Genomic DNA, 72089 nt, shown 5'->3' on the forward strand with positions numbered 1-72089 from the left:
CAAAATTAACATTTCAGATAAATGCATAAACACAAGGAATCTTTGCAAAAAGGACAAACATTTAAATGGACCAGTGACTGTGACAGCATTTTGTAACATTAAGAGTGTAATTGCTAATGTTCAAATTCCTTCACCTTTTGATACATCCAAAGATACCTTTATAATGACGATACCAGTGGCACAGTGTTCGGCACAGTCCTCATTCAATCAAACAAAAAAAATTAAAAGACGATTATACATACATATTCAGTCCTTGAAAAAAAGGCATTGTCAGTAATATCTGCGGTTAAGAAGCTTAAAACCTTTTCATGGGGCAGGACATTCTCCATTGTTTGAGCATAAACCCTTAGTGGCAGCTTTTATGTCAAAAGGGTTGCATGGCTTTTCCAGACGCATAATCAATTAGGTAACATCTATAGAAGGCCTGGTTTCTAAAAACAGGCATCTTGCTGGAAAAGATAAGGTCATAGCAGATTATCTGTCCAGGAATTTGGTAGCCACGTGATGAAGATATGGAAGAGCCACTACAGGATGTATTCTGGGTGTGTGGGAATCTCACAGTAAGATTGGGATAACTCCCTGAGAAATTACCATGAACTTAGTAAGGGATCTGGTACTAAACAATTGGTCAGAATGGGTCCCCAACATGGGCTTAGGTTCATTTCACAAAGTAAGAGATTAATTGGGAACAGAAGGCTGCAACATCATGGGAGGTGGTTGAATCATTCCTTCATTACTCCCTTCGGAGTAAGGAACACATTACTAGAATTAGCTCAGTCACCTGGGTATCTCTGAAACAAAAGGCATTCTTCGCTCAGACTACTGGGGGCCAGGGTTGGACTCTTGAGATAGAAGTAATTAAAAGGTGTACCATATGCTCTTCGTCTGACAAAATGCTTAAAGCTCATGTACAAACTCTCAAAACCAAATAGTTCCCATGGGAATACATAGCTCTAGATGGCTTGGGTCCATTAGCATCCAAGGATGGGCAGAAGAAATCTGATTGTTTTAGTGTACTTCTATTACAAATGGGTACAGGTAAAGTCGGTCCTTGAGGCGGATTCCAGGGGTTTACATTCATGGATATTTTCCACAGCGAAGGAAAATATTAACAGACAACGGGGTCCAATTCACCCCTAGAATGATTAAATGTTTGCAGGGGGAAAGATGGGTGTAGAACATCACAAGACAGCTGTATTCCATCCCTCCACAAAAGCTATGGTGGAAAGGTTTAACGGGACTCTATAATGCAAGGCGTTTGTATGTCCATTCATGCTGGGAGAAGTTAGGCAGATGACATAGAAAAGCTGGCTTTGATATATAGACTTACGACCCATGCGACAACAGGTTTGATCCTGTTCTAAGTACTAAGAAGAAGGAAAGCTGCCACTCATGTATGTCCTCCGTGGTTGGGGAGGACAATGTTTATAAAAGGGGACGAACAGGGATTAAGAGAAAGAGTAAGGGTAAAAACTTAATCCACAAAAAGCACGTATGACAACATATTTAATGTTAAACTCACAAGAGTAGAACATGGAGATCAGGTGTGGGTTTGACGACCTGTGCATTATGGGTGGACAAAGTACTGGACAATGCAGAAATCCTAAGGGATGGCCACACATGGAATAAAGGCAGAATTGCCATAAGGCCTAATATGGAGTGAGGACCAACTTTCTTGATCACCCTGGTATATTGGAAGGGAGGGGTGTTATATGTACACCTCATAAAAGGTTCGGATACACATTTTAGTCATGTATGTATTGTTATTTATGTAGCATGTGTTATATTAGGGTTTACCTTACAAGGATATGAACATCCGTTACAAGTAATGCATTTTTGGAGAATATGAAAGACAACTGTAGTAAACAAACATGTTATGGAACAGTTAAAAGCATTTATAAACATGTTATGGTAAGTTGCTATATTCAAACTTGTATTTGTTTATGTTGTTGCCATTCAGGTGAAAAGGTAATATCAATAGGTTATCTAGGTGACTAGAACCTACAAAGAAAGCAGTATGTATAAAACACAACCTGTTCAGAAAAGCAGATCCATATTGGACAGGAGGCCTTTTATGAGAATAAATACTTAGAGAAAAAGTACCCGATTCTCTAGACATTCTTCATTTCAAATAGGTTCGAAATCAACCTAATTAAAAATGTATTTGATTATTGCAACATATTAAAGTCTTAAGAATCTTTCAAGGTTTCTTTGGGATTGCATGGTGCAGTGACCGATTTTGATTTGAAGCTCTATTTTATACATGAATATATTTTTTTTAGTCAATATTTTTTAAGCACGTCATTCAATATATATTTTAAAGTAGAATGTACTCCTTTCATTGCACGTGTTGAGTCACTTAATTACATAGGGCCCACCTCTTTTAAAAGCTTTGGGATTTAAGGGTGCCAAGACCTTTTTTAGACCTTCAGCCCCAAAAATGTACATTATGGAGCGCTATTGCCCACCCACCTCCAACATCTCTCGATTTATTATCCCACTTAGAACACTAGTGATGCCCTAGGTGCGAGTTTGGCAGCTGATGGTGTGGTTGGGCAACGTGCAAGCTCAGAAGCCTGGGGAGGGTGGCCGAGTTGCAACATGGAACGAGTCCAGCCAGATTTGGCTCATCCGCACGGAAGAGTAGCTGCAAAGTGAGCACCAGAGGCGAAGGACTCAAGGTGCAAGCTGGGCAGGTGGAGTTGTACGTTCCATTATTCATGTTACAATACTGCCGCGGTTTTATACCATTGGAAAACAGCGGAGATTGATGTGAAATGGACCGAACAAAATGACATGCAAACAATTGATGTAAGGTGCTGTCTTACTGTCTAGTCTTCCACGTATGCATGGTGAGGTCGTGACGTTCAGATTGGAAATGAAGAGAGCGTTGACTGCAGAGTGTTCCCTGTGTGAACGTTGGAGAGAGGCTGGCTGTGAGAGAGGGTGTGCTGGATGTTCCCTTACCAAACCGGAGTCTTGTGTCCTGCTGTAAGCTTTGGGCTCATATCCTGAACTGTAGTAACAAAGAATCTTTCCTTTGGTACCTGCGGCTCCCGGTCATCTATGGGGATGGGCATTTTGCAACAGGGGGCTACAGTGCCAGCTGGGGCAGTTCAGCGGGTTAGCTGCAAGTGTGGGAGGGACTAAGATGAGAGCCGAGTAGTTGGCGGGATGGGGGCAGGGTGAGTGGGACAGACCAGTGATGGGCAAGGTGCAAGCAGGCCAGACTGAAATGCAGCTGGTCAGTAGGGAAACTAGCTGTGCGCCGGGCAGCCGAGTAGGGACCCCAGCGGTGCAAGCTGGCTGGAGGTGTGGGGGGTGCTAGTCACCTGCAAGCTTGGCAACAAAAGGATGAGGGGCACTAGGCAGAGCTGTCCAATGGGCAGGAGGCGAGGTTCACCCTGGCCAGCTGGTGGATTAGGGTAGGGGCATCACAGTGCGGGCCAATCAGCGGGGGGAGGGGGTCACAAGGTGTAAATTGGCCGACCCAATAGAGATCAGGTCAGCAGTGAAGACTAGCTGCGAGCTGGATAGTCGCAGAGAAGGGCCCCCACCCCAAATTAAGCGCTGAGCAAGGGGACAGGCCACAAGTGTGAGGGAAGGTGCGAGCAGACTGGTGGGGGATTCGGGGGGGGGTACAGCTGGAGTTGAGGCAGAGTGGAGGATTGGAGTACGAGCTGGGAGGGAGAGCTATCTGGCCCGCGAGGCAGGTGAATGTCTGGCTAGAGGGAAGTGAGGCGATGCAGAACGAGAGATACAAGGGAGAGAGAGGCTGTGGAAAGGGTGAAAGTTGGCCAATGTAGCCTAATGGGAGCAAATGATTTGCGGACCCCTTTCCTCAGTGACCAGTTTGTACTCTTAAAATACCAGAGGGTAATTTGATAAAAGTTGGACGTCATAGGCATCGGATTGCATGCATAGTATGATAATTTGTAAAAACATACTTTCTGCCCATCAGGATTTTGGTACCTTTGTGTGGGACTGAAAAATCTCTGCTCAGAAATATTACAGTGACACTATGGCAACCAAGGATACCTAATCAATCAAGGGACAGCCAACGCCACTTACTCACAATTCACCAAAACAGAGCCAACACCCGAGAGAAGCCAAGCATTTTTGGGGAGAGAAGTGGAAATATAGACTATAATGGCTATATTTTAAACTGGTGGACCCACCTTCAGCAAGGTAGGTCAGTTGATACTGGTGCAGTGTGTAGGAGTACAATGTGTGGTAAATGCACGGGTGCTTGGCAGTTACATCCCTGGTGTAGGCAACAATTTTGAACCAGGCCGGGAAGCAAGAAGATCGTTAAAGCAGCAAAGGCAAGAAGGCAGAAAGTAGTGACAGGACAGTATTGGACCAAGGATCGGGAGGGGGCAAAGAGGAGGTGAGCACATATTACACTGCCACGAGATAACAGAACATGCCCACAATTAAACGTTCAGTCAATGATCGGCGTAGAAATCCGTAGCAACAGGTTCACACAAATAACAGACTCAAGTGGTCAGGTGTCCTTTATTGCCTCTTCAAAGTACGTGGATATAACAATCTGTACAAAGGGGGGAATGAACTGGAGTCGATAACACATGCTGGACTTCAAAGGTCTGAGGGGGGAAAACAAAAAGGGGTTAGAGGATGGTGTACATCATGACATCAACGCATCTCAACAGGCTGCTGCTACACCCACATCACGTAACACACCTGAATCACTCCAAAGCTTTTACAATGGCCTCGTTGGCTTGCAGGTTAATCATGGCCTCGGCTTTGGCCACCTCATCGGATGCACTGGCCAGCTCGGACTGGGCTTTCTCTAGGTTTGCCTTTGCTGACTGGAGAGAAAACAGCAATGCATGATCACCAAGTGCCAACACATGGAATAAATGATCCCAGATAAAAAGCAAGCTACTTCCCCCACCTTATAGTTTATCAGGGTCACCAACCACCCCAAACCCACGCCACCGCCCCCAAAATAAAGAAGATGGTTTCTCTTGTCCCACATTGAATAGTAATTATGCTGTACCATTGCCATATCTAGGGCCACCCTACTCAAGTTTACTTTTAAACAGTTTGATGGATGTGTTATAAAATACGTTCAGATGTATAAATCCGTGGCTTTATTACACGAGTTGCGTAGGTCACACTACACGTGAAAATAACTGGACTACTGTATTGTTGTATTTGCCAATAAATGTATTATGCAAGTTAACAAAGAATAGATCTGTTGGATCAGTGCTTGCACAGAGCTGCATGTCTCTGGGACAGACCCACAAAACGCATGCATCCTGTAGTAAATTGCTACCAATACTTTTAAAAGGCAAAGACCTGCAAATTGTACAATGGATACACTGGTGACACCGCCGAGTGTAAATAACCCCAAAAACAGAAATCGTAGGATGCTACTCACACTGATATCGAGCATGTCTAGTGGAAAGGCTTCTTCTGCTAGCACCTGCACTGAAGAGTCTGCATTGACAGTCACTGAGCCACTGCTCACTGCAACAAAGAAACAGAGGACAAGGTAAGGAGTACGGACAGGAGATTGTCCAATATGCCTTCCAACAGGATACTAGAAAAGAGTACAAGGCCAAGGACGGTCACCACAAAGGGTAGTTACACACTGTACCAAGACCAAAAGGAAAGCTCCTGACCGAGCCCACACGTGATGTTTTCACACTGATTGTGACCCACATGCAAGGCACTGTCTATTAGGAACCTTATTTCACTTGCTTATCTGCGGTGCTGGCTCCGGATCCTCACAAATATATATATATATATATATATTTGGGATGGTAAAGGTGCCCGGCAGTCAGATGGAAACAGAGGCTGGTGGCCGAATATTAATAGTTAAATGTTTTACAAGTAAATCCATGAGATACCCACACATGTGCAGTCATTTCCTAATCACATTCCTGCTGTTGTACAAGTCAGTTTAGCCCAGATGCGGTGTATTTGGTTTTCGCTGACATGCTGCCTTCCCGAACAGCAGCCCGGCGCAGATATTAATCTTGAATGCGGCAGGTGGGTAAGGGGACGTGGGCGCAGCGCGACAGGAAGTAAGAAGGTTGATGTCCGGGGTGGGAGAAGGGGGCATTGGCAGGCTCAGAGGGAATGAGGTGGAAATAGAGATCTGTAGAGGTCTGGGGTTGTGCGACACATCGGCCGAAGAAGCGGGGGATGAAGGGTTAGGAGGAACCAGAGGGGAAGTGGGAAGTAAACCGTGTCAGAAAGCCCAGCACGGAAACGCTGGCTTTACAAACAAAGCCTGCAATGAGCCAACACGGAAACCATAAGGCACCCCCTTGATTATTTTTAAGCCAGCTTGTGTTTCATGTTTCTCTGAAGAAATGTGAATTTATGGGCCTCTGTTTCAGTAGAAAGGGAGTCCTTGCATGGGGATTCATGAAATTAACTCCGATTCCAATACTACAGAAAATGACTGCAATTCCATTTAACGTTTTCACTTCTAGAAGCCTTGGCTCCCACACATTCTTATTGATTCGTTTAAACTTAACCAAGCCACTGGTCTCAATACCTTGGTGACTTTAAGTGGGGGAGCAGGGGCAGTGTTTTATCAATCCTCAATATTATATTTTGCAGAAAGGGCTCAACCTTTTTCTAGAAAAGGAGCAAGGGCTACTGCCGGTTTTACCAAAACTGCAGCAAATGCTAGCCGCGAAAGACCTTGCTTGCATCCCTTACAAAGTAGAAGAGGGATGACGCTTCAAAAGAAATATATATTAGTTTTCAAAAATTGTTTAGCAGAGTTTGCCAATTAAAATGTTCTTGATTAGCAAACAGACCCATTTGATTAGCAATGTTACAGTATTTTTTAATGCCACCAGAAGTTATTTGTAACCAGGACATAAAATGAGCATCAATACAGCATTTTTGTGCAACGCTGAAGTAAAACATTAGCGAGAAGAGTCAGGCCTTGCAAATGCTTTTCAAAGGTGTTCACTCGTCCATGTGATGCATCTTCTCCAACAAAATATAACAGTTTACACTATTGGATTTAGATATACTATTCTGGACTTTACTGTAATGTATTGAGAAAATGCAGTGTTATACACTAGCATTAATATATTACGTAACCACTTACATGTTTTGAAATGGAATTGCCTAATGACCTTTTAAAAAAAAAAGTAACACATACTGGTCTTTGCCAGACAGGATATAGTTGGCTTAAAACTATAATCCTGATTACCTCTGCAATTATTTGAAGGAAAAAAATTATTCTTACCTAGCACTCCCACCCAGGCCTTTGGCATTTGAGTGGAGGAGATGATTACTGCTGCCTTTCTCTCCATTAGCCCCTTTGAACTTGCAGTGAACAGAGCGCGAGCTGTGCTTTCATTGAACAGGGTAACTTCAATAGCTATTTTTGCTACACAAGTGTCAATTTGATTAGCAAATGTACAGAATTGCATGGCAAATTGCTATGCGACGCTGCTCATTTTATGCTTTGCAAGACATCGATTGTGAGAAACCATGCATTCTGACCAGCCCTGCGTGCATGTGGAAGTGCATTTTCTTCACCGGATCCAAGTATGCCGACTATTTTACAGGAGGAAGTCTCCAGCAGCCCTCAGGGCACAATCAGATGCATCTGGTCCAAGAATACTAACTTCCACTAGACCTAGTGTACGAGATTTACAGAGGCTAAGCTACTCGCTGTTGCTCCCATAGAGGGAAGGAGAAGATGGCAAGGCAACTGATACAATATAACATGTTCAAAAACTACTAAAGACCAATGGCCACTTATACAAGAAATGTCAAACTAAATCTCTGCCTCTAATCATGGAGGTACGGCTCCAAAGAAGGAGTACAATAATGGTGGGGCACCAAGGCATGAGAACAAATATCGCATCCTTCCTATGTAGAAGATATTATAGATGGCTAAGGATATCCACGCAAGCTCCGCCCCCCTACACATAGCACAGTCCCGATGCCCACTGCACCTAGACCACAGCACAGTGCACAGATGAGGGCATCTTGCGCAGGTTCACCATGCTCTTACTGTCATGGACCATAAGGGGGGGTGCAGTCCGATTAGTAGGCCCTACCTCCAAAAACAGAGCTACCAATTTCATTTTTGGGAATGGAAATCAGAACAGGTCAGGCAATGTCTTGGTCGCAGATGACCATTCTACCACACAGGAATTCTGCAACTTTATCTACCAGCAATGCAGGGACAAGGTTTCTCAGCAGTAAATGTATTTTGTTCTCAGTAAATGTTTATTCTACCCATGTAGGTAGGAGAAAGACGGTCTAAACTACCTACGCATGTAGGACCTAGAACTTGGGTCCATAAATGTACAGCATGAGGTTGGGGGGTGGGTGGGAGACCCAAGGGTGCGCCGGAGGCTCAGGCACAACAAGGAGGGTGTTCTTCTGTAGAGGTGCCTAGCAGTTGTCCATCAAAGTGCTCTTTCAGGCCTGCAGCTCTTCATAGGATTCTCAGTCACAGCAAATGGACAGGTCGAGGTCTATTCCAATGTACACAGACCTACCTAGAAGAGGCCCTTTGTGCTTTCCTAAGTGGACTGGACTCTGCAGACAAACAAGCAGGATAGTTACTGTTTTAAAGGGGGTGGATGCATGGCTAAGACTGAAGGCACACAGACAGGTGGGCGTTTTGTCTTTAGAAAGTACTTCAATGAGTATGCAGGTGCACAAGCTGCTGGAGCTAGTCCTCAGCATGGGTTACCCGGGCAGTGCTCTTTCATATGTAGTGGGTTTGAACATTCCTACTACTTTGAGAGACAGACAGTTCTAAGTTGTGGGGAGCTTCCAGTGACTTGCCCAGTTCCAGGCTCCGTCTTCTAGACTCAGATCGCTATGGGGCAGCCATGGTAGTAACTAATGAGCAGGTGCAAAACCTTGCCTTTTACAGAGTGTGCAGACTGTTTAGATGTCGGCAGTTTAATAGGCCTTAAGTGCAGACTGTACTCAGGGGGGTATGGTGCCTAGAAGCCCCCCAGTTAATATTTGGGTATCCTGGTACCCAGACCGTGGCTTACCACACTGCATAAAGTTACTAAGGTGGCTGAGCTTTCCCCAAAAAGCTAAGATCGACCATTTTGTCAGTCTGTGCTTCGTGACCATTAATACACATTTGTGCCGGTATGCTCTGCGAGTCTGCTTTTAAAGTTGGAATGTGATTTACAAGGCCCTGTGTGGCTAGGACCTGAACATTGAAATGGATTTTGAGTGTGGCCACCGTCCGAATTCCCATCCCCAATTAACATATTTGGGCTCCAAGCAAGCACTGGAAGTAGTAGTTCCAGAAGGTTTTCTCTGGTAATCTTACTGGTGTAAAGTGCTGAACAAGGACTACCCTTACACTGGACATGGTCTCCCAGCAACATCGAACCACTTGTGAGCTACAGCAACCAGACATCACCTACCTGTCCCAAGCTTGTTCTTGCAACTGCCACTTGTGAACCGCACCATGTGTTACACCCGGTAGGCCAGCTCCCCAACCAGACACCCAATCATTGCTTTGAAAAGCACCTTAAAGTCTGGCTTCATGCTATTGAGCCTCGAGTACAAGGCAAACAAGGTATTTGCAGTGTTCTGGTCCCAAAGTCCTTAGTAACAGACCCCACAACCTACTTTTCCAAAGACATTCTTCATGCAGCCATTGCTGCTGAAATGATTGCCTGTAAACTCCTGCCTTCAAGAGCCATAGTTAATTTCACTACAAAGGTCTGCATTCTCTCCAATAGGGATCGGATATTATTGTTTATTAGTTGTGTGCATTTTTAGTTTAATTAAAAAGATGTATAGAACGTTGGACGTTCTCATATTAAGTATTCAGTGTACTAATGCTTTTTGGGTGGCTCCGGTTACCAGTTCACATCCCCTTCTGAAGATTAAAGGCTGCCATCAGCCTATACCACCCACCGGAGGTGAAGGAAGGGTACTCTTCGGGTTTTGCCTTGCTCACGATTTTGATCACTGATTTAGGAGGAGGGTGGCTGAATAGTCGTTTTAGCCTCTACTCAATTCCTGCAGAGCAGCAGTCATTTTGTCACAAGGTGCCTTTAAAGTAACCCCATAAGAAAACAGCCCACTCCAAAAAATATTGTTCTGATTTTTTTAGTGTCTTGTAACTAGTAACCCTTAGATCTCTTGCCCCATTGGCATCTATAGCTGCAATCGGTGCAGAACAATGCCTGCACCTTGCCAATGCATTATGGGAAATTCAAATATGAGGAGATGTTTTAGCTCCATTGTCATCAATTGGTATTTTCATTTTAACTTTGTTTGGGACTAACCCTTGGTGGCCTAAAGCCTATGCCTAGCGTGTTCACCTTATTAAAAAAAAAAAGCATGCATGTTAACAAATGACGAGAGGCGGGACTTGTTGTTTTGTGTGAAATGGAGTCACATTTAGCCATTTTAATCCTGAATCCACAGGATCTTCAATTGTGAGCTGGGTCCTTGCTGGGTTTCTGCATTTCCCAGTTGTTCGTGATGACAGACTTGAAAATATTATATGCTCCTAAGAAATACACATGCTCCTAAAAAATACACACCGAAGGACCCATGCAGTCTGCCAACGAAATTATTCTACGGTTTAACATTATTCAGGTCAATGTTTGTCTGGATCTAAGCTTTATCAACAACCGTTACAGTGCTTCCTAATCATGTGTATGCCAAACAGTCTACCTTTCTCCAGCATGCAGACATCGGATGGGAGCAAAGCAGTAGGAACAGTATGCTATTCTACTGTCCATGCAGGCCCGTTCTCCTGAAGACCGGTGTTCTACGTTCAGCTCAGTGTTCTTTGCAGCCCCCACCCAAGCGAAGAAATGCTCAGTTGCCCGCCCTCCCTAAAACAGACTAGTTGCCTAAAGCGTGGTTTTGCCAGTGAAAAGCAAGACTGAGGGCACACAAAGGGCAGTAGACTGGCCAGCGGGTGCGCTGGTTCTGGGAAGGGGATTTTGTTGGAAGGAGGAAATTGTTCTGTGGTAGAAGAGCAATAAGCACAACCAAGGAAGGGCATGTGTACAACATGGAGACAGTGCAGCCTCTTTGGCTTGGGGAGTGCACAACGTAGATTTAAAACTAGTGTCATGCTTGGGTCTCTTTCAGAACATATAAAAAAGCACTGAAATAAAAAAGACTTTGAAATCCTAACCACTCAGCCAACAGGCAATCCCCACTGAGCGTACTGGGGGGGGGTCTCAGTTTTGCCACCCAACAGCACACCAGAAAAGTCAGTAAAGGGTTGTGAACCACTTGAAACTACACCATGCATATGGAAAGCCTGAAAACATGACCTCCCCGAGATAAGCCACACACACCCCATTCTCTCATTAGGCAGAACAATATATTGCCCGCAGAACAGTCATGATAGGGATACGCTATGCTTTACAATGCAAATACACGCTCAAGGGGCCAGGTGATCTACCAATGAAAAGATCCTAACTTTCAAAAGTGCATTTTGTTTCCCTACACCCCACACCAAACTAACCCTAGTAGAACCTTTGCCTTGGACACCATATATTAGCCGGGGAAATTAAATAATAAGAGCATTTATCCACAAATAAAGATAGAAACCCTGGGTAAAGCCTTGTCCCATCTTTGGGGTTAAAATATTTGGGTGGGAGGGCAAGAGTATGGGGGGGGGGGTCACCTGCCAAAAGATTTTTACAACAGAAGCTGTATGTCCCACAGAACTCACTCAAAGTCCAAGTGTTATCAATTATCAAAATATGAAAGAAAATTGGCCTACTGCAAGGTTCTCAATTCAGCACTTGCAGTCTGGCAGTGGTAAAAATATGCCTGATGCTCCCAAGAAGAGCACCATGGTGGGAAGGGTATTTTCTTCAGGGACCCATGTTTTGCCAGCAGTAAATAGGCAATCAGATTGAAAGCAGGAATATAAATATTGAGGAATTTCTGCCACACACTGTAAACGTAGGCTGGTGAGCAGCAGGGATTGGTGGCCTCCTATTGGCCATATTAAAGGCTTCAAGAAATCTAAGCGTAGGACAAAGAAAAAATTAAAATATACTACTCTGATGAATCACAGGGAGGTCAGATAACTTCGTAGCACAAAGGAATACGCAAAGGTCCTTCCATGGGTGAAAAACCACATAAGACGTTCCATCTAGACGCAAGAATATTTACCTATAAGTGTGCAGACCGAAGTGAGAGCGCACAACCGAGCATGAAAGAAGAAGAAGCTAATCAAGGTGGGGTATCCTTGCTAGCAGACCAGACTAAAATCGACTGGAAATAATCATTTACAAAGAATGACTTCTGCAGATTTTAGAAAGTTTTCATATGGCTTCACTGATCGCAAAGCCTTTGCAGGGACTGTCCAGTCTCAAAAGGGAGATCCTTTGCAGTATTAGGCTTGAAATTCTGGAACCTCTCCACAACCCTGAAAACAGAATATACCCTCAAGACGGACTATGATCATCCAGCTTCATGAATAGAGGAGAACTAACTCAGATATTGGGATCATATACAAAGAAAGGAAGTACTTGTGTGCCATCACATTGATAAGAATCAATGAGAAAAGCTCAACAATAAATGGACTTTATGAAGAACACATTGAAATAGAAGGATAATGATGGTTTAAAGATAATCAAGTGCGAGGTCATCATAATTGCACAATGGGAAAAACAACGAGGACAATACATACCAAGTAATGGAATACTTTTACCATTATGTGAATATGTTCATTTTTTGGACAAGTATAGGTTTAAAGATTCGTTTCACCAAGAATATTTTTCTGATACTATTAGCGCACAAGTAATTCCATTCTCTGGATCTAATTATATTGGTCGAAAGACCGCATATGCAGTCTCACAAGTAATACATGGAGCATTAGATCGGTTCATATACAAGTCAATTAAGGCAGAGTGGACTTGGATCATTGGCATCTGACATTTTTGTTTTTAACTTGGTTTTGCTTTCACACAATCACCAGAATAACTTCCCCTCTTCCTCACGACTCCAATACTTGACTATATGATTAGCATTCCTGCCTTGCCAAAGGGCACATTTAGCGTTACCGGATAACATTGAATTTGCCGGCATGTGATTTCATCGCCTGCTTTTACATCACTAGGCTTTTAAACGTGCACATTCCATCGAATGTGCTCATCGTTTTTTTTTTTTGGGGGGTTCCCCCTAAAACCCCCCACCCACACTTGTCCATCCGCCCAAACCCTTATTTGCCCTTCCCCAACCCCCCTAAACAATTCGATGAGCACATACGACGTAATGTGCATGTTTAAAAGCCTGGCGATTTAACAGCAGGCAATGAAACGTCGTACCGAATTTGCCTACCGTGGCCCTGTGAAAGGTTACCCGAGGCGTTATGTCCACTTGTTTCTTTGTACTATGAATAAACTACAAGCCCCAGAATTTCTGTAACTCGCCTGTCATGATTTTCAATTCATCCTGCATGCCAAGCCTAACCTCCACCCCCAAAGCCGCTCAAAATACCCACCTAGGGCTGTGGCAGGTTTTTAGGTAGAGAATTGTGGGATGCTTTTACCCACGCATCCAAGCCCTACAACAGAACTGTGCTTTACTGGCATTGAAAATATCATGATGGCCAGAAATCACCAGGAAATGCACAGGGAAAACATGAAAAATAGGTTGCCATCCATTTTTGCCTCCGTCAATGTTAATACAAGAGGCCATTGCCAGGCCCTATCCTTTGGCTACACACAGAGCAAAACCAGTGCTAAGGAATATGGTGCTGTTCAAAATCCGTTTTAATTAATGTCAAAAATTGACCAGATTCCAGAACTTTCAAGCAGAAGGCCTACTGCAAGCTAAAAGTATTCTCAGCTGGCCTTACAATTTTGCAAACTGATTTACCCCAGACTTCCAAGGGGCACATCAGAATAAAACAGCCGGGCTGTGCTGTTTGATTCTAGCCAAGAACTTCACCAGAACCAGACCCAGAGAGCAGTGCTGTATCCAGAACCGCAGACCAGACCGCTGTGCAGTGCCAAGAACTTTTGCCAGAACCAGAGATCCAGACCAGCAGAGCAGAGAGAACCGCAGCTAAACCTGTTGACCAGATCTGTGACAAGGCCCATTCCTTCCAAAATTAGGAGCGAGTATCCAGCCAGAGCTGTGCAAAACCAATCTTAGTCTAAAATCTCATCCTATCCATTTCAACCCATTTAGAACTGCATAGAAATCGTGTGTCCATTCTGTGATTTCAAACCTGTGAAAGTCTCATTTGAATTTTACTTTATTTCTGAGAATCTACCTCCACTAAATCGTCGGTATCTTTTGAACGAGTGAGATTTAACTTTCATTTTAAAGCTAAGAACCTAAGCTTTCCAACAAGCCCAAAAGCGACTTTCTACTCATAGTGTTTCCGTAATCGCGATCGACGCACTCGGAAAAAGTGCTGCGAATTGCAATTTGACTCAATTTCTCCACCTGTCAAAAATACCTGTCTTTTGCTTGCAACTGCTGAAATTAGTTTTCAATCTGATAATCATTCCTGATTAATTGCTAGTGTTGACCTGAACTAATTCAAAGTAGCTGCCACCTACCCTGAATCTCCTATGGGGAATGAAAATCATTTTTAGCATATTTTTCACTTCATTGCAAATCACATTTAAAAGTATTTCTGCCTTGTTTTAAAGCATACCGGTTGCTCTAAGCTTGCTAGGGGGAGGGGGGGAAGGGGGAGAACTGGAATTTGTATTGCATTTGATTGTATTCCTGAAAACTGTGTTCTCTCCTTCCATCTCCTTATATTGCATAGGGGGGGAGGGGGGTGAATTGTCAAAAGAAAAAGTGATCATATTATCTCTTGTTGAAACCATATCAGTTTATTTCTGTGCTGCATTCTTTCCATCATTGCCTTTCTATACTAACTCCTCACTGATTGAAAAGAGTGTGCAATTGTGACATTACCCATTGTTGATCAACATTATATTCATAAGTGTGCTATCAAATATTAATTTATTCATAAAAGTGTGATAGTTTATTTTTCAAATACATCTTTTAATTTGCAAAACAAACCTACTTCTTGGCTCAGTGAGGTCAGGGGGATCCAAAGAGAGGGGCGTTATACAAGGGTTTATCATCCAGATCTATGAACTTGTCATAAAAATATATAAATAAGGGCTTCCCTTGAGCATCCCAGACTAGGCATTGACTTGGAGTGCTGAATTGAAGTCACTTAACATAATACTGCTGTACCCTATGCAAGCCTCTGCACAGATTTGGCTCTCTGTGCTTTGTTCAAGAGAATAAACTACACCCCCGAGCACCTGACAGTATTACTATTGGACAGCAACAGTGTCATGTGCCCATCTAGAGAACATAGAAATCAGTGTGTATGATAAACATTAGATGTTAACAATTTCCCTACGCATTTTGATTACTAAACCAACAAGAATTGGCACTTGCCATACAGTGTCTTTTATAGTCCTAATTGGAAACGCATTAATAATGCTCTCCCTTTCCTCTTTAGCATTTGTGCAAATGTATTCTCTTGAGAGAATATTGGAGCATTAAAAAAACAGTACAGTCAAAAATACAATTCCAATAAAGTGACGGATACAGGGAATGTGCCCCTTCTCCCCAGGGGGGAGCCAGTAGGTGAAACCTTTAAGCTAAACACCCCAAAGCAGTCAGGGAAAGCAGGATCCAACTGGGGGTGCCCTCCCTCCCGCATGGTACGGGCATTCACTAGACCAGTGTAGCACGTAGCCCCAAGGGGCCCGGCTAGTTGGGCTACATGCTGGCTCTCTGGGGGAAACACAGAAAAAGACAGACACTGGGGTAATACATTATTTTTTAAACGTGTTGTGTGTGTTTATTTATAAGTGTTGGAACAGACCATCCAGCCCATGGGGCTAGGTGAAAAGGTTGAAAGTAAAGTAAAAGATAGAACAATAGAAAAGAACTCCCCTGCCCAAGAATCGGCTGGGCAGGGGAGAGAAAGTATCCAGGAGGATTTAAAAAATAAAGACAGTTGAACAGAAGGAGAGAAAAGAAAAAAAGACAGACAACTTGGAGGGGGCAAATCGGGAGTTCACTGCCTCGAGCTGCCCTTTAGGGCTTTAATCCGTTCAAAGGTGCCGGGCGACAACAGCGATCCGCTGCAGGGACTGTGCAGAGGGGCCGAGCTGCTATGCCGGACGGTCCCAGAGACATTCATGGCCAGGACCGCGTGGCTGTCCGGGTCCATCAAGAACAACCCAGCCAGGACCACGTGTGGGGGCAGCCCCAACCGGCTGCCCGGCTGTGACCCCAAAGGCCTGCCTCGTTGCCAGCGAGGCGGGCCGTTCATCAATTAAATCCTCCCAGGCTGCGTATGTCAGGAGCAGCCCAGGAGGGCACGCAGAGACGTGCAGCGGAAGCCCCAACCCGGGTGAAGAGAAGTCAGTGTGCAAGCCCTGGGTCGCTCCGTTGAGCGGCCCGGGTGAAGAAAGCTCTGGGCTGCCCAATGGAGCAGACTGGGTGAAGATGCAGCCCGCCCCCTGCGTTACCACAATGCATTGCTGAGGGGGCGGTTAAAGAGGAGGCCTGACACACTGCAATGAGCGCAGCAGCGTCCCCATCATAATGGGGACACCGTCGGCTCCAATAATGGTGCCCGGGTCACATGGCGACTTTCGGGTGGGTCCCCCAGCCAATGACGCCCACCCTAAATATAGAAATACAGTGGATCGCAGCTGTGAGTGTGGGCGGTCCCCAGGAGCATAGGGGGCCACACAAGACAATTAAAAGAATGCAGGATGTGCAGTGGCCTCACGTGGTGGAAAGGCCCACCCTGGAAGAAAAGGAGGGTGTCAGGACTCACCTTGTCTTCTGTGGGGCAGGGCCCAGTTCAGCCAGTGTCATCAGGAGCAGCTTCTTATTGGACAGTGCTAAAAGAAAGGTACTGTGAAGGGGTGGCAGTGTGCAGGAGTCACCCCATTGTTATAAGTGTTTTATGTTGAGAGTCTAGGTATATATGTATGAGATTAATGTTATGTAGGGTATATGTTAATTAGGGGGAAATAGAGAGTTGAGTATTAGGGGAATGTCAAGTAGGGTAACTGCCACGTAAGGATAGATGGGTTATTATGTAGATGGCCATGGTTATTAATTGGGGGTAGAGGGGAGGCACCCTGGCGTGAAGTGGTAGCATAGATTGTGGGCCTGCAAAAAGTCGCCTTGCATGATGGGACCATCCACAGAGGCCATCCTCTGGCCTCACTCTCCACGTGGGTGGTACCCGAGTTTAGGAAGGGGATTGGTTGCGGCAAGCTCATCCTTTGGGTCCCTGGGACCCCTCCAAGGAAGGGTGAGCTGGCGTAGCTGGCCCCTGCTTAGATGGAGCTCACGCCAGGGGAATCCTAGGGTCTAATAAGGGGATGTTTAATAATAATAATAATGTTTAATAAAGAGGGACCCTGTTGGGGGGGGGGTCTCTAAAAATTCTGATGTCTGTGTCTGTTAATTATCAAGGAACTCAGGGTGTGGCCCGTCTCCGTATTCACCCTTTTTATTTTCAGGTTGCTCAGCGCCCCCCGGAGGAGCGGGTCTGGGATGGTAGGGTGGTGTCAGTGAGTCAGTTCCTGGCGGGTGGGGACAGGGGCTACAAAATGATTTGTTTTATCCTCCCCTGTTTTAGGACTTCAATACATTTGTTCGTTATATGGGACTAATGCACTGTTACCAATGCATACATCTAAGAAAGTTGTGGTTTCTGACCATCTTCAAGACACCATCAAATTGATATGGAGAATGATACATAAGACCTATCCCTTCACTACAACGAAGGAGAAGAGCCCATTTGTATTGTTGGAAGGGCCAAGAGAGACCCGCAAAGCTACACAGGAGAACCCTCCTCAGTACCAGACGTGGTACTCAGCGCCACAGTGGAGCCCGCAGAACCCTCGGTCGCCAAGCCGCAGCAGAGGACAAAGATCCAGCACAGATAGCCCAGCGGAGGGAGCTGGAATCACCGGACAGCAAAGACATGAAGCTGACAAGACCCACCCAAGAGTTGCCGGGAAGGGATCAACTGCTCCAACCAAGACAAGCAAGGTGACGGAATCAGAGCCTGAAACAAGGAGAACTGCCAGCAGCAAAAAGGTACGTGGTGGTCAGGGGAGTCAGGAGGTACGCTTGAAGCAGACCCCAAGACGGGGTGGGAACAAGGCAACTCAAGGCAGGATAAGCAATAAATATCCCCAATTTGGGGCAAAAGTAAACCAGCCCCCAGGTGGGTCACAGAAAGGACCCCAACATGGGGATTAAAACTGGATACCCCAGGGAAGGGTAACCAACAACAAGATTTGAGGGGACATTATTGGAACGCTTCCACATTAAACACTGGGGACGACCCGGAAAAGGAATTCAAATTCCAAGGGTATCAGGCGCACTGGCCTAGTATGAAGTGCATGATATATCCAAAAGGAGATCAGAAAAAAATAGGGACTTAAAGTGAACAACCCAGGACAGGGGAGGTGAAAGAATCTTGGATTGAAGGGTGCGAAGAACCCCTCTTTGAGGAAAAGACAGAATATCGGGTCAGAAACCAACCACTATTTAATCTTATGACAAGAAGTCCTCACTTTTTTTTAATCTTTACCAAGTTTTCTTTTCTGCATTAGTGGTAGGGACAAGAATCAGTGAATATTAGGTTCTGGACGACGGACAGATCTTATGTAGTGGGACATCCAGATTACCACCCTTTTGACTCCGTTCCTTTATTAGAATAGGGCCTAGACTATAAGGACAGAAAAGGATATTTTGAATAAACAGACCAGTCATACAAAATGCAACCTTAACAGTCTCCCGATTGCGACTTAACCCAAATAGTTGAGTAGATACCCAACATCCTACTCTTCTATTCGCTTGTAAACTGACAAAGCTACCTGCAACCAATCACAGAGGCCTCAAATTATGCAATCATTTGCTAATGGCTAGTGATAACTGACCCTTGGCAAGCAAAAAATAGAGTGCTGTATGTATAAAGGAAATAGAAGGGGGACAGGGTTAGTGACTTCTTGCCTGGCTGACTAGCGGCTTGCAACTCGACATCCCCCACCCATATACTTAACTAGGTTTATATCGGTAAATTACTTCAATATATTAAAACGGTCAAATTTGAATTCGAAAAATGGACTAAGTGTCAGGTTTTAGCCCGATGAGCAGTTTAGTGAAGCTGCTTCCCGCCACCAAAGCGGTTCAGCCTGGGCATTTTCTTTTCCATCCAAGTTATTGAAGCATTAAGCCTTTTTAACAAAAGTAAAAAAAACATCTGGAAAAATTGTCTAAGTGTCAAGGCCAAGCCTATGCCCATAGACTAGATCTACAGTCATTCTATTAGCCGCTTCCTCCATCATACCCATGCAGGCACGTCCTGTGGGATCAGTTCTCCAAATTCTGCCCCGATCTGGAAGTATTTGGCCTCCAACTGATTCTGTGAAGTCTTTCCCCTCTCGTAAGCTGGTTTAGAAAGGCTCAAATCCTCCACTGTTCCATTAGCCAATCCTAAGCAAGCGGGTGTCAATTTAATCAGTTGCACTAGCCGTCCTATTAGTTTCCCATTCCATTGAAGCAAATTTGACTTTCTACATCCACACGTGTAATCTGTCACCTGGCCCAGAAACCTGGGTACGATAGTTTTCCATCTTGGAAACACCACCCATGCTGCCTCAGCTCATCTTAAAATGTGTTTGCGCCAGTCGGTTCCATTTCTCATTGACCATCATGTATCCCACCAAATGTTTAGCAACTTCAGATTAGAATGTGTACAATCCCCTTAATTGCAGCAAATAAGCATCTGCTTTTCATGACGGTGCACGAACAAGCATTTTTTCTTTGCACAATATCACATTTGAAAATGGCGGATTCGTTTTTCTGCAACATGTATATGCTAAAATGTTAATCGTTTAAACTGAGCATTTTACACTGCACAAAGCGGTGTTATGCGCAAGGATGTAACTACGTTTCTATTACAGCTCTGTAAACAATCTGTCACATTTTTAATAAATGGCTGTTCTTCCATAATAAAGTGAGGGCACTAAATCAATGCTTTTACAAAATTATTTGTATGCAAATATGAGCTAGAATTGAAGCCTTTTCATAGTGAATCTCTTATGCTTTTTACACAGAGGAATCATATTTTAAAAGTACAGCGCTATTCTGGCTTCAAACCGGCACACTTTCATGTCACTTGAAGCAAATGTAGACTATTCGGGGTTTGTAATTGCGGGGAGCTGGGAGCTATTTAGCTCATGCTGCTAGCAAGTAAGAGCCTGGCTAGCTTGAAACCAACAGCTACTTTTGACTCCTAGGGCCAACTGGGGCCTTCTAAACATGTAAATGTGCCATTAACTTAGAGTATTTGAGAACGTTAGAGGAATTAGAACACATCTAATACACATTTAAACACAATGGTTCATACAAAATGGGCAAAAGGTTAAAGACATCCCTGGTAGCGCCTGGTTCCCCTGCAGTAGCTCCTGCCTACAAGCAGATGCCCGACAACCAGGAGCTGGTTTTAGCTCCTGCTCTTCGAAATTTCGAACCCTCGGCTTAATAATGGTTGTGTATTTTATTTGCGCTGAAAGGAAAGACGGTCAATATGCACAAGTGAGAATATGCAGATCTATGTGTTTTTCAAAGCATGTCAGTCAAAAGGCTGGTTCATGCCATAGGAGGCTTGCCACAAGTCGAGAGATGTTAGATTCACAGGTTTAGGTTTTATATAGTTTAGGACAAATATGCCTCAACAAAAAGCATCTCACACACTATGTAACTCAACTGTAAACTCATATCTCGGAAACCAATTGATATAGATGCAACTAAGCAGACTACTTCGGGAGGGGTGGAGGGGAAAAGGGGAAAAGGGGAGGGACTGCCTCCCATGCCTTCTATATATTCCACACAAACTTGTGGAATACCTCAAAACTGGGGTACTTTGTCCTTTCTGTTAACTTTATCTACGGTATCACACAAAACAGAAAGCAGAGCGCTTTTCTCGAACTAATTACTCAAATTACTATCAATGTGTAGCCCTAGAACTCTCCTTAAGCGGAAGAACACTTTCCCTTCATGGTGCTTACTGACCCTAAGAAGCGCAGTGGCACCGCCTATCTAAAAGGGATAGGTAGAAAGACTCACCCTATTCCTACAATGAGTTAGGTTAGTTAACCTAACACATTAAATGTCCAACTGGACACAAACACAATTAGAATTAAAAATTACAGTTGGGATTCATTCTTCCCAGACTGAGTGCTTGGGTTAGTCAGGCAGCTCACGTGGGACTGTGCGTCAAACAAAAGGACAATTTATTCACCCTCTATGAAGTGTGTCTGGCTAGCTCAAAGCCAAGAACAATAAAAACATTTGGATTTCAAATAGCACTCTTATTGTGGTTACACACCCTGAAACTAGTTACATTCGGGTGTAGGTACAATAGATAGTTATTATACATTCGGGTGTAGGTACAATAGATAGTTATTATAAGAGATTGTGATTCAACATAAAATACAATTAGGATGTAGGCGTCGCTAGTCGATATGCCAATTGCTTGAGTCAACTATGTCACCTTGGTCAGGGGACATGGTGTGTTCGACTGGTTTCAATGATTTTCCCTTTCGTGCATCATCTTCTTCAGGACCAAATCTGTGCACCCATCAGATGCTTTTACTGTTATGTGGGCAATTAATTATTATGATGTACATCCAGTGGCAAGTCCAAACGGGATGTTCGCCGGGTCGGCGCTCCTACATAGGTTCTTAACTGACTGATGTATAGTTTCCATGTTTTCAATCTGCCAGGCTGGGTCTGCAGTATTTTCTAGCAAGTCTGGTCGGTTTTTAGCACTTTGTTTTATCTGGGGTGGATGTACATCATCATTGCAGTCTAACACTTTAAAGAAAAATACATTTACTATGGTTGTTAGAACATTTACAGTTGTGGCAACTAATACATTTAAACTATTTGTATAAAGAAACTTAACTGTGTTGCAGTACGATTATTTTGTGCCCGTGTTCCCAAGCACCTGTGTCAGAGTAAAGTCTTCAGAGTAGCTTGTGCTACCAATATGTAAGCAACAGGTGTATTAGAGGCTTTTAGACTGACTTTTCAGGCAGCTTTTAGCCTAATTTCGTGCAGCAGGGATGTTTGGGTGTAAATTGTTAAGTCTCTAGCCAGTCACTCAGTTTGGTCCTCGCTGAGACTAAGCTGGACATCAGTAGATGCAGTTGCTGGTTGGATGATCTCAAGACAAACCGATCTCTCTAGTGTGTCCACTGCAAGGACCGCAGGGCAGGAGCAGTGAAGAGTACTCGCAATAAACTTGTAAGAAAATAGTTGTCTGATTTCTATCAAGCTGTGTTAAATAGGAGGTGGATGGTACGCCTAACAATTACTATCAACAATAGGCTAACACCTATAGGGTGCACCCATCAACGCAGACCTAGAAAGCTCACCAAAGTACTTCTTTGCTTCACCCTCGTCACTGAAGACCGTGACGACGCCGGGGCACAAGACCTGGAGGGTAGGAACATGTGCAGGGAGGATCCCAAAAGCTCCAGTCATGGTAGGCACATCCACCTGCTTCACACTGGCACCACTGAAGAAGACCTTGAAGAAGAAAGAGGGAAAGGTCAGAAGATGCCAGAAGACTCCCACCAACAAACCCACCCACACCCCACTACTGAAGCCCATCTTTCTTGGTGTCCAATGATTCAGCCTATTGACCAGTGTTCCTTAAGTGGAAATTAAACAAGTTATAAGAACTGTGCGGCGGCCCTTTCAGAACAGTACCAACGTTTTATTTTTTACTTCTGACAAGTAGCCTCTACAAACAGGCACTGTCACCATTACAGACCCCTAAAACCACAGAAAACTCCCGATGAGGTCTTCCAGGCTTTGTGCTCCGAAATGGCTGCAAGGACCAATAATTGTTTTAGATCCATCCAATGAAGAAAGTAGCAGAGATTGAAACGAGGGAACAATGCATCAAGCAGATTACGGATGACATTGTGACTGATGCGACCACCGCAAGATTTATTCTCGATGCTTAATCTGAAAGCCGGACGGCAACAGCTCAAACCAGCCAAAGAATTCTAAGGCGATACCCATGTTCTGCATGCAAGGGACACTGGGGGGTACAATACATTCTGAGCCATCTGCCTCAGATTTCTTCCAGAACACACTAAGAGCACGTGGTCTAGTCGGGAAAGAGCCCTGAAGATCAGCAATGACCTCTTATGTTGAAAAGGAGCTCCTGGATAGGCTTAAGGTCATTCTAAGCAGGCTGAGGGAATTCCAACTATGAATCGGTAAAAGCAGGATTTAAACCAAAGAAAAAAAGCTTTCTAGATATAAATTCTATAACGATGGGATCAAAGAAGGTCTAAAAGACAGAACATGACATGAAGACTGTCGTGCCGAGAGTTTCTGAATAGCAACAGTTCTCAGCTTCCCAAACTACTTTGGCGGTTCCCTCCTTTAACTTGTCACAATAACCAACATTAATGTTTGTATGAATAAGTAATGGGAGAATAATGGTTTAAAAAGAAAATGAATATTAAAAAAAAGAATATACAATAAAAACATTTTAAAAAACCAAGCTGTGTCTACACAAATTAAGCCTACTTTGATATGATTTAAGACCAGACAATAGTAGAATATACCAGCTCATGCCGACTGGGTGCAGAGCTGAATCCAACAGGCAGACCAGTGTCCTACACTGTGCCTTACACTGGAACAGCACAACACCTACTGAACAAAAACACGCAGATGGAAAACGAATAAATCACAATTTTAAGGGGCATCCAAGTGGTCACTGGCTACAATTCGTTAGTAATGTTTCCAACAGGGCATGGCACTAGAACCCTGCTTAACTGCTAAAATTAGCCTAACAACTGAGAGGCACAGCTTCTTGTTAGCACTTCAGCCAGTAAGTGACAATCATGCCGACTTCCTATTGAGCCGACCCAGTAGTTCATGAGCACCAGTCAAAGTAGCAAAAGACGCTGAATCCCATTTTAAAAACGGCCTAACAAATAACACTGGAATGCCTCCAAGAAGAGGACATTGCTTCGAAAATAGGATAAATGACTACTTTATGCTCAAACAGTATGAGGGCCCTGGAAAAAGAAACGGATTCTGCAAACCAGCCGCCCAAAAACACATGCCAGAATTTGCCTAGTAGCCACAATGGTGGTCCGTGCTGTAGAAGTCAGCTTATTGTTAGTGAGATCCATTCAAGTCATAACTGTGTTGCGCTCTATAACCAGGTGGACATGTTAGCGCATAGTCACCAGGGTGTCATAAAATCAAGGCAAGAGTGAAAGTATGCGCTCTCTCGGTAATAGACGAGATGGCAGAGAACATAAGATCCTATATAATTTCAGGCCATAAGAACAAGCAACACCCCACATAACTGATATGCTTGCAAGAACATAGTAACCATCAATGTAAAAATACCAATGCAGATGTTGGCACTAACTGCAGATGGAGGATTTATACCCCATAGTCATTGTGGGCATTTTCAACCATGAAAGTGGAGCGATCTACTACAGCCATAGACTTCTGTCCCAAGTAGTTAAGATAATATAGACGCACGGCATCACAAAGGTTAAACAGATTGACAATGGTGCAGGGGTAATGAAACAAAATCTTTAAAACATACATGGACAAACTGGATTACACTAAGATTACACCTTGCTGGATTCAAGAAAATTGAAGAACAAAATCAGAATGATACCATATGGAATGAGGGCAATTGACAGGACGTCTCTGGATTAAGGAGAAATTAACAGGTAACCCCAAGCTAAACCATGGAACGAGGCAAATCAAAACCATGGTGGCAGGAAATTCTCATCCACAGTACCATATCACTCAAGTCGCAAGGGAAGAAAGCGAAAAACCAAATGAGTAAAGAACACAGGAGCCAGAATGAATATGTATAAGACAGGAGTGTTGCTGGATGGTTCAAAAAAGGTAGCAGGCGCTCCTCTCCAGAAAGAACATGGCATGATAACCTGTTCTGAGATGAGAGTTTGCAGCACACGGTTTTTGCTCACTGTACCTTTCACAGATGGGAAATAACCATTTGCATATCAGTCTTTGTCCTGCCATTGGTGGGACAAAGACTGATATGCAAATGATATTTCCCCATCTGTGAAAGGTACAGTGAGCAAAAAGCGTGTGCTGTAAACTCATCTCAGAACAGGTTATTATGCCATGTTCTTTCTGGAGATGAGCAGTGTTGCTGGAAGTGCTAGTGGGCAACAATCCACAGTGCAGAATCAGAAGATCATTCATCATGGCACCACCCATCATCCATAAGAATGCAACAAAGACGACCTGAGGCACTCTAAATTCACAATATGGGTGATCATAGCAACTCGAAATATGCGACCTAAAGCATCTAGCCATGATCTGCATCTGCACGCTAAAAGCTCTGGTCCCACAGGGAAGGGGGAGAAAAGGTTTTGTTTGGTTTGTGGTGTGTGTGTGTGGGGGGGGGGCAACAGCGAGAGGCCTCTGTTGCCTCCCCAAATAAAAAAGGGGTAGGGCCTTGAGTGGCAACAGCAGGCAGAGAATGTACATTCTCGCCCGCTGTTCCAGCCACCTGATCAGCCAATGGCCCTTCCCTGGATGCAAATGCATGTTATCCATTTCCCCCCCTTTCTTACAATACCACCCAGTGATACCATCAGGGGCCACAGAGCAGACCCCTCTGAGCAAGCAGGAGGATACCCTTTCAGAATTATGTTCTTCTTCGATCAGATTTAATGCATCCAAGCAATGGGAGCACTTCCTCATTTCAAACAGAAAAACGTGCAGTTTCAGAATAGCTTTGTCAGTTTAATTACATACCAAGTGATGTTACAAGTGAGACACCCACTTTGCTTAGAAAGGCGGGGTGGAATTCTTTGGCAACTATTTTCTCCCCAGCCTCATTCCGTACAAAGCCTAATCTTCACCCCCGACTCACAGGCTCAACTTTACCAATTTCACTACATTTTACCACAGCTGGTAAAATAAACGGGCCGAGCGCTCGCTGCTGCGATCCATGTTTGATCTGCCAGTCGCAGATTTGAATCCTGGCAAGGACAACTCAGGCTTTCATCCTTTTGAAGTCGATAAATGAGTACCGACTTCAGTTGGATGATATTGTATGCCAGCATGTTCTATGTAAAGCGCTTTGGCGAAAGAACTATATAAATTTGCACATCCTTATCACAGCCATTCAATGATAGGACCATCCCACAATTCTCCCCCTGTACTAACTTAAAGGAATGGTTCGCCTAATATTTTTATTTCAAAAATAGATAGGCAATATTAAAAAAAATATATATATACACACACACTCGCACTTAATTCCTATGTAAAATTTTGAGCTATTCGAGCTCAAAATTTGCAAAAGCAAGCACATGGGCGCATCCATTTTGTGAAATGGATGCCCGCCTGTGCTGGCTTTTGCGGCACTACTGAAGGAAAAGCCAGTCAGCTGTAGTAAACAAAAGCTACCACTGGGTGGCTTTTCCTTCATTGGTGCTGTACGCGGAGGTCGGGGACCGGAGACTACAGGCAGAAAAGCTGCAGCTGCATCTCGGTAAGTGCTTTTTTTTTTTAAAATAAAAAAAAAAACACACTAGCTGCGTGTTTTTTTTTCTACGTTTTCCGGGCTGGAGGAGCCCGGAAAACTTAGAAATAAAACCGCAGCTTTAAAAACATTGTATTTATGTTTGCGGTAGCTTCTGAAGCGACCGCAAACATAAATACAACGTTATTGTGTTTGAAAACGCTGCGTTTTTTCTTTCCAAGTTTCTCAGGCTCCTCCGGCTCGGAAGAGCCCCGAGAAACTCAGAAAGAAAAACCACAGCGTTTTCAAACACAACCGCGTGTTTCTGCCTGCCTTGGCTTTCACTTTGGGTCTCCGGTGCTTCCCCAGGAGAGCACCGAAGACCCAAAGTGAAAGCCAAGGCAGGCAAAAACACACGCGGTTGTGTTTGAAAACGCTGAGGTTTTTCTGCCTACAGCAGATTTCCCATTTGGGGCTCTCGGGCTCCCCACGGGCCCTCCCCACCCCCTCCGAGCCTGAGAAACTTGGAAAGAAAAACCGCAGCGTTTTCAAACACAATAACGTATTTATGTTTGCGGTCGCTTCAAAAGCTACCGCAAACATAAATACAACTTTTTTAAAGCTGCGGTTTTATTTCTAAGTTTTCCGGGCTCCTCCAGCTAGAGTTTATTTTTTATTAAAAAAATAGCACTTACCGAGATGCAACTGCAGCTTTTCTGTCTGTTGTCTCCGGTCCCCGTCCTCCGCGTACAGCACCAATGAAGGAAAAGCCACCCAGTGCTAGCTACAGCTGGCTGGCTTTTCCTTCATTAGTGCCGCAAAAGCAAAAGCCAGCACAGGCGGGCATCCATTTCACAAAATGGATGCGCCCATGTGCTTGCTTTTGCAAATTTTGAGCTTGAATAGCTCAAAATTTTACATAGGAATTTAGAACAAAAAAAAGTGCGAGTATATTTTTTCTTAAATATTGCCTATCTATTTTTGAAATAAAAATTTTAGCCGAACCATTCCTTTAAAAGCCTGTTTTTACCACCCTTTGACTCTCAGCCAGTCCTATATCTGCTGCAGTAAAGTGTCCAGTGGTTAATCAGCAGCAGTGGGATTGGCGAGCGGGTGGGGAGGATACCAACTTTACCCGATACCCCTCTTGCTATCATGGCGGGAATACAATATATGAGTAGCTGGTTTAGAGGCTCACAAAACATAAGCATTCTTGTGCATGCATCCATAATTTGATTTATTTGAATAAAACAATTACATCGCACTAGTAACCACCATACAGGAAAACAAATTGCCTTGTCAATAGGGGAAGCTCTCCTTCCCTCTTGTTCAAATGGTCTCATAACCGAGACATACATCCAAGTGATTATTATCAGTCGTCGCCAGGTCATCTTTATCCTTAATATAACTCAATCTCGTATGCTTTGCAAACACGTATCCCTCCAACCCTCCCTTCCCCACCAACCTTCTACCAGTTACCTTCACTCACACAGATCATGCTCTTTAGCTGTACCCTGGGCGGGTCACAATTTGCCTATCCTCAACATGGCTCAGAGCCATACGACTATGGTGGTGATGTGCGCCTTACAAAAGTCTAAACGTAAGTAGCTTACAGGGCACTACGAATGTGATAGCCCTGTTATTATTGAAAATAATATTCAGAAAATGAATAGGACTTAAGTTGAAAAAAAACCAGATTTTGAAGCACAGTCAATGCGGACACTGAACAAGTGTGTTTGGGTATGGGGCGAGTGGTGGGAGGCCAATTTGGTTTACAAAGCCTCCCTTGGAAACATGGTTGTTTAGACAAATAATTTAAGAGAAATACAGGAAAGAAAAAGAAAAAAAAATAGGAATTCGATGGATCCCATAGGCCCCTAATAACTGACACCAATAAACACTGACACCAGAAATATCCAACTGCCTCATTGTATTTGTAATTTTATTTATAAACGCGCCAGAAGCCCACAGGCATCAGGGCGCACACAGACAAGGACAACAGAAAAGACGGGACAATGCAAAAGAAAAACCTTGTCTAATAAACCTTTAGGCAAATAGTTTTCTTAAAAGACGAGTGTGTGGAAACTGATCTCAGGGCTGTGGGGAGGTCATTCCAGATTTGAGAGGCATTGTTGGCAAATGATCTACCCAATCATTTCACTTACTTACAGAGAGGACGGGTTAGTATTAGATGATCTCAGTGAAGGTAAAGGTGCATACCATGAGATCACAGATTTCAGGTACCCAGGCACCTTTCCGTACTGGCATTTATGAAGAAGGGTTCCTGCTTTAAATTGACATCTAGCCATAATGGGTAACCAACGAAGTTCCCACCGAAAAATGGCTTCTCCTTGGGACTTCATTAATGATTCGTACTGCGTCATTTTGGATGGTTGTAGGCGTCTGAGGCTTTATCAGCCCCCCGACAACAAGTGCATTACAATAGTCTATTCTTGAAAGGATAGTGGCTCTAGCAAGGGTGGCTGAGTTATCCACATTTAAATAAGGCCAGATGTTCCTGAGAAGCTTAAGATGGTAAGCACAGCTCTTAGAGACTAGATTCACATGTGCCTCAGCACTTAAACGCAGTCAGTTTGAACGTTTTAACTTTCCCCTAACGTGAATGGGATAATCTTAGATGGAAAACAGCTGATAGGAGCCTGGATGTTTGACTTGTGCATGAGCAACTCAAGTCTTGCCTTTGTTAAGGCACATCCAGTTGTAGCAATAGTTAGGCAAGAGCATGGCAAGCTTCCCATTTCAATGAGTCTACCCACTCTCCATTGCCGGAATGAACACCTTACTGCAATCCCGAGGTTGGTCTGAAAATTCCATTTCATTTTCTAAACCAGTAATATCCATCTCCTTAGTCACTCGCTCGAATGCGGACTGGAACAAAAAACTGCGGTAAAAAGCCAAATGGCACATGGTTTCAAAACAAACTGGATAATCTGTGAAATGGTGTATTTGAAAGAAAAAGGTCGGCTGTGTAATGTTCCTCATTTACACGGCGGAATGCAAAAACCAGGTGTACACGCTTGTACACCACCCCTTTGCACCCCACTGTGCCAAATGAAGTAAACACTGCATGCAATATATACATGGCGTTTACAGGCCGCATTAGCAATTAATGCCTATGTTTGTTTTAATGTTTGTAATGCGCACCAGACCCGAAGGTATCATCAGGGCGCAATAAGCATCAAGCAGGTAGTTCAGCTTAGGCTATGGAGTCTGCTTGCTTTTTGCCGTTGTAAAAAGCAGGCGAACTCCATAGGAATCTACAGCATTCGCCAGCATGAAAATCCATACTGGCGTAAATGCTGGAGTATGTATACAGCAGAGAGGAAGGGGGTGGCGGAATCATAACCTACAAACAGCTGCTGGATGAAAATGGGGCGTGAAGTGAATGAAAGGAATAAAAGCTTTATGCAAGGTCTTTACGCATTACATTTACGTTATGCCCTGGAGCAATATGAGCTCATAAGTCTTCAATGTGGACAGCAAAGCCCCCACACTGGCCTGTTACGCCAGCCCTTCAGACACTAGCCTAAGTGCCAGTCTAAGACTGAATACTGCCTCCCACACCAGAATCTGGAGAAGATTTTAAGAGGCCAGAATAGTTTCAACCTTTGGAAGCGCGAGCAGATACTTCCTGTGTGTTAGTGCAACAAATTTAACAAAACAGTGCAAGGGTGCATTTCTCACCCCATGACAGACACGGCTTTCTCGCTCAGAGGACAGTGAGGCCCACCTTACCTCAGGCGAGTAAGTGGGCCAGTAAATGCAGAGCTGCGAAGGGGACAGGGTTTCCGCATGGTGTAGCCTGAAGTGCGCCGGCTAGATCAGATGGACAGGAGCGGCAAGCAAGCACTGGGTACTAAGTGACCCACAGGTAGGTGGCTGTGCGCCGATGGGGCAAGTGCCCTCCAATGCTCATTCACAATTAATTTGAAGCCTTTATGGAGGAGGAAATGCTTGGGTTTTTTCTCAATTGTGGATTGAATACTATAAGGTTCTAGATAGCAGTAAGCTGGGATTGTGCACCCTGGGTCCCCTCAACACCCGGGGAAAATGGAGGCATATGGAGCCCGCCCTGTCCTCTGCCTCCACTCCTGCATCTGGGAGGAGTAAGATTAGGTTCCCCCAGAAAGCGAAGGATCTAATCAGGGAAACTGTAGAAGAGAAGCCAATAGTTGAGACCGGCCCTCCCCTCCATCTTTTTATAATCACACAAATGTGGAAAACAAAGACCTAAAGGGGAAGTGCCTCGATCAGGAATCAGTGAGGAGTACACTAGAACGTGTGACCTTTATTATGAATTTTAAGGTATAAAGCCTTGTCCATCAAACCCAGCATACAGTTAAGCAATTTAAGAAAGCCATTAAGGAGGGTCTTCCTAATTAAAGGCATCAAGTACATGATTCTTCAGGAATGGTAGGAGCCTGCCCGAATCTGTCACTGATTCATGAGGAAAAGAACAGTTTATCCCCACATCTGCGAAATAAGATTTCTTAATGGAGTCTATGAGATTCCTCATACATGGCAGTCTTTGCTCAAAGACTTCCAGAAACTTTACACTTGCATTGAGAAGGGGACAGGCAGCCCTTTACTTTTGGACACCAAGCATCACCAGGTGAAATGTTTGTCTGATGTAGCCTATGAGGTGGACAGGGTTGCCTCTCACAATGTAGCAACAATAGCAGCCAGGAGACAAATCCAGTCCAGAGACTGGCAAACTAAGAATTCTCAGAAGAAGTTGGCCCCAAGATTATTGGGCTCCAAACTCTTTAGCAAGGAATTGGAGAAAAAAGTACACAAAAACGGGAGGAGTATTTGGGAATTCCCAGAAAGAAGCAGAAGATTTAGTCACCATGACATTTTGCATTATTGTCCAAGCCTAAACTCCAGTAGTCTGATAAAATCAGACCAGCCTACAGGACAGGCAGTAGGATCCCCAAAAGATCAGATCTTTCCACAAAATGACCTGCTCCTGAGGGTGTTGAGCTTTGTGCAAAGCAGCTTCAATATAGAATTCAGCTTATACCCTCCAGGCGCATGCATCTTGAACATCCCATAATCTCGAAATCTGTTAACGAAATCCTGCATTTGGGAGAAAACGTTAAACGGGGGGAAAAAGGCATTTTATTATGTTCCACGGCCATCTTGGGGTCAGGATTGCCAACTCACAGATGTTCCTGGTCCCCCAAGGTGTGAGGTAGTTGCAGGCTGGTCCTGGACTTGAAGAGGGTCAACTAGTACATGATCAATGGCAGATTAAAAAATGGAGACAGTGAAGTGAATCAACCTGTTGATAAGCACCAGAGGGACTAGTATGATGCCCATAGCCAAACCCACCCATCACGTTGCAGCCATTTCACAGAATTGGGTGAAATGGCAGTTCCCCGGCAGTTTTAGGAGGGTGGTAAGGTTTCATGAATCATGAAAAATAATTTCACAGGTTTTTGAGAAGAGGGGGTCAAAAAATAAAAATAATTTAAAAAAAAATAAAAATATATCGCAGGGAAATGGCCGCCGCTGCGACAAGATGGGATCGATTCCCCTATTGCCACATGCCCGTTCTTGAGGTTCTCAGTCATGGGTCTCCATTGTCAAATTACAGTTCTTCCAGTGGACCTCGGCTCAGCACCATGGGTTCTTAAAAAGTTCTTTGGACCACTCTCATAGAGGTTCATGAGAAGGGCCTCTAGGGCCTACCCCTATCTGGACAATCAACTGCTCTATGGCTCAGGAGGTGAACAAGATAGTAGTCAGTGTGGAATGATTTCACGTCCACTCATGAACCACAAGAAATCTGAACCAGAGCCCTATCATGACTCCCTACTCATCAGGGAAAACTTTGCCAATCGTCTTTCTTACCTTGCGGAGGACAGGACAGTCTGCATCATGAAGAAAGTAAGAAGGTTATGTCCGGATTTAACCCAGGAAGCCAGGTGTCATTTTCTGTAAAGGAGATGATCTTTGCCCAGCAACTGCTCCCTTTAGGTTCTCTAACACTCTGACTTTAGGGCACACAATAAGGGTCACAGTGTTTTCCACGTCCACCAGCCATTGGATAAGAGACTACATGCTTGACATATTTGACTAAGGGTTTTTCCCTCCAGCATGTGGAATGTCTACCAGAAAGATGGCCGCTTCTTGGACAGATGCAAAGGGGGCTTCTTTGCTACACATTTGAATGGTGGCAATGCTCGATTTACAGTCCTGACAAATTATTACGCTTAGGTATACTTCTGTACTCAGCTGATGCAATTTATCAGTGTTAGGTTGTCCTCTGCTGTCCAAATGGCAAAGTGCACCTCTGTGTGCCCTTCCACTTCAACAACAGATCTCATTTTAACAATAAACAAGAACAGTTCTACGCAGTCACCTTCACCTTCCACTATCGCAAACATTCGGAACAATTTCAAGTTGTCACCTCATGACCTTCCTCTTTGCATCTGCTCCCCCTCTCCCTTGCTGATCTGTTCTCTTGGCACTGTGCATCTGGCCACCCTCTGTCCCCTTTGCCCAGTTACCTGCTCACCCTACCACCCTTCTGCACTGCCCCCCGGCCGCCCCTTGCACTGGGGACTGTATCTGTACCCATACAGACCTCCACCCCCCCCAATTTTCTTTTTGTTATGCAATTAGACTTACCCAGTTCTGCTGCCGTAAACACACCAAACCCTGTTTATTGCTCCATTATATATTTTATTTGTATTTATTATTTATCTGTTTATCCTCTGCACTTTCCACTCTCCCATGCACTTTTCCCCCTTTCCCTTGCACGATCTCAATGTCACTGGGCCTAGTAAGATCATGTTTTTGTTCTCCCCTGTCCCCCTCCCTTGCCTTGTCATGCTCTGAAACACTGGTGTATGAGCGCGATACAAATAAAATATATCATATCAAGTTACACCTTTCCACCCACACTTCTCTTCACAGAGGGCACGGCGGTTCCAGTGTCAATGAAGTCAATTACTGGCTCAACGTTTCAGTCTCTAAAGAGTGAAACGCTGTAGCACAAATTGCTCCTCACAAGCTAAAACTGAAAGTAGGCCCACAAAGTATCCTGCTAGGCAATTTTATGCCATCACAAGGACTCTGCAATGGTGCAAGGTTGACAATTACGCGTCTAAAATGGCAGATCATAGAGGTCAGTGTAATTGATGGAACTTAGATACTGTTCTTATAGCATAACTCATTCCATCTGATAAAAATATGCATTTCAAATTCAAAAGAAGACAGTTTCCTGTACATTTAGACTTGTCAATGACCATTAATAAGTCATAGGGACCTACACCGCCTTCCTGGAGGTGATCACTGGTAATTCCGATATTTAGGAAGGGGGACAGAAGTGAGTGTATGAATTACTGACCGATATGGATATTTCAGATGCAAGAAAGGCACATGTTATGGCGGGAACGAGATATATATCTATTAGTACTCGAGGGCTGGCCTCTTCAGGAAGCAACAGTGGTCTTACAAGTCATGGTGGGTGAGGGGGTACAAAATGAGGGAATTATACAAGGGAGGTGGGAGCTAACAGGGGGGGTGAAAACTGATCCCAAAATCATGTTAGGTGTAAGTGAAGGGTGTGTTGTCCTACCTACCACGGCTCCGACCACCATGCTGGCTCGCAACACCTGCAACCTGACCAGTGCCTGGATCATCCCACTCCTTAGGCATCCCCTGCCCCCTACCAACAACACAGCATCCCTGGTAAAACACTTTGCTCAGCAATACTGTAGAGCTCCTGCCCTCACTCAAAGCCTGGAAAGCTAAAAGCCCTCAACTCCTGGTACATCCCAGAGCTTAGGGGCACTCGCGCAATTTTTTTTTTAAAGCAGCCGACGCTGACTGGCACAAAGAAATCACCACAGCCAACAAGTCACTTTGCCAAGACCACCCTCCTTTACAGACTAAATATTCATGCTGCCCAAACTGGAACCTACAATCATGTCCTCAAGCTCCTGTGAACTATGCCATCCTCAGAGAGCAGGTGACACCCCTAGCTGCTCCTTGGTGTAATACCTTCCACAACACCGTTACAAAAAAAAAATTGCACTACTGCAAGCCAAGATATCTAGCACCCTGTCAAACCCACCTCACATCCCACCACATGGGGAACCTAGAAATATTCCTCCCTTCAAGTTTAACCCATCTGAGTTTCCTCTCCCGGCAACATCATTCAAGGCCTCAAAAACTCTCGATACAAAGGAGACACCTGCCCAGCCTCCATTGAAAAAGTATGTGCCAAACATCTTCTCCCACTCCATCGCCGACGTTATCAAATAATCTTTGCCACATGCACGGTCCCACCTACTGCTAATGAACCCTGGATCTCCCCCGTGCTAAAAACAAAAAACCTATCCCTTTACCAGGCTATCTCCACCAACTACCGACCTATCACCACAGTCCCATTCCTTCTGAACTACGTCACCTACTGACAAATGCAGGAATTCCTAGAATTACATAATTCTGGGCATACAGCAATCCGCCCCAAGCACGGAACCGAAACAGCCCTTCTGGATCTCGAGAATAAGCTAGATGGTGCTAACGATCTAGGCAACCTTGCCCTCCTCTTACTCCTTGACCTTTCCAATGCCTTTGACCTTATCGATCACCAACACTCTGCCATCACGTCACATCATCTCAGTTCGCTACAGACGCTGCCAACTAAATCGCCTTATTCCTAGCCGATAGAACCTCTTGTGTCTTTGCCGGCCAAGCCTCTGCGTGCCTCACAATAACTGCCTCCCACACTTTACAATATCTACACCTGGCCTGTAACCGCTGAATGTCTTTTTTCTTGGTTCAATAGTGTTCTTTTCTTTTTGCAAAAAGGTTTTTATTTGTGGTTAAAGGGTGTCGATTGTATAACCATTTAAATCACGTTAAATAAATAAAAAATAAATCTACACCAAACCACCATTTTATCACCTCGCTTTGTTGGGCATCTCAGATACTAATAACGCAGACAACACCCAAATTCCTGTCCCCCTAACCAGCAACCACACACACAGGTGCCCCTTAGAGTAAATATAACATACAGGACCATACAATCAGGTATGGCCACACACAGCCTCTGCCTCAACGACAAAAATACAGCTTCTCCCCATAGGCTCCCCGACTCAAACAGCTTAACTAAACCAATGATACAAAGTCCTCACCGTCCACACTATCTTGGTTGCTTCTTCAGTGAAAACTCTAGGCGTTCACCCTGACTCGACAGGTTAACCATATTGCCTCCATGTCTGAAAACGCCACCAAGTTTATCACTGCCAGCAAACCCTTCCTTACCGCTCAGAACTGGCTCGATGTTGCAGATGTTCTCATCTGTTCAAAACTTCACTGCTCTGCTGCACAGCTGCCAAAAATCTGAGCAAACTCCAAACAATACAGAACAAAGCACTGCAAACAGTTCTAGACATTGGCAAAGCATGACCACATCGCTCAGGCCAGAAAAGGCACCACTGGCTCCCAGTCAAGGTCAGAATCAAAATCCTCTCCATTACTCATCGCTGTCTAACACTACAACTTACCTTGTACAAAAAACTCCCAGAGATTGAAACTAAAAACAAAAAAAGCCAGGGAGGCCAGCTTCCAGGCTGTCCCTCTACTCTCTGGAACAACCTCCACTCACCTATCCCCCTGCAAGATGAACCATTCTACAACAGCTTCAGGAAAAAGCTCAAAATCGACCAGTTTAACTGACATTCCTCCACTTCCACATACACCGTATGTTCCTTTCCCTATTTTGATTGTTACCAATGCCTAGATGCCCACAGGCTTTGTGCATCTATATAAATCTCACACATTGCCTTCCACAAAGCAGTCAAGACTCTACTCTTCACCCTCACTCACCCAGTTGCTACATATACTGGGTGACAAAAATGAATTTTATGTATGTAACCTGTATTAACTCCAGAAAGCATATCTGATGCCTACTGTAACTAAGCCCTCGCATGTAACAGTGCCTCGATGCCCCTGGGCTGTTTGCACGCTATATAAATGTAAAAAAATATATTTTTAGGGAGAACCCATTTCTGGAACCCTGCACAGGTGGTGGAGTGCCCATTTTCTTGAGCACTATTCAGGATACTCACTCTCAGAGGCCTTGCTAGGGGGGGCTAAGGGGGCTATAGTCCCAGGTCTTTTGGTTGTAGCCCCAGATAGAAGCTCAGGTGCTACAACTAAAAAGGCTATCTAGCCCAGAGTCCTGCCAGTCCCGAGATTAGCTTAGCCCCTTATCTTTTCCTGACCTAGCAACACCCTTGCTCGAGTTGTTTTATAACCTCCATGAGGGGCTTTATCAGGGGGTGTGCGATGATGGGCATGGAGAAAGCAGAATTTGAGGCCAATGAAATGATTGCGACGGGTGGGAGGAACGGCCGTCATTTAGTTAGGATTGTGAGGAGGAAGAGAAGGACTAGGTGTGAAGAAGAATAATAGTCAAATCATTAAATAAGAGTGCTGCTACTTGCAGTCTTAGGCAGTCGTTGCTCGATCACCATCTCTCCCAAATTCAGTTTTCACCATGGTTATGTTCCTTCCTTATCGGACAGCAACCAAGCACTTACCTCCTAGGTTTGCCAAGTGCTCAATTCACAGCCCATGGCTCGACAGCCAAATTCTAAAACTTACAAATTGAACTACGCCCACTCTCTCAATTCAGTCTCTGGCAGGTCACCCACCTGCTGCCTCACCAGGAATTACAATTTCAGGCTCAAGGACTGCAACGAACCACATCGCTTTCTCACCTCTGCTGGAGAGCAGAACGTGAAGCTCATGGGCTGCGGGCCCAAAGCCGCCGCCTCTGCTGCATACGCTCGATGGGCCTGAGCGAGAGGGGCACGGAGACGTAGCAAGCGGCGAAAGGCGGACATCTGCATGGTTGACACTGTCTGGGACACCGGCACCGGAAGAGCACCAAGGGCAAGTGGGCGGAGCGCAAGGCATCCTGGGCAAGCAAGAAGGCACACGAACTTCAACTCCCAGCAAGACTCGCGGCTCAAGCGCAACAAACCGGAAGTAGGCTTTGAAAGCAAGCGCAATGAGTAGGGCATGGTGTTATTTGAGCGCCACAGAAATCCAATGGAACACTAGACCGCTGCCAGTCTATCATCGAATGTATCAGGACGCGTCGCCATGCTGGTGCACACACTGCCCTTGAAATCCCTCTCTATTGAATGCAGGTAGCGTGATTGTCAGCCGCAAATAGTTCAACGCGCTCCCTCGAATTGTAGCAGTTGGAACCGGGCTTCTTTCTTCGTATAATGTGCACATTTAAAGTGTTTTTTGATCTGCGTGTATTGTTTTAAACTAAAACTCTTTAAGAATATAAACCCCATTGATATTGCTAGTTTTGTTGCAAACGTCACATGTACAAAATATGTTACTGTAACATATTTATACTAAGGTGGTGTGCAAGAAGGCAGAGATAAAGAACATCAGACAACGCACTTCCTACCTGTCCATTTTCTCAGTTCCATGCTTGACACCTTTAGCCAGAACTGGTTTTTGCTTCCATTACACGCTGGTACCTGTAGTTTCGTTTTTCCCATTGCTAGGGTGGGCCTAGAAGTACCAGCATGCAGTGTGGAAAAAAATAACAGGATTCTATGGCATGACAGGAGGCTTCATATTATGCATAACAATGGCTAATCCCCCACACTAACGTGAGATGGGGGTTTAGATTCTATTAAAGGCAAGGAGGCAATTATTAGGCAATACAATCTTTACTCTGAAACCACAGCAGAACAACTTTTACAAACAAAAAAAAGTTGTAAAGAACAGAACTAAACAGAGTTCAATGTCAATGTAAGGGAGCTCCCCAATCCATCATGGAGGACAGGTCATGCCCTGCAGGAGACCAATGAGCAGGAACCCTTCCTTATAAAAGTCCATTTATCTAATCCCAATTCCTCTTTCTGTAGCTGTCTTGAACCAGACGTCCACTGCACAGATCAGACAATAAACGATGAAGGCAAATCCAGTGAAGCTCTCGTACCAAGCACTCCATAACTTGTAACTGCGAGCCACACTCTTGATCAGAACCTCGACTCGTAGCTGAAAGAACAACAAGCAAGAAGGGTGGGTGGTTGGGAAAAACAACAAACCAAAGAATGTTCTCTCTTGAACCACCTGTGTACATGCGTGTCATAATTGTCATATATCATATCCAGGGTAGGTGGGTGGGATAATAATCGCCTCCTTGTCTTTAATAAAATCTAAATGGCCCATCTCAGGTTAGTGTGGGGGATTACCCATTCTATGACAAGACAGGAGGCCCATATTATGCAAGTTCAAGGCCCTTGCATCTCATTAGTACAACATGATCCATACAATAGAGCCAATATAATAAAATAATATAATAAAATAATAGGAAAGGAAAAAATGTTTAAATGCTTTCATTAAATCAATCAGCTGACCGCAAGAGAATTGCCCAAGACTAGGTTGCCCTAAAAACTGTCTTATAAGGCATTGTCAAATCCACTGCAAGAAAAACAGGAAAATGTGCCAATTCCAACGTTCCTTACAGGCCACCAAAACCAACTGGTTAAAGAGGGGAAAAACCTTGAACAAAATTTTCCTATACTAATAGGGTAGGACAAAACTCATCTGAAATAAACGCCTCCGTTGTCCAATCAAACATTTAAAACACTTAAAAGTCATACCACCTTTGGGAACCTAGAAAGCAAACCAAAGAAAATAAGCACCTAGCTCTCCTGGAGATAAAGAAAACTACCCCATAGGGCTGAAAGTCTTGTAGGTTCCATCACATGCATTAAAGGAAGATATCGCATTAGAAACAGGGCATGTCACATAACTACACTAGGGAACCAAGAGGGAAAGACAAATCTTCAAAAAGGTAAAATGGGAGTAAAAAGTCATTTTTATAAATTTGTAACAGGACGACCCATCCTGCGCGGAGCTGAAAAGCAATAGACTTAACCCACAATTGTCTTCAGACATGTGTATACTAAGGAGGGATGTCTTCTGGAGGCAGAAGCAGAATGGAAGAGAGGAGCGCCACCTGAGAAGCTAAACCTGTCAAACCGCCAACACAGAGACCTTTAGACCTCCTGAACTCTTGAAGAAGAACTCTGCTATCGTGACAAGAGGCAGATATTTACAAACCTGATTCTTAAGAGGCCAAACTTGGCAAGGAGAAAACATGTATCTTACATCCAATCGCTACCATTATAGTGATATCTAAAACCCCCTTGTAGATATGCCCGGTGCTTGAACCTTGTTCCCTCCTCCCTGGTGATAAATCCCCTAGAGGATCAAAAACTAACAGAAGGAGGACACCTAAATTCCAAAGTCTTAGCAAGACTCTAAACTGCAAAGAAGTGATCACTAAACAGTTAAACTGAAGTTGCACACCAGAAGAGGTCTAACCTCTATTTCAGCCAATTTGGAGATCCTTGAAGCTCACAGCACCCTGAGCTGGCACCTTATTGCAAAAACAAACTCTTGTGAAAACCCAAAGGTTCACCTGCCATGCAGGTGACTAGGAGAATCAAGTCATTAACTAAATATATATATCCCAGCCCTCTGGGAATCGTACTGGCAGACACCTTCTGATTGTTAATTTAGAGACGCTGGAACGCATCGTGATAGAGGGTCATAATAACTTGGATGGGAGATTAGTATCACTCCCAGACCCCTCTATCCCACCAAGGGATATTGAGCCTTCCCAAATGAGGAGAACCCTCCCCCACTTAACCAAGGGAAAAAACCTTTCAACTCAGAAGAAGGCTACCCTGAGGACCACATTAAAACCCCGCTTTACACCCTTAAGAGAAATAAATACACTCTAGCACCTCTAACCAATCCCCTGACCATGGACAGGCTCCGCTTAACCTATTGAAATACCAGGAATTAGCGCAAAGGAAAGAAACTGACGGGAGGGAAATGCTCAGTGCGAGTCTGCACTGGCCACGAGTCAGAACTCCTGTAAAAAGGAAAACCAGAAAAACCATCGGGAGATACTCCAAGAGGTGTATATCATGATACAATCTCCCCCAGGGATGGCGAGAAGGGGAATGAGGGGGGAAAGAACTCAGGGCTAATTATCAATGCCTCGTAATTGCAAGGTTGTGAAAGAAATCTGGGACCACTGTCCCCTCAAACCCTGAGGTCTGAGTCTCTGTATTCGCTGTATTCGTGTGAGGCTGACTGGCCACTAAGGGAATCAGGGGAAGGAAAAAATTAAGCACATTGTCCATAGAAAAACAGTACTTACCCAGTACTACGAACCCTCAGGTATACGAGTGGTGCATATCACTACTACGAACGGTGTGTGGCATGAGGTGTTCACTTATCGATCTCAGCAGGATAAAAGACTGATTTAGACCTTTCCAAAATTAGGAACCTGTATTAGCAGGGTCAGCACGGATGTGAAAACCAGCACTCTATTCGCTGTACCATAGAAAAATATATGTATATATAAATATATATATATATACAACTAAAGAGGTTAAGCAACGCTCTCGAGGGTACAGAAGCCTGCTTGTTCTCCTCGAGCAGAGGAGAAATTGCAACACTGTTAGATGGTTAGCTGAACCACAGGTCAAGCTTTGGGGGGAAAACCATGGGGCAGGTACTATAAAGTAATTATTTGGCAACTCGTCTATCTGATACCATCAAGTGTTTCCAAACACTCCATCCAAGTAGAACATGGTTGCTCAACTTGCCATGCAACAAAACTGAACAGTTACCCTCGAGCTGACCCTGTCTCCACCAAAAGTCCAATAGAATAATGAATGTCCAATGGGACAAAAAGTAAGAGAAAAACACGTCCCCACTAAAGAGAGCCTTAAGCCCTGCAGACCTCAATAGAGGCATAACGCATCATCTTTTTTCTTCTGCATGTTGAGAGAAAATACTGCCTCTTAATCAGCACAGGTATTGGGTGGAGCAATTGATATCGGGGAAAGCAAAACCTAAGGAAAGGACTGAGTTGTCCTGAAACTAACTAAGGTAAAGGGCGACAGGATTTTAACTAAAAGACGAAGGTTAACACCAGAGTGATGGTTAGAGAGGAAGGTACAACCCCCCCATATGGGTCTGTTTACAACTACCTCCACACACTCTTTTCTTTAAAGTACTTAATAAATAAATAATATATAAAATATATAATATATCCAAAGAAGAGGGGTTATGCCCTCATAGGGGTCCGAACCCCTGGCCCTTATATAAGATGATACTTACTGAGCTATCTGGGCCACTGACACTTCTGAAAAAACGCAAATGTGTTCCAGTCAACACTTAAACATATTGTTTTAGCAAAAAGCGTACACTGAGCAAGTGCACCTCAACTGCTCACCCCAGCAGGGTGTGGCAACCAATAGTACACGAGGGAGCACCTCGCAGTAGAAACCAGGCGAAGCCTGAAACCGAGCAGGTTACGGCACGCTTACAAGAACAAAAAATGCTGTCAGCCATATGCAGCAACTAAACAAAGCTGCCGACCTTAAGGGAGGAATACACTGAGCAAGTGCACCTCCAACTGCTCACCCGAGCAGGGCGTGATGATCAGCAGTACACGAGGGGTAACCTCGTATTAGAACTCAGGCAGAACCTGAAACCGAGCAGGTTATGGCACACACCAGTTAAGGTAATCACCAAAGTTGCCGACTTTAAGGGAGGAAAACACTGAGTAAGTGTACCTCAAACTGCTCACCTTAGCAGGGTGTGGAACCAGCAGTATACTAGGAGCCCCCTCGCAGAAAACACAGGCAACCTTGCCACCGAGCAGGTGACTGCACATTTCCAGGGAAGATAATGACATCTGCCACCAGCAGCACCCAAACAAAAGAAAACTGTCAAGTTTTAAGGGAGGAATACCCTGAGCACGTGTACCTTAAACAGCTCACCCCAGTAGGGTGTAGGAACCAGCAGCACACAAGGGGTTAACCTCTCAATAGAATTCAGGCAGAACCTGAAACCGAACAGGTTATGGCACCTACAGTGAAGGCAAATCACCTAAGCCCTGTGCCGCGCTTAAATAAATAAATAAAACAGCAGATTGGCAGCGTATGAGGCTCTTCAGTAGGCGAACTAGTGTGAGTATAAGCTGAAAATATCAATTTAAACACAAAAATAAAAAGTCAATTGTAAATATATATATATAAATACATATATATGTATACACACATGTAAACACATATACATAAATATACATATACATACACATCCATATGTGTACATTGCCAATGGCAGGTAGCAAACCCAGGTCCCACTGCACGTAAACCTGCAACCTTCTCATTAAGCTAAGTCGCTTGTGTGATGAAACAGAAGCCTACCATATGTACATATACATATAAAAATATATAATAAATATAATAAAGCCCAAAACCTGGAGGCGTTCAACTGAAAAAAAAACAGGGAGGACACAGCTGCACGCCGTAGCTTCACCCACGAAATGAGGGCCTAGCGAACTGTCTCCCATCCAGGTCCCAAGAGCAGGCCTAGCATGTGTGTCAAGGACTTCATACGCAAGCCGCGTATAAATAGAAACACACACGCGACGCGTGTGAAGAGAATGAAAGTACCCAGGGCTGCCAGTCTTTGCAGTTGTGACGCACGACGGGTAAGAAGCTGAGCTTCTTTAACAGACCGCACGCGTCACCAACAAACCTACGGGAAATGCGCGCTGGCTCCGGGGACTGGAGGCAGCCGCGCAATGAAAACAAACTTCCCCTGAGGGGAAAAAGCGTTACACGCGTCGCCGCCTGAGTTTTTATGAGGCAGGCAGGCGACACTAGTTGCAAAGAACACAGCGAACCCGCCGCTCAGAGCAGTGACCTGAACGCGGCACTTAGCCAATTACCAATACACATGAAAATAAAAGACACTTTCACTGTCACAGTGCAATAAATCAAAACTCTTTCAATATATAAAAATAAAATACCACTCTAAACTCCATATATTCAACACTAAGGCAAGACTAGGAGGAGTGACTTAGCTGTGGATTCAGCAGCAAAGAAAGAGGAATTGGGATTAGAGTAATGGACTTATATAAGGAAGGGTCCCTGCTCATTGGTCTCCTGCAGGGCATTACCTGTCCTCCATGATGGATTGGGGAGCTCCCTTACATTGAAATTGAACTCTGTTTAGTTCTGTTCTTTACAACTTTTTTTTGTTTGTAAAAGTTTTTCTTTGCTGCTGTGGTTTCAGAGTAAAGATTGTATTGCCTAATATGAGCCTCCTGTCTTGTCATAGAATCTATACTCTGAAACCACAGCATTAAAAAAGAAACTTTTACAAACAAAAAAGTTTTAATAACAGAGCCAAATAGAGTTCAATGTCAATGCAAGGGGGACTCCACAATCCATCATGGAGGACTCTAAACCAACTCCTCTTTCTTTGTTGCTGACACCACAGCTAAGTTACTCCTTCTAGTTGTGCCTTGCATGCTAGTCAGTAGAGGGCATAATATTTATAATTTATTGCAAAAGTATATATATATGCTATGTGTATAGTGTTTACTTTAAGTTACACTCTTACTGCTTCACTTTGGTGTCACTAATGCTGTTATTATAGTGTGTTAATCCTCGTGTGTCAGCGAGGCTTTCAATTTTGTAAAGTGTGTGTGACTGCCGCTTTATGTTTAGCGGTATTTTGTTTTCATTAGCAGCTGTGCTTTCGACAGAGTTCTTGCTGCCTTTCAACCTGATGCGCGCGGCCCTGCTGGAAGCTTTAGCTTCAGGCCAGACGTGCGTCGGCTTTCTAGAGCCCGCCCACTCCAGGCCTACACGTGCGGGTTTGTCAGAGGTTTTCTCCTCAGACCCGACACGTGTGGGCCTTTGTAGTTAAAATTCTGCCTCCGTACGCGGCATTCTTTCAACATTCTCTGTGGGTTGCGAGACCTGCCCACTTCATATGCTGCGTGCCCGGGCCAGATAGAAGCTTTTCTTCAGGCCCGTTGCGCAAGGATTGGGGCCCAATAGCTCAACAGATAGAGCGTGGGTCCTTCAGTGCAAGCACGCAGGGTTCAAGAATACTCTCAGGGGAGCGTTGTATATTTATTTTAATAAATATATATTTTCAGAAATGTTATGACATGTTTTATATTTGTTGGGACATTCTCTGTGACACAGTCAGTAAGTGTTGTGGCTTGTATCTGAAAGGTTGGGGGTCCCAGCAATCCTCAAACTTCAAATTGTGAAAGAGTTGTAAAATAATATTAATTTTAATAACATATATAGGTATTTTCTTATGTTAGGACTTTGGCAAATGAGCACTGGTGTGCCTCCCACCCCTACCCTCCTGTTGCCTTTCAGAAGACTTTTTGCTTCAGGTGTTGCGCAGGTGAGGGGGGGCGGTTTGCATGCTACTGTGATGTGTGTGTGATCTGCAGGTTCAAATTACAGCAGTCTTCTCGGCCTTTCATCCTTCTCAAGTAGATGAATGAGTACCAACACTGTTTGGGGGATATTGTTTTTTATTTTTTAACTTCATGGGAAAAGAGCTTAGGCGTAAGCGCATGATATACCTGCAGTTTCTTCGGCACAGCTGATTAGCCTTATTATAGGGGTACCCCGGCCTGCTCGGCTTCAGGCTTTGCCTGAATTATAGTGCAAGGTTTCCCCCTCGTGTACTGCTGGGTGCCACACCCTGCTAGGGTGAGCAGCTTTGATGTGCGCTTGAGCAGTATGATTTTCCTCTGTTACGGCGAAAATAGGAGCAGTGTGTTAAAGGGGTTTTAACCCTTACCTGCTCGGTTTGCGGTTTTACTGACTGTAAATGATGACATATTTTCATTTTATGTCCTTCCAATAAAAGGAGAAGGTTGTTAGACACATATGGGAGCCCTATATGGCTAATCAGCCAATTGTGCTGCAGACAGTCTGAATTTTTCACTGCTAAGTCAAAGCATTATTTCTTCGCAAACTCCCTGTAGGTTACTATTAAATTAGATACAGGACAACTCAGTCCATTTCCTTTAGTAATGCCCTCCTTCCGCCCCTTCCAGGGTAAAGGTTCAGGAAAGTTGGACTAGTTCCGACACTCCTGCCCTGTTCCTCTTTAGTTCTAATAGCTGCTCTCCGCAGTCTCTATTTCTTATTCTGATAGCTCAGAAATCTGGATTTGCCTCCAAGGAGGCGCAAGTGAAACTCTGGTTCCCCATTTTTTTTGGTGGCTCACGTTGCTAGGGGGGGCTATAGATTATCCCTCTATCAAGGGACCGACCACTTGATGGTACCCTTTTGGTACCCAAACAAAGGGACACACCCCATAAAGGGTGGATAAGTTCTGGAGGAGTGGTAAAGGCAAGTTATTAGAGGTGTGGGGTCAGATCTCCGGACTTTTGGAACTGGCTGATGGCCTGCTGATGTGCAATTCCTGCGGGACAGGTTTTTGGGAACTGTTTGCCTGCTCGGCATCACCAGCGCCTACATTTCTACAGAATGGCGTAAGTAATTTTTTCATTTGACTTCATCCCAAATTGACTCTAGGTAAGGTTATGATGGTACCCCTCAGGGGATAGGGCCCGCTCCTTTGGCAGTTTTTACTCCCAGAGCTCTACCAATTTCCGTCAAGGCGCTTTAAGAGGCGCGCACAATTACTCCTCTGCTCGAGAAGGACAAGCACGGCTTTACCCTTAAAGGAGTTCTTTCAGCTCCATTGGAGGGGGAGTGCCGGCAGGGGTCCTGCTAGACCCTATGGTACCTTCACTCATGTTTCATGTGATAGAGGTTTTTTCTCTTTGTCCATTTCTCTTGCATCTCCCCCTATGGTCCAATAAGGACAAGCAGGTTTTGATGAGTGCTGGGGGTCAATGACCTCATCTTTGGCAGGACGATGGTGCCAGTGTCGTCCTCATTTAGTTGGACCTCAGGGATGACTTTCGGGTCCCGGGGATGTTTTCCTCCTCATCAGGAGGTTTGTCTTCAGTTCCACTGCGGGGATCACGCTTTCCAATGTTCTTCCCTTCAGTTTGGCCCATGGTATTGTCGACGGTGATGTTTCTCTTCAGGTCCTAGGGATCTGGATGATTCTTCTTGGAATAGTTAGCGGTGTCCCTGTTACAGTCATGGGTTTGTAGTCTTATTATAAGTGTGAAAGGTTTAAACGGTTAGATTAAATATTCTTCCCCTCCCTGTTATAGGGCATTAACGCCTCAAGACTAAATGTCTTCGCAAGAGTCTGTCTTCCTCGCTGTAAGGGTTTGGTTCCCGGAGGTCAAATTGGAGCTCCTTTAGTGGCTCAGACTCAAGGATGCCTAGATTGGCAGACCGTTTTTCAGTCTCCTCTACGGAGGTCTTTCAGGATTTTGATACCACCAGACTGGACTAGGTGCCAAGATAGGATAAGTTTCCTTAGGCAAGAGTAGTCAATTGAGCTTAGCAGCTGCACGTCAGCCGTTTGGAACTGTTAGCAGGCCCCCTTGCAGTCATGAGTTTCTCTACGATCAATGACATTTTTGGTGCATTTTTTCAGAGGGGCAATGTTTTGATGTGCGATACATCAATCATCCGGGGGTTGGGGGTGAGATCCTGGGTCCTAGCAGGTTTAACATGAAAAAAAAGGGTGTTTCCCTGTTTGCATTGTAAAGCGGAGTATTATCCAGGAGTAAATATCCATGTTACGATATGGTGGTTTTTTCCAGACTTCTCTGGGACGGGAGGAACTTGATGTTGGTCAGGACTCTCTCTTTGCCAAGATTTGATGTCTTCGGTTCTGTTTCAGTGATTATTTTGCCTCGTGACGTATATGCTAAGTTTTTCCCCACTCTACATTTGGAGTAGGGATCCCTGTGCACTGCCTTCCGATTTTTCCTCCAGGATTGGTTGAGTTTTCCCCTTTTTTTTTGTATGTGTTTCTCCTTTGCCTTGATAGCAAGAGTCCGGTTTCGGGTGCGTAGGCAGTCAACAACGATAGTGTTGGCCTTTTTCGAGGGTGCTTTCCCAGCCCCACTGGTACTGACAGTTGAAATTACTAATTTGCCCCTCTTCTCCCATGGCCTCTCTCCATCTCGACAAGTTGTTCTCTTTTAAGCTGACCCTTCAGGATCTTCTCTCCCTTAGTTAAGTGGAGTTTTCATCTCTTCTTGGTGATTTCGGGGATTTTTCTTCACAACTTCGGGGCAACCTCTGATAAATCAGGGTACCCTTCGGCTTGGATCCGCTGCGTTAGTTGGTGTGGTTCACTTTAAGGTTCAGTTTTCTCCCTTACGGTACAGATAGCTAACTCCTGGTGGAGTTGTTTAAGAAGCAACATTACATGTCGATGAATTAATTTCTCTGCCACTATATCAAAGAAACATGTTGTTGCTAAGACTGGAGTCAGTGGATAAGCAGTCCTTCGTGCGCAGGGTCTTCTAGTACATTGGCATTAGGCTCCAAACACGCTAGGTGTTTTTTCTTCTAGGAAGACTAGTCTGATTTGTCCTTTTCTGATAACGGTTGTCTATTCTATAATGGTTTCCGAGTCACCTATACGGGTTTGTTCCTGTTAAAATATATTTTGTCTGGTATCAGAGCTTTTATTTGGACTATATAAAGATTCCTGCCTCAGGGGGTCACTTTCCTCATTGTAAGGAGGTTTATGTGTTTGTTTACCTCCATCTCTCATCCAGGTTTTTCAGAGAGTTTGATATATGAGTAATGAAGTGTGTTTTTAAAAGATTGTGAATTGAAGTACAGAGGTTCTTAACCTCTCAATACCTCTCGGATGCTTTCATTGTAGGAACAGTTTTATGCGGGGAAGCTTCCCCCCCCCTCCATTTGGTCTAGACAGAGTATATAAGTTATGCGTGAAGAGGGACTTAATTACTTGTTTGGTTCTTCAGTTAAGGTACTAGGGTGTTTAGGACATTCTCCTGGGGGTGGCCTGGGGAAACAATTATCAAGCAGCTGATTGGTCTAAGGAATACTCATTTAAAGCATTTTATTTGATCTCAAGTGTATGGTTCGTGTTGGGGTTATTGTGATGCAAGGGCTTTGAACTTGCATAATATGAAGCCTCCTGTCATGCCATAGAATGGAAAATCCCCCTCACTAACGTGACAGGGGGTTTAGATTCTATTAAAGACAGGAGGCGAGTATTATCTCACCCACCCACCCTTTGTTTTCTGTTTCTTATAATACCCACCCACCCTGTTATGTTTCATATTGTTTCAGATTTTGGGTGAGAGTTACTATCCAGAAGGGCTTCGCCATAGCTTCAGGCTGCGGAGAGGTTGAGATCCTTCCAGTTTCGCAGGATCCTTTCTCCGTGCTACGCAGTTGGATCGTTACAATGGGCGTCTGGTGCAAGACAGCTGCAGAAAGAGGAGTTGGGTTTAGAGTAAAGGACATATATAGAGGAGGGTCCCTGCTCATTGGCCTCCTGCAGGGCATGACCTGTCCTCCATGATGGATTGGGGAGTCCCCCTTGCATTGACATTGAACTCTATTTAGTTCTGTTATTGAAACCTTTTTGTTTGTAAAAGTTTTTTCTTTGCTGCTGTGGTTTCAGAGTAAAGATTGTTATGCATAATACTCACCTCCTATCTTTAATAGAATCTAAACCCCCTGTCACATTAGTGATAGGGATTTTCCATTGTGTCGAAGATTTAAAACAGGATTGTCTCAAAGATTTCACATGAACTGGGAAACTTGCCAGCTATGGCACTTTCATGCCCCTCAACCAGTTAATACAAGACAAGTGAAGTCAAATTTTTGCAAGTGTGATCCCATTTAAGTCAATGGCTATTAACCATTTTATTGGGAGGGTTGTGAAGGTTTGGTAGAAGGGCGGTCGGAATGAAGCATGTGACAGAAGTTGGTATTGTAGGGTGGCATTTATTTTTTCAAAATGAGGGTCAGTGGAGAGGTATGCTCCAGAATACGTGCCACTATTTTGCAGCACCAGCTCCTGGCAGATAAACAGTAAAGAAGATTTCTGTCCCGTTGAGCCGGTCGACCAACACCCTGGCCATGATGAAATATAAATAACCAGGTTAGTGTGGAATAATAACACTTGTGTTTTCTAAAAAAAAAGTAAAGACACTAATCCTTGGGAGATAGTAACAAGTGCTACTATCCCGACAGATAACTAGCAAAGAAGTTTGCTGTCCTGTCGAGTCGGAAGATACAAGAACTTTGACTTAGCCCGAGTACAATTACACTAAAAAATAAGGTTAGTGTTTACCACCATGAGACAATAACTCAAACGCTAACACACACAGGCATTAATATGATTTTAATAATTATTTTTCTCTATTAATATTGTAATGTTAAAACACAGATGAACTGAATGGAGTCCAGCAATTGGGTCACACTTAAGAAATATTCACGTCCTGAAGAAGGCCCAAAAAACCTCGTCAATAAGCGTTCGAGTTAACGCCTAATAGACCTCAGGCTGAAACATATGTAGACCAGCAAATAAGGCCAAAATAGAGTGCCTTATTATGTAGGAGGCCACACAGTAATGGCTGTCCATAGAACAACTGACTCTGTGACTTGTTGACAATCTTTTATTTCTCTGGGCCACTATTTTTGAACATCAAAAGTGCCCTAAAGTAAAAGGCTTTGTTATTTGCATTTGTCGTGTATTATAAAAACCTAAGAAGTGCTTGACCTATGTATGTCATGTTATGATATGATATGGCATTTATAACGCGCCTATACACAAGTGTTTCAAGGCGCGATGAGACAAGGGAGGACAGACAATGATCTTACTAGGCCAGCTGTCATTCAAATTGTTCAATATACAAGTCACATACTTAACCCGCCCAAAACAAATCTCTGTTGTGGATAACAAGAAATTGAACATTATGTCTTTGGTTCATACAACCAAGTAGAGGTTTTTATTTTTGCCTGTTTATGATAATGTTAAAGATCTGTTTTTAGATTGAATGTGTTGTTTCTACACAGTGAAAAATGTACAAAGTATAAGTGGTGTGGTTTAAGTGGACACGGGGGGGGGTAAGCAGTACACTCTGCTGCTGTACATGTTTTGCACTCTTCCCGCAACTGTACTGGTCCCCCGATAACAAAAATATGGAAGTACCCAATTAATAACTGCACCTGGGTGGCAAACACTGTCATAGAAAGTGGGAGAATTCAGGTTTTCAACACATGCTCTGCAGAAAGTCATAATTCGATTAAAGACACAGAGGTGAAGGATTATGCTTCTCTTCCTCTCTTCCATATTTACTGTTCAGCAGCAAAGTACAAACCAATAAAACATAAAAACACAAAACTCAATAAAAAGTACAATAACCATGGTTTTAGAGTCTTTGTCATTCTGTTCTTATTGGTCCTCAAACGGACCATGTGATAACTTACATAGTGTTCCGTGTCCATAAATCACCCTGTCCTTCTACTATTCCTCCTCTTTCTTTGTCCAGTCGAGGATGCGTCCATTGAACTTTGTAATCCCATCCGTTCCATGCCAAAAGAGTTCAATTTCCAGATTGTTTGTTGTCCGCCACCGTACCTATAGAAACATAAAGTAAATGGTGACTGTAAACCGAAAGAGGGTGGGACAATCATTAAACCAACCACAATTTATCTATATTATCCTTTTGTGCATTTAACAAAACTGTACCATTTTAATGTATTCATCATGCACCATTTCAGTAATTGCAGAAACATGTAAAAGATTTCAGTACTTTTACATTCCATTACATTATTACGATTGATAGGGTGGGATAATCCTTAGCCTCTGTGTCTTTAATAGAATTATGACTTTCTAGAACAAATGTGTTGAAAATCTGAATTCTATGTCAAGACCGGAGGCTCGGATTATGCTTGTTCAAAGCTTACTCACCACTCACAGTGCCACCCTTTCCATTGGTTTGAAATAGAAAGTTTTAAAAGTCGTTTCATTCAACCAATCTGCCGACCTCATAATGTCCTCTACTCTGGCCCCTATGTTGAATGCCTTGCTAGCCATCGCTCCTCTAGCTGAGTGAGCACCATATTTTACTACATCAATGCATGCCTGCTCCATTACCCATCTAAGCCATCTGGCTATGGTAGCCGGTGTTATGGCCTTAAAGGGTTTACAAATTGCTATCAGTAATTGGGATACTCCTGGAGGCATTACTTCCCTTGTCATATCCTCATATGCTGCTAAGCATCTGATGGGGCATAATTTTGGTTGTCCCGGAAAAGATTAGTAAAATATGGATCTCAAACCTGTCTTGGTCCTTCTCGTTATGAGAAAGGTCACTAAGTTAGGTGATACACTCTTCCTGTTGATTTCTAGTGCTCTAACGTCTGATGATCTCTTACAAGCTAATAGACATAGTAGCATGGCTAGCTTGCCTGAAATAGCCTTCCTGGATAGATCCTGATTATCTGGCCATGATAGAAATAATCTCAAAACTGTGTCTACATCCCACAATTGAGTATATTTTTCGCTAGGAGGTCTAGTCATTTTTGCTCCCTTTACTAATCTACAGATCAAGGGATGTTCACCTATCGCTATGCCTTCGAGCCTAGGGTGTCCTGCCGATATCACGGACCCGGCCGTGTTGATAGTTCTGTATGCCTTCCCTTGGGCTGCCAACTGTGCTAAGAAATTGGCTATGTGTACTACATCCGTTCCATCGGGATGAATATTCCTCTCCAAACATCAGCTACTCCATCTAGCCCATGCAGATTTATAAGCCCTGTGTGTTCCTGGAGCCCAGGATTCGCTAATGATGTTTTCAGCCTCATTCGATAGTCCTGGCCTAACCCAAGATCTCCTGAAATCCCTCATGCGATTAGGTTGCATCTGCCTGACCTCACTAGTGGATGGCTGAGATCCCTGGGGTCTCGAACAATGAATTCGTTGTTGGGTAGCACCACTGGGTTGTGGTGTGAAAATTCCAGTAGACTGGGGAGCCACACTTGCCCCCTCCAGTCCGGCGTAACTATTACTAGGGATGCTTTCTGGTGTCTCACCTGGGCTAGCATCCTTGCTATCACAGAGAAGGAGGGAATGAGTAGTTTGTCTGGTGGCCCCATGACTGTAGGAAGGCATCTGTCGCCTCTGCCTCTGGGTCGAGTCTCCAGCTGAAGAACCGGGGTAACTGTTTGTTTAGTCTCGATGAAAATAAGTCGACCTGGCATAGTCCCCATCGAGTCATTAGATTTTGAAACACTTCCTCGTCCAGCTTCCAATCGCTTGCATCCCTGAGGTATCTGGAGTTCCAATCGGCCACCTCGTTCTGATGGCCTGGCAGGTACTCGGCCGTCACTCACACTTGAAGACAGAGTTCCCAGAAATCTTTTGCCAGTTCCGCCAGTAGTCTGGATCTTGTCTGGCCAGTCTGCCCAGTCTGTTTATGTACCTGACTGCCGAGACATTGTCCATCTTTAGCAGGACACAACATTGTGCCCTCTCTTGAGTCCAGCATTTCACTGCGAAGGACCCTGCTAGCAACTCCAGGCAGTTGATATGAGTCGACTCCTGATCCAACCACCTGCCCCCTGTCGACAGGTTACCGTATCGGGCTCCCCGGCCCCATCTGCTGGCGTCGGATTTGATGACCAGGTCCGGGGATGAGCCAAATATGGCCCTCCCGTTCCATGCATCCATGTGGTGTAGCCACCATTCCAACTCTTCCCTCACTTCTTGGGAGATGGTAACATTTGTTGCGTAAGAAGCACCCCTCCAGAGGTGTCTGATCTTTAACCTCTGGAGTGCCCTGTAATGTAGTGGTCCTGGAAATATCACTTGGATTGATGACGCTAGGCGGCCCACTAACCTTGCGATGTCCCTCAGTGACATTTCTCCCATTGCTAGAGTGTGTCTTGGCTGCTTTTTGTATCGCTCATCTTGGGAATGGGTAGACTGAGAGATCCCTGAATAGAGTCCACTGTGAACCCCAGAAATTACATTGCCTGTTCCGGTACTATTTTGGATTTTTCCCAATTTATTAGGAACCAAAGTTCCTCTAACTATTTCATTGTCGTCTGCACCTGTACTAGTAGTGTTTCCTTTTCCTGACACATCAGACATAAGTCGTCTAAATATATTATGAGTCTTATTCCCTGACTCCTGATGTGCGTCACCACTGGTTTCATCATCTTGGTGATAAAAGCCATAGTGCAGTATTTGGACAGAATTCTTCCTTCTGAAATCAAATTGTAATGAAAACATGTGATTGACCCTTAAAGATGTATGGATAATTATGGATAAAGGATGGACTCACCTTCTGTTAGTACTTTACCTTACTTTTTAACTAACGTTTTATTCTGCTTCTTTTAATTTTGTTATTTTAATATGTGTATGTACATCAAATGTGAATTATTTGTTTTAAATTTTCTTTTTGAAAAGTTGACTTGTTCAGCTACGTCAAAAAAAATTATAATAATGTTCTTCTGCTATGGGTGTGGTTAGATATGCATCCTTTAAATCTATTCTGGTTAGCCAATCCCCTTGAATGAAAGTATCTCTTAACAGGTGTATCCCTTCCATCTTGAAGTGCCCGTACACTACGTATTCGTTTAAACCTTTCAAGTTTATAATTGGTCTTACCTTGTGTTTCCCTTTCACGAGAAACATGTTGCTTATATATCCCTTTGAGTAATCTGTTACTAGTCTTATGGCCTTTTTGCTTTCTAGCCCTCTCAGCTCTTCTTCCAGCAATAATTAGTATTCCCTGTTTAGTTCTAAACCCCTTGGAGGTGTCTAGAAAGTCTATGTGAAAACCTTCTACGGTTTCTATTATCCAGGTATCCCCCGATATAGTGAGCCAATTTTGTATAAACTCTGCTATTCTTCCCCCTACTGCTGGGGTAATTAAGCGTGGGTTGTTCGCTCTCAAATTAGCTGTTTTGTTGATGCTCTCCATGCCACCAGCTTCTACCCCTTCCTTTGCCCCTTGAAGGGAAGGAGGTCTGTCTTTCATCCTCCTGATCTCGCCACTGCGTTCTGTCCTGGTAGGATCTGTTAAAGGGGACTCGGCCAGCCGAGCGACCTCCTGCCTCTGCTGGCCCGTCCAAAAATGTCTCCTAAACACTCTCTTGAGAGAGGCCTGTGCCTTGTCCAGCGCCGCATAGGAGTTAGCAAACGTAGTCAACTCTTTAATGAAGGAATCTCCAAAGAGTTTTCCCTTTGCAGTCAACGCTGACTTAGAAGAAGCTAGTTCACTTAGCTTCGGGTCTATCTTTACCAGTAGAGACCTCCTTCTCTCTGTGGTGATTGCGTGGTTGGCGTTGCCCAAAATACATATTGCCCTCTGGGCCCACCCGATCAGGATCGTCGGGTCCACTGGCTCCCCCTTCTCTCTGGCCTCTTCACCAATCTGTAGAATCTTAGTGAGGGGCCCTGTCATGTCCAGCATTTTCTCCTGGCCTGACCGCCAGGACCTATCTTGACCTTTCCTCACGTTCTAAGTGTACTTACTCATGAACGTGATCATTTTTTAATCGATCTCGGGTGTATCTGCTGCACCCTCTGGGAGGTGAGGGCTAGGGCATTTTGCCCTCATTTTACTCCTAGCCTCTTTTTTAGCTAGTGCCGCCCTCCTTACCTTTCTTAAGTAAACCGATATTTTCTTAGACGCTCCCACTCGGAAGTCCTTGGGTGGATTAGTGCCTCAGGGTCAAAATAATCACCTGCACCATCTTCCTCTGTCTCCTCCTTTTTTTGGCGCTTTGTGGCCTTCTTCTGAAGAAGACATGGAATATACTTCGTCTTCCTCCGAGTATTCTTCCTCCCAGTCTTCTTCTCCCTCGTCAGTTGTCTGAGGATTTATCCTGCCACCTGCTAGACCCCGCCTTTACTCTTACTCTCCTCCTCTTACCACCCTTCTTCTTTGGTGGTGTGCTCAGCGGGGTGTGGGCTTCTTCTGCCCTGCGGGCTGCTTTTCTGCCCCCTTTTGTTTTCCCCTGTGCTTTTAGCCCTTTGATCTCCTCCAGGCCCTGTGAGAACTTGAGCCAGTCCTCCATCTGAGCTATCTCCTGTGGCCCTTGTCCAAACGAGGCCCCCAGGGCTTTTTGGAGGACCTGAGTCATCTGCGCATGGCTCCTCTTCTGGCTAATATTAGCCTTTCCCTCATCACTAGAGGAACTCATGTCTGCACAGAACACTGGGGATTTTTGACTATAAGCCAGGAGTTATATCATCTCTTGGAGATTGCCAATATATATTTTATAATGTATTGCTTGCCTGACCTGTTTTTTTATATATATATATATATATATATATATAGAGAGAGAGAGAGAGAGAGAGAGAGAGAGAGAGAGAGAGAGAGAGAGAGAGAGAGTGAGTATATCAGGTTTTACCTGCAACTGTGCCCCCTTGTGACTGTCTTTTTTTAATATAATGGTTTTGTAGCGGTATCTCTCTCTGGCCTGCAGGGGCGCTGTGATCAGTATTCGCGTAGTGCTATAGAACATTGCGTTCCGAAGCGAACGCGTGTATTGTATCTCCTGATAAGAAGAATTCAAAGCTTGTGTAAATATGCTCTCAGTACGTTATTCTCACTCTCCTAATGGTCCACGGAATAGTGGGAGCGCCGCAACTATGTGGTCCTGTTGCACTCCCCCTTCCGTGACCGTATTGCCCTCTGTGGCTTTCCTCAGAAGTTGCGGTCACCGGATCACTAGCCCTGTCGCGACCACTACTTCCCAATCATCAACACTCGATGCAGATATGCTCCGCCACTAATCTAGATTGCGCACGTGCGTGTAAGTCTGCCTAAGTAAACACACTGTCACCATAACATATACATTCATACGAATAATAAAAAGGGCACTTAACTCGCTGCCGAGCAGCAAAGAAAGAGGAGGAATAGAAGGACAGGGTGATTTATGGACAAGGAACACTATGATTGGTTGAAGTTATCACACGGTCCGTTTGAGGACCAATAATAACAGAACTACAAAGACATGTTTTATTGGTTTGTACTTTGCTGCTGAACAGTAAATATGGAAGAGAAGCATAATCCGAGCCTCTGGTCTTGACATAGAACTGCATTTTCCCACTGGAGTTCATTGGGATTAGAATTATTTTAGGAGGGAGATAGTAAAAATATGCATCATTTTTGTGAGCACCACCTAAATCCAGTGAGTTGGCACCTATGGCTCCTGGGAGTCCCAATAGTTTGAGTGGATTAAGTAGGTGGTGGGGGCTATAAGACAATGATGAGGCCCACCCCACAAACATTCCTTCGTGGTTCTATTTTGGAGAAGAGGAGTCACTGTGGCGGCGACAGGGAACAGGATTATTGGGCTAGCATACCTTCCAAAAGTACTGATATATAATGTATATTATAGTTTTTTAAGGTAATGTCCTGGGTATTGCCTACCATCTAGCCTGCACACACATTTTTCTGTCATTTCTTGTGCTTGTTATAGAGTCCAGGGCCAGGCAGACTGACCGTTATCCATACCGGGAGAACTAAATGTTGCAAACCCATGGTCTAGACTGACTACCACCCATGCTGTGGGTGCAGCAACTCAGTGCCTGACGCAGACTGACTTACAGAACAAACTGAATTTTAATTTTCTAACATTTATTGCCTCTAGCTGTCAACACTGACACGATGAGAAGTCTTTAGCCGCCAAAAGAGTAAATGGTACGCTGGTGATGTAAAATGTCTGGTTATTTTCAAGTTATGGAACAAAAAGCTTTTTTTCTTTTGGTGTGAAAAAAACATACCATTTGGGAAACATTTAAATATATGTAATACTTACTTTTTAAGCACCCTTGACAGATCTAAATTCACTTAGCTACCTTAAGAAGATACCATTAAAATGAAGCAAGGTCTGTAGCCGTAGGTAAGAAAACATACAGCTAGATGTACACGATTCATCGTAGCAGCCGAGCATACAGCTAGAAAAGCTCCTGACCAATTGACTCTATGGAGCGCCGACCCGCTTACAAGACACTACATTCTACATTCCACCCATGCCTCTTTAATTCCATCCACTCATCACCCTCAACCTTAATTCCATCCACTCATCACCCTCGACCTATATAACACATCTCCCGTCCTTCCTCTCTCATCATTCCTCACTCCACCACCTCGCCTCAGTTTCGCCAACCTTCTCAAGTTTCACACATGTCCACCTTTTAACTCTCACCGCACCCCTCATCACCTTCTCCACTTGCACACGGTCACTATATAACAGATCACTCGATTTCTTTATCACTCCCTTTTTAATCCTCACCCAATCACCTATTTGAACTTCAGTAGGCTTGCGCCCAGTGAACTCATTAACTCTCCTCGTCAACATCTCCTTCTTGCAGGTCCCATTCCTTCTTACATCCTCTACCACACAATCAGACTCTCTCACCCTTCCCAACCATGGCAGCAATACTCTTGTTTTACCCTTTCTACCTCTCATCTCAAAAAGGGTTACTCCAGTCACTGTATCATCCTGAGCGCATATAATCGTTCCTTCACCACCTTCTTATTGTGTCTCCCTAACACACCTGCCATCCATATCGCATCCGTAATGGATCTTTTCCCACTCCATTACACTCAGGATGATAAAGAGATTTTCTTTTGTGAACAATTCCACATTTCCTCACATAACCACCAAAAACCTTTTCCACAAATTGGCTTGCATACAGTGTTACTATGCTTCCTGGATAGCCTTCGCTTCCAAAAATCTCATCCAAAAATGCAGTGACCACCACTGCATATGCTGTGACCACCACCGCATTTGCTTCCCTCACCATTTTGAACGCCACCCACCTAGAAAACAAATCCTTCAATACTATAGTAAACGTGCCATGGTTCTCACCAAGATGAACTGGACCAACCACATCCATGCATAACTCATCCCATACACCTTTCGTTACCTCAACCAGCGGTTGCGCTTAATCCACCACACCCTTAACCGCCTTTTCACACTCAATACAATTTTCCAGTCTCCTCTCTATTTGACGGTCACATCCTGGCCACCAGTAATCTTCTCTTAACAAAGCCTTCTTTCTCGTTACTCCAATGTGCCATATACATCAGTTTCTCTATGTTATGTTATTTGGCATTTATATAGCGCTCTATATATCATTGGTATCACCTCAAAGCGCTTGTGGGTTAAACGCCCTCGGGGACCGCAGTCCAAGTCAGTCAAGAGAGTAGTGTTATAGGGTGCTTGGGTGCACTCAGTATGTGAGCAGCAGATGCAGTTGCTTTGTGGTAGCTGCATCCTAATCCTAGGTGTGTTGGTATTGAGAGATCAGTTGAATGTGTGTTTCTGAGAGTGCATTCTGACGGCATTAGGATGTGAAGGATGCTTAGGTGTGCAGCTAGGCTGATTTGTTTCGTGAGGTATAGATGCATTCTAGCAGGATGTTGAGGTGTTTGTGGAGTAATGTTCCCATGTGAGCAGCTAGGCGGAAATTGATTGGGGTGTTGCTGCGCTCTATTGTGTGTTGGTGTAAAGTAGAGGGTGAGCATGGTGATAAGAGAGGTGCATGTCTTGAATGAATGTTTTGTTCGTGCGAGCCCGCTGTTCTGGATTACATTCATGAGCTTTGCGATAGCTGCATTCAGTGGCAGATGGGACAGGGGGTAGCTAGGCACATGTAGTGGACTCGCAAAGCCGCTTGTTAGTGGACCTACATCTAACGCCTGCCGGACGCTAAAGTTGTCATCAAGGGTCCCTGTTTTCTGATTCTGTCTTGGTGACTTGTTAGTCGCTTCTAGTTGTGTCATTGCTAGATATCTACTCGAACATTTGTCAGCAGGTTGTACTTACATTCCAATGTAGTGTTATTGGAGTCGTGGTCTATAGTGTTGTAGTGTTTTAGCGGCCTTAGATGGTCTTAGTCATGTTTTACGGAAAGAGGCAGGTTTTTAGAGCTTTGCGGAAGGCCATGTAGTCATGGGTGTGTCGAATGTGTGGGGGGAGTGAGTTCCACAGTCTTGGAACCAAGGTTGAGAAAGCAGATCCTCCAATCCTGGCTGAATTGGAGTTTGGAATCACTAGTAAGAGGGCAGTGCTTGATCTTAGGGTGCCTGAAGGGAGGTAGGGTTTAATCTTCTCTTGTAGGTACGTTGGGCCGGTCTTGTGCACTGTTCCGTTTGTAATGCATAGGGTTTTGAAGGTGGCCCTTCGTCCTACAGGAAGCCAAGGAAGGGTGCGGCAAGCGGGCGAGATGTGGTCTGTGTCCCAGGGCGAGAAGGAGTTTGGCAGCAGCGTTTTGGGTTCTTTGGAGTTTGTAAATTGATATGCCTGTGCTCCCAGGTATAAGGAGTTGGCATAGTCCAGTCTAGAGATAACAATGGACATAACAGCGCAGAATTGGTTGGGGTAGGTGAGGTAAGAGAAAATTTGTCTAAGGAGTTTTAGGTGGAAGTGACAGGAGTTTGATACATTATTGATCTGACGGGAGAGAGTTGGGTTTGAGTCCATAGTGCAGCCAAGGTTTTTTTACTGTTTTGTAGAGGGGGTGGGCATGTTCCAAGAGAGGGGGACCATGGAGTGGTTGTGGAAGAAGGGCAGTATTGCCGCACAGCATGAGTTCAGTTTCATCTGTGTTCAGAAGGAGGTGGTTTTTTGTCATCCATCGGTAAATATCACTAAGCCAAGTTTCAAGGTCTGGACGTGGGTTGGTGCTTTTTTTGGGGAATTCTCAGGAGAATTTTGGTGTCATCGGCCTAGTTGTAACAGGAGAGGTTGTGCGCACCGATGATTCCTGGAAGTGTGGTCAGATAGAGGTTAAATAGGAGAGCAGAGAGGCAGGCACCTTGGGGGTACTCCATTATTCACAGTGCAAGCTGTTGAGAAAAAAGGGGAGCGGGAAACGATTTGTTTCCTGTTGCTGAGGAAGGACGCAATCCATTAGAGTGCCGAGCCATGGATTCCTAGGGAGTGGAGGCGGTCACAGAGGATAGAATAGTTAACAGTGTCAAAGGCTGCTGACAGGTCAAGGAGAATCAGCCCTGCACAACCCTGAGAGTCTGCCGAGACCTTGATCATCCCAGATCGAGATCAGAGGAGTTTCTGTTCCATGGCGCGGCCTGAAGCCTGATTGCACAGGGTCGAGTAGCTTGTTGGATTCTACGAAATGGTTGAGTTGGGAGTATGCAGCCCGATCAATGAGTTTCGTGAGAAACCTGGTGTTGGAGATCGGTCTTTAATTCTTAGGGTCAAGAGGCTCAAGGGATGTCTTTTTTAGAAGCTGTTTGACATGTGCTATTTTGAAAGCTTCTGGAAAGGTGCCAGAGGTGTGGGAGTCATTTCGTATGGATCTTGCATGTTCTCCTGCGCAAGTAGAGGAGAATATTTCTTTCCGAAATATATCAATGGTAAGGGAACAACTACTCAACCACATCTGTATAGCAGGCCTCCCTCTACACTCCACTCCTCTCAACCCCAAATACACCCTCACTTCATCTTTCAATCTCCCTTTTTCTGGCCACTCCGACCTCACATATTTTATAACACCTTCCATGTCGCTATTCATTTGCATCACTATTTCCCATTATGCCCTTCATACGTTTATGTTAATGTTTAAGACACTAGTCACTGCCTTCATACGTTCGAAGCTTGGAGCTTCCCGTGTCCCTGTTTTCCCAGAAAAGCTACTGTGGCACCTCGAGGGACTACTGAACTGCTAGGAGAGCTACTGTGAGTTTTATGGTGCTGCTGGACTGCTTGGTATCCTCTCGGTGAAGCCTTTTTTCTCCCATTCTCGGTACTGTGCAGTGAGTCACAGATGAGGAGTGGGGAACTGGGTTTCTCTGCAAAGTTGTATGCGAGGTGGAGGTGAGCCATATGACTTGTGTGTTTATCGAGTTAATTTGTTACTTCGAATTGCCCCATTGATTTCAGTTCCTGCATAATGCATGTCACTAGAGCAAGAATTTTTGAACACACCCTGAAATATACAGATAAGTGCTCTGCTTTAACCAAGCATAAAGGGCGGGGTGTTGTTGAAGCGCCCATTTATTCTGGTATGTGAGAGAGATCACTGGATCAGTCACTGCAGGAACAGATGGGAGGCCTTCTAACGCCTGGTGACTGCCGTATGATGGTTAGAAGTGCCCAACGTAGACAGCGACTGCAGCAAAAAAGACAAGAATCAATGGGTTATGACTCTTCTTTTATATATGATGCTTCAGCTACTAATTTTAATGTTAAAATAGACCCCATGATCACTCCGGGACAACATAGCGTCATTATAGGTCTAACTGAGATCCCTCAATTAGACTCCTGAAATTTTGTGTGAAAATGGTATCCTTGGTATTCTTGGATCTCAAGCCGGGAATTTGACCTGCTTAGACCCGGCACTGAATGATGAAATGTTATCCCCCATTAGTTGCACTGACAATTTCACCTCTGAAACTCCCTCCAACTATAGTGGGGAAGAAAGTGAAATTAATGTTACCAGTAGCTGGCGGATGACTAAGGAGAGAATTATTCTTGATTTGGATAAATGTGAGAATGCTACAGATTTTCTAATGTGGTTACAGTTTTTCAATACTTCAATACCACGGTTGAAGAGAGTAAACAAGGAGTGTCAAACAGATCTTCCTCCAACATCGACAATCTTTAGTAAGACAAAGGTGAGCTGCCTAATGGATTTAGAGCCACTTTGCACCTGTCTGGCTGCTAAGGTGGTGCCTGATGTAGATTGCATCACTGTACGGAACATAGATCCTGGTATAGTTACGCTTCCTGGCCTTATTGTTCCGGATTGCAACACTATTAGAAAAAGTCCAACCTTGCCGGCAACTAGGCGTTCCTTGGAGTGAGGCATACGTGTCAAAAAGATATCCATATTGACAAGGGGGGTCCTGGGAGTCTCTCTGCCAGACATTAGTCCTGGTTATGAGAGACTTACCCAGAGTCTTTAGCTCACTATCTTTCACAGAGAAGAAATATCCCAAACATATCAGTCTTTGTCCTGCCCTGGGGCAGTCCAGCACCGAAATGCTAGGCAATTCTCCTTTGAACAAGAGTACCAACAGCATCCCCAGGCACGTGTTTCGGTCTGGTTGGACCTCATCAGTAGGGAGGAGCTGTGCCTCTCTAAGAATAGTGAGCAAGGGGTCCACGTCTGGATTCCCCTAGTAACTTAGGCTGAGACCCAAAGTTACTGAATATGCAAATTGACAAGGGGGGTGCTGGGAGTCTCTCTGCCAGACATTAGTCCTGGTTACGAGAGACTTACCCAGAGTCTTTAGCTCACTATCTTTCACAGAGAAGAAATATCCCAAACATATCAGTCTTTGTCCTGCCCTGGGGCAGTCCAGCACCGAAATGCTAGGCAATTCTCCTTTGAACAAGAGTACCAACAGCATCCCCAGACACGTGTTTCGGTCTGGTTGGACCTCATCAGTAGGGAGGAGCTGTGCCTCTCTAAGAATAGTGTCCACGTCTGGATTCCCCTAGTAACTTAGGCTGAGACCCAAAGTTACTTGAATATGCATATTGACAAGGGGGGTCCTAGGAGTCTTAGAGAGGCACAGCTCCTCCCTACTGATGAGGTCCAACCAGACCGAAACACGTGTCTGGGGATGCTGTTGGTACTCTTGTTCAGAGGAGAATTGCCTCGCATTTCGGTGCTGGACTGCCCCAGGGCAGGACAAAGACTGATATGTTTAGGATATTTCTTCTCTGTGAAAGATAGTGAGCTAAAGACTCTGGGTAAGTCTCTGCAACCAGGACTAATGTCTGGCAGAGGGACTCCCAGACCCCCCTTATTAATTTGCATATGCAAGTAACTTTGGGTCTCACCCTAAGTTACTAGGGGAATCCAGACGTGGACTCCTTGCTCACTATTCTTAGAGAGGCACAGCTCCTCCCTACTGATGAGGTCCAACCAGACCGAAACACGTGTCTGGGGATGCTGTTGGTACTCTTGTTCAGAGGAGAATTGCCCCAGGGCAAGACAAAGACTGATATGTTTAGGATATTTCTTCTCTGTGAAAGATAGTGAGCTAAAGACTCTGGGTAAGTCTCTGCAACCAGGACTAAGGTCTGGCAGAGGGACTCCCAGGACCCCCCTTGTTAATTTGCATATGCAAGTAACTTTGGGTCTCACCCTAAGTTACTAGGGGAATCCAGACGTGGACCCCTTGCTCACTATTCTTAGAGAGGCACAGCTCCTCCCTACTGGTGAGGTCCAACCAGACCGAAACACGTGTCTGGGGATGCTGTTGGTACTCTTGTTCAGAGGAGAATTGCCTCGCATTTCGGTGCTGGGCTGCCCCAGGGCAGGACAAAGACTGATATGTTTAGGATATTTCTTCTCTGTGACAGATAGTGAGCTAAAGACTCTGGGTAAGTCTCTGCAACCAGGACTAATGTCTGGCAGAGGGACTCACAGGACCCCCCCTTGTTAATTTGCATATGCAAGTAACTTTGGGTCTCACCCTAAGTTACTAGGGGAATCCAGACGTGGACCCCTTGCTCACTATTCTTAGAGAGGCACAGCTCCTCCCTACTGATGAGGTCCAACCAGACCGAAACACGTGTCTGGGGATGCTGTTGGTACTCTTGTTCAGAGGAGAATTGCCTCGCATTTGGGTGCTGGACTGCCCCAGGGCAGGACTAAGACTGATATGTTTAGGATATTTCTTCTCTGTGAAAGATAGTGAGCTAAAGACTCTGGGTACGTCTCTGCAACCAGGACTAATGTCTGGCAGAGGGACTCCCAGGACCCCCCTTGTTAATTTGCATATGCAAGTAACTTTGGGTCTCACCCTAAGTTACTATGGGAATCCAGACGTGGACCCCTTGCTCACTATTCTTAGAGAGGCACAGCTCCTCCCTACTGATGAGGTCCAACCAGACCGAAGAATTGCCTAGCATTTCGGTGCTGGACTGCCCCAGGGCAGGACAAAGACTGATATGTTTAGGATATTTCTTCTCTGTGAAAGATAGTGAGCTAAAGACTCTGGGTAAGTCTCTGCAACCAGGACTAATGTCTGGCAGAGGGACTCCCAGGACCCCCCTTGTTAATTTGCATATGCAAGTAACTTTGGGTCTCACCCTAAGTTACTAGGGGAATCCAGACGTGGACCCCTTGCTCACTATTCTTAGAGAGGCACAGCTCCTCCCTACTGATGAGGTCCAACCAGACCGGAACACGTGTCTGGGGATGCTGTTGGTACTCTTGTTCAGAGGAGAATTGCCTCGCATTTCGGTGCTGGACTGCCCCAGGGCGGGACAAAGACTGATATGTTTAGGATATTTCTTCTCTGTGAAAGATAGTGAGCTAAAGACTCTGGGTAAGTCTCTGCAACCAGGACTAATGTCTGGCAGAGGGACTCCCAGGACCCCCCCTTGTTAATTTGAAAAAGATATCCATGCCTGAGATTGTCCATCCAGTCCTAAAAAGTCTAGTTGCAGATAAAAGGAATTTGGTGATAATGAATGTGAGAAGCGCTTCAGAATAATGTCCTGGCCTGGCTATGTTCCAAAGTTGGTAGGAGGTGGGTCAGGACTCAGGACTTTAGACTCCTGCGCAGAGTTCACATTAAGGAGTGGTCCCTGACTGAGGACTGTGACTGTATTATCATTGGTTGTGGGCACTGTAATTTACCATCTTTTCAGATTCGTCGTAACTTATTGGGAAAGCCTTCTTCCACTACAAGTTTAAGAATTGTACTAGACTGACTTAATTTGATGTTTTCTATGATGTTTGTTTTGTATTTGTTGATTGTGTTTGCTCATGTTACATGTTTTGTAGCCTTCTGTTGCCTGTGGGCTTGTTGGCGCTATATAAACATATAAATAAACATATAAATAAATAAACTTGTATGGCGACTTAGATAAAACAAGAGTATAAAAACACACCATAAATCAACACAGTATAAACACAATAGCCGTAAAATAAAACTCCATTAAATATAATAAAAACGAGACCATAAAAGGAGATGACAACATCAATATTCAATCAATAAAATCATCAAGAGTTAAAAGCAGGAGCAGAGGTCAGCAGGAAAGCATCAGCATATGGACAAATAAAGTCAAATAAACAAGCAAGTCTTCAATGTTTTCTTAAAAGAAGGAAATGACGAGTCCAATCAAAACGAACTTGGCAACTTATTCCAAGTATGAGGAGCAAGGAAATTAAAAGAGCATCTCCCTGCTCTTTCCAACTTAATCCGCAGCACCCCAGCAGATTGCCATGACATGATCTCAACGATCATGTATAATGCCTTTCCTGAATCCTCCTTTTCAAATAAGCATGATTTTTGCCATAGATGCATTTATGTGTGGTAGTGAGCATTCTGAATTTCAAACCCTCTCTTACCGGTAGGCAATGAAGTGCCTTTCGGGGTCAAGTAATATGCGCTATTCGACTAATGTTGGAAACAATTCAAACCGCACTATTTTGCAAAACTTGCAGTTTAGCCACATATTTCTGTTCAATGACGACAAGAAGGCTGGCGCAATATTTGATTTCACACCTATAATAGCCCGTGCCAGGATGACACAGTTCTCATTTGATAGTAAAGGTTTGATGCAACAAAGTAGCTTTAAGTAGTATGCTAATGACAAAATAAAATGTAGTTGGTCAGTTGATACTGAACATGTTTTTATATGTAGCATTTCCTTTACCTGTGACATCATTAGTTTGCTCATGAAGGAAGTCCCCATATCCATTAAGATTTCCTTCAGGAACCCAACTCGTGAAAAGTATGGGAAAAACGTTTGAGAATTTGTTGGGTTATAGTATTGCGTAAAGGAAATACTTCAGGATAGCTAGCGAGTTGCATAATCCACTATTGCCAATATATATCAGTTTCCTAGCTTTGATGATTCAAGAGGCCCAACTATGTCCATGCCTATCCGTGAAAAGGGCACATCAATGATTGGTAAAGGTTGCATTGGAGCTGGGGGCGGGGGAGGGAATTTGAAAACTAGTCTTCTGGCATAAGGCACAGGTAAGCACAACCTTTTTCACATCGGTTTAGATCCCTGGCCAATAAAAACAACTTAATATTTGGCATTGGGTTTTATCCGCTTGTCATATGGGAGTGAGCAATCTCTAACACAATTCTTTTGTGACAGTTAGGGACCATGAATACCATCATGACCAAGGTCCCCTCTATATAGTAGCCCAGTTTTCAGGAAATAAAATACCTCCCGCCCCTTTCTCTCTGCCCTCCTCCGCGGGCAACACCTGAAGGTGAGCTCATTTCTTTGGGCAAAAGCCAAGTCCAGAATAATTTTGGCTTCTTCTCTCCAAGGGTTTTAGGTGGAACAACCTCAGATGTAGTGGGGGTATCTATGTATGCCTCTCCAAAGCATTGGCTTCACCTCACAGTCTCATCAGAGTTTTTCATTTCCTTTGTCTACAGAAATTGAGCCCTCTCTAGAATCCTCTGGGCAATTATTCGTCCTGCCTTTACTTCATATGCCTCCTTTCTGCTGTTTTGAACCAAGACTCTATAATCAGGATCTATGACATCTGCTAAAATGTCTAGGCCACATCGCCAAGCTAGGCCTCATTTGGAGGCGAGTCTAATGTAAGCTCTGGTTAGGGTATTAGGACCAAATCAGTTGGTATTAAAACACGGTCTCCGGGTTGTATCAACTCTCCCCATCTACTACATAAATCAAGCCCAATGGAATGTTCTGTAGCTACTGATGGATTGGAAGCTCTGTTGCTAAGTTTCTCAAACCTTAGTGTCCCCCAGTTTGTGTCAACTGAGCCCGATTCCACCACTGACACCATATGCAAGGAGTCACGAATGAAACTCGGACACAAGTTAGCCATTATTTTGGCTAAAGACATTTGGGCCTCTCTGACCCTGCTCTAAGGCAAATTTCCCTACTTAAACCAAAAACTAAGGTTCTGACTGTGTCAGAATGTCCAAAACAACATTGTTCCATGTCTAAAGGTCTATTCTGAGCCTCACACTAAAACTAAAAGCTAAGGTGAAACAGGAAATGTCTTTAACCATGGGAGATTTAGAAAAGTGTTCACAAAAGAAGAATAAATGGCTCCAACACAAAAGTTCTTCAAGGATAAAGGTCCTTGCTCCAGAGCAGAAGGTGGTTCCCTTCCCCTGGATTCCCCTTTACTCTCTGAAGTTTCACATAAAACAGTTCCCTGTGGCTTTTTTGTCCCATAACCATATTGAGGTACAAACTTGTTTGACTTTGCAATTTTGTTTCTTTCAATACACCTGATATGCTTTTCTGACAGGGTTTTGCTTCTTCTCTCCAGGTTCACACAATCCCTTTTCTAGTCCTAATGTTTCCACTCAGGACCTCTTTATTTCACACAGTGATAGTTGCCTGGTATACTCTCCTGCCAGGGCTTCTTGTATTCACACACGGTCTCTGCCCTTTCCCAAAGTTGCACATATACTTTGTCTATCTGTCCTCTGGATATATTATCCGGTCTGGGGTTTCCCCTATATTAGCATAATACATATTCATCTGCTTGTAAGGGTTTTGTTTGCCACTTCATTCCCCTTTCTATATTAAGTTAATTTGTTCTTGCACCCTCGATTGCTTGTGGTTTAATAACTTGCATTCGGCATGGCCAACGATATTCGTCGGGGTCCCTGTTGGCTCTGGGTGGGCTCAACGGCTCTTGTTTTTTACATTTGTTTAATTTGGTTTAATTGTATAAAACAATTTTTACAAAAAGAAAGAATAAGCATTCTTAATATATTGATCTAAGTTCAGGCTGTAGTCCAAAGTTTCTTAGTAGAGCTTTCTAGTCAGCAAACATTTTACATCCATTCTTTTAAGAATGTGTAGTGAGGGATCGGAGCTTCTTCGTATGGATCGCTGGTCAAGAGGCATCCGTCTCAGCGCTTTAATTCTCACTGTTTCGATCCAAGCCAATCATCCTAAAAAAAAAACACTACTGCTATCACCCAGCTGGTCTTTTCTCCGCTCATTAAGCGTGCCCACCAGTCTTCTTCGCTATAATGATGGAGGTCTTTAAAGAAGTGACCTAACCAGGTATTTCTTCCTTCGTTTACCCCCAAACAAGCTAGCATGAGGTGCCTTACAGTTTCCACTTGGTTTGGATTTTGAGAAACCTGACAGTTGTTGGAGGTAGATTTTCCTCTTATGGCTAAGATCTCATTTGTGCTTATCAGATTAAGGCGGATTCGTCGAAAACGTTGCCGCGTTCTTTGGTCAGGATGTTTGGCAAATATGGTATGACTTTGTTTAATTTCCTGATGTTGACCGGTAGGACTTTAGTAATTTTGAAGTTGTCGGCTTCCTCCCATGTATGTATCCAGTCGAGTTCTGATATCATCTTTTTCACTTTTGTTAGGTTTGTTATCAGCTCCTCCTCTTAGCTTCCAATGTTGTCCAGTAAGTGTCTGTTCTTTGCTCTCCATTTTTCTAACATTGAGTTTTGCCCCCCATCCATTTCTCTTTTTATAATCTCGAAGATCAATTGAGGTGAAGGGAGGATGGTCTTTCAATAGAACATTAGAGCATTTTGCTCAACCATTGTTCTAATAGACATTAAGCTTAGTTCTCAACTAATTACAGTCATAGGGATTGCTTGGGGTAATGCCAGTACTCTTTGCCAGAAAAGGCCTTCCAGTTTTTGCCAGATGTTTGCCGGAATGTTTTGCATTGCTTCAACTCTGTGGATTAGTCCTGGGGCCACCGTGGCTTTATTCAGTCCAGTATTGGATTCAAAGAAAAAGACCATATTTTTGGTTTACTGCTTTGTTTTGAGCTGTCAATGCTTTGATCTTCGAGTAGAGATTTTCCTGCATCAGTGTTTCAATTGCGCTATTATTCAGTATGATTCCTAGATATTTGAAACATGTGACTTTTTCTAATTCTGTCCCATCAGCAAACCATCTCAAAGTTTCCATTGTTTTCGAGGTCTTTTCAAAAGACATTACTTTTGTTTTTGCCTTCTTCAGTTCCAGGTGATTTTCTTTTAAGTAGGCTATCAGGTTGTTCAGCTGCCTCTGCAAGCCTACTGGTGTCTGATCTATTAGAATTATATCATCAGCATAAAGTAGTCTGGAGAGTTTCAGGTTTCCTAATGTTGGAGGGAACGCTCTGATCTTCTTCTGGTGGTCCATGAAATCTGCTATATAGGAATTATACAGGGCCGGCGCCAGAGGACAGCACTGATTTACACCAAGCGCCGTGGTTATCGACTTTTTTAGGAGGCTACTTCTGCTCAGTCTTACTGTCATCGTTGTTTTAGAATAAAAGGCCTTTATTGGTTCCAAGACTGGGCCAGGACACTTTAGTTGGTCCAGCTTCCTCCATAAAGTTTCCTGGTTGACCTGGTCAAGGCCTGGACCAGGTCAACGAAAGCCAAAAGAACACAGGATTTGCCCTCTTTTACCTTTGCTTTCATAGGAAATGTCTTTTACCGTGGGAGATTTAGAAAAGTGTTCACAAAAGAAGAATAAATGGCTCCAACACAAGTTCTTCAAGGATAAAGGTCCTTGCTCCAGAGCAGAGGGTGGTTCCCCTCCCCTGTATTACCCTTTACTCTCTGAAGTTTCACATAAAACAGTTCCTTGTGGCTTTTTTGTCCCACAACCATATTGAGGTACAAACTTGTTTGACTTTGCAATTTTGTTTCTTTCATAACACCTGATATACTTTTCTGACAGGGTTTTGCTTCTTCTCTCCTGGTTCAAACAATACCTTTTCTAGTCCTGATGTTTCCACCCAGGACCTCTTTATTTCACACAGTGATAGTTGCCTGGTATACTCTCCTGCCAGGGCTTCTTGTATTCAGGCTGTAGTCCAAAGTTGTGCTCAATAATATGATATTTGCTGTGGTGTCCATGCCCCTGACAAAGCCTGCCTGTTGAGGATCATAGTTTTTTAGGGTTTGGTTTATCCATTCTTGGAAATTGTCAAGGGGAAAATATCCAATATTTTTCCCAATTGTATCTAGCAGTGCAGTAGGTCAATAATGCTGAGGATTGTCTTTTGCACCTTTTTTAAAAATGGGATCTACATTTGCAGTCTTCCGCAAAGGTGGTATTTCTCTCCTTTTTATGTAGTTCTGGAGCACCTCACTAACAAAGAACGCCCATGCCTCTGGGTGTTTTTTTAGATCAAAGTTAGTTATCCCATCTGGGCCAGGCGCTCTTGAGCTGTTTAGTTTTCTGATCTTCATCGCTATCAGTTCTCTATCATAAGGAATCTTCCATACAGTCTTGGGTTGGAATTGGCAAGTTTATGGTTCATTTGCTAGCTTTTTGTAGAGGGTCGTGAAATGGTTTACCCATTTGTGTTCTGCCACGTTGTTCTGTATGGTTGAATTTGCCTCTTTTGTGCAAGATCTTATTAATGCACAAAAGTTGCTTGTTTTCTTCCCACACAAGGTGCAAAGCAACTCTTCCGAGTCTGCCTGATAAAGTTGGTGTTGTTGGTGCCGTAGCCAGTTACTATAATTTTTCTCGGCTGTTTTGGCCACCGCCATCAGTTCGGCGAGCCCTGACTTTTTTGCCAATCTCTTTATTTGTCTTAGGGATTTCCTTTTCATCAACCACTTGCTGGTTGTACACATGGATTTTAGGTTTAGAGGTAGATACACTCTTACTCTTTTTAGATTTCTAAACTGTCAATAATGGATGGTAGTGAATCTCTTGGATAGACTTCGAATTGCCCTTTGCATTAAGACTCCAGTATTTTTCTGTCAGGGTCTTGATGGCGTTTTCGTTTAGCCTGAGATGGGTGTTGCCGTTGCAGTTTTCTACCTTTGCTGACATTTGAAGGAGTGATATGCGGGAGGATTTCCATACTGATCAATATATTATGATCACTATGTTTCGTTCTCACTACTTCAAAGCTCTCAATTAGGGCCAGAAGTTCATGTGAGACATGAGTGTGATCCAATGACAATATCATCCTGTTTCGCTCCCATGTAGGAACTGGTGGTTTCGCTTTGTCAACCGTCTTGTGTAAGTTATGAAGGTCGTTCAAATCCATTAGATTCTTCCATTGGCTCCCTCTTATCGATGAAGATGTGCAGTTTTTATAGGGACATTTCTGCTCCCCGTTATCCATACAAACTGCGTTCAGATCTCTTTTAATTTTTATGTAATGTATTAGGTGAAGTTCGTTGGCCTCTTCTATAATATTTTCCATGGTCTTTAAATAGCGTTCGTTAGTGGTTGCTGCTGGGTTCCAGTACGTATTTAGTAGTAAGATGTTTTCCACTTTATCCTTATTCTTGAGCACACTCGGAACATGCCAAGCAATCAAAGACGCTTGAATTAATTTGATTGAGCATAATACACTCACCAGTTGTAGCCCACTGCCTGATCGAATAGCTGTGAGGAGACCAGATGACGGGCAGCCTTTTGGGCCTTTTACAGCAGGTGTATAGGCCAATTCATATCCGTCTAAGCTCGGTACGGATCTCAACCAGGTCTCTTGTAGACATAGCACGTCAAATGATCCCAGTTTGACATTGCTTGCAGAGGTCAGGTGTCCAAAGCCTCTGGTGTTCCATGAGGCCATTATGATTTTGACGTCCTCTGGTGAACGATTTACGGGATCCTTGTTTGGTGATAAGACACCTGGGCTCTTGTTTTTAATGGCTGATTGTTTTTTTGTGATAAATGAACCCTAGAGGTCCAGGTCAATTTCTTTTTAGGCGTTTTTAGTTTGCAATTGGGCCGCTATATTATTCTGCTCCACTCTTTTCA

At 44.2% G+C, this 72089-nt stretch overlaps 1 protein-coding gene across 1 annotated transcript; it reads right to left on the reverse strand.

The window, feature by feature from the left end:
• Nucleotides 1-4504: 4504 nt before the first annotated feature.
• ATP5F1D (ATP synthase F1 subunit delta) lies at nt 4505-37502 on the reverse strand. The gene is made up of 5 exons (XM_069647191.1): nt 37318-37502; nt 22443-22596; nt 5408-5496; nt 4705-4832; nt 4505-4607 (listed from the first exon to the last, which is right to left on the reverse strand). Exons 1-4 carry the CDS (start codon nt 37447-37449, stop codon nt 4710-4712), a joined length of 498 nt encoding a protein of 165 aa, XP_069503292.1. The 5' UTR covers nt 37450-37502; the 3' UTR covers nt 4505-4607; nt 4705-4709.
• Between the last annotated feature and the right edge of the window lie 34587 nt (nt 37503-72089).

The sequence above is a fragment of the Ambystoma mexicanum genome, chromosome 1p, assembly GCF_040938575.1.
Source record: "Ambystoma mexicanum isolate Mex_15411 chromosome 1p, UKY_AmexF1_1, whole genome shotgun sequence".
Taxonomy (NCBI): Eukaryota; Metazoa; Chordata; class Amphibia; order Caudata; family Ambystomatidae; genus Ambystoma; species Ambystoma mexicanum.

Excerpts from the sequence above, each read along its gene's own strand:
- ATP5F1D (XM_069647191.1), bottom strand. The coding sequence starts at position 37,449 with ATGCAGATGTCCGCCTTTCGCCGCTTGCTACGTCTCCGTGCCCCTCTC. Across the intron at positions 22,597-37,317 it reads CGTTCTGCTCTCCAGCAGAG|GTCTTCTTCAGTGGTGCCAG; the intron begins GTGAGAAAGCGA and ends TTCTTCTTCAAG. Across the intron at positions 5,497-22,442 it reads TGAAGCAAAGAAGTACTTTG|TGAGCAGTGGCTCAGTGACT; the intron begins GTGAGCTTTCTA and ends TCTTTGTTGCAG.